Below are 57,454 nucleotides of genomic sequence, written 5' to 3'. Positions count from 1 at the left end.
AATTGTACGTGTGGGGTACAGAGATGAGGTAGTCTTTCAAAAATCATGTTATACATTGTTATTGCACACAGAGTGAGTCCATGCAACTTATAATGTGGCTTGTTAAGCACATTTTTCCTCCTGAACTTAGGTTTGCCATAAGAAAAATGTTGAATAGTAATTGACTCAAGACATTTCAGCTTTTCATTTTTTATGGGGTATTGTGTGTAGGCAAGTGAGAAAAAAATCTCAATTTAATTCATTTTAAATTCAGGCTGTAACACAACAAAATATGAAAAAGTCAAGGGGTGCGACTACCTTCTGAAGCCACTTTATGTGCCATAGAGTGCAGTATATGTAATCGACCACTAGATGGCAGTATATGCAAGACCTATGTTTTCCCCAGCTATTACTACTCAGTCGAAAATGGTGAATAGGCATATACAGACATCTTCATGTTATTAAGCTTTATATGGTAAGTAGTTTCCAGGACATATTATGCAGCCTTACATTCTGGTACAGTATGTGTAGCCCTTTAAATATCTGTGTAGTGTCTCAGTTTACCATGGCACCGTGTGCAGCTAGCTACACCCTGTCAGATCATGACTGAAGGCTCTCAGCACATGAACAGGGGACAGCTCATAGAAGTACAATTAAAAGAACAACAAACATCCCCAACCGCTCATAGAATTAGAATGAGTAGAACGAACATTCCCATTCAAAAAATGTTCTGTGCAATGGAGAAAAAAAACCCGCTTCAACCCATCTTCAACAAAAAAGGGAATCAGGTGTTCGACTAAGGAACTTGAAAATCCCCAAAATATTCCTTACCCCAGGACACTTCAATGGGTGACTGTCCAGGAAATTAAAGAAAAAGAAGCACTCTGTATCTGCATAGACCTGATGATTTATTGACGGGAGATACAAACAGGCGTGCATGTTCTGTACACAGAATCATAATACATTATGCTAAAATGCAGAACTTTCACAGTTTTATGACCTACAGATATATTGGATTTATGCTTATAGCAACAGACTTAGAATTTCTAAAATTTGGATTAAGATTTTAAATTGCATACTTATCACACCTTCTCTCAGAATCGAATGCCTTTCTCAGACAGCTCTCTACACATAACGCAACAATGACAAACTCTACATGCCAGCCATGCCACGGGGCGGCAGGTAGCCTGGTGGTTAGAGCGTTGGACTAGTAGATTGAATCCCCGAGCTGACAAGGTCAAAATATGTTGTTCATCCCCTGAACAAGGCAGTTAACCCACTGTTCTTAAGCTGTCATTGAAAATAAGAATTTGTTCTTAACTGACTTGCCTAGTTAAATAAATATAAAGTGTCTCTCTCCCAGGCAGGCAGACCTTATGTGTCCCAGGGCCAGCTACAGTGAGGCCAGCCGGACCATGCCTCCTACCCTTCCAGACGCTACACATCCATTGGTAAACCCAGACCTCCACCCCCTCCTTCCCCCCCAGCATACCCTAATACTCTCTCCCACTTCACCCCCCCCCCCCCCCCCCCCCCCCACACCCGGTCTGCCTGCCCCTGAACAACTGCTCTGACTCAAACGGATTAAAGATGACTCTCTTCTCTCTCTTTCTCTCTCTTTTTTCATTCTCTCTCTTGACTTTTCTTTTCTTTCCATGCCGGATGAAAGGGCTCCCAGACACCCACTCCATGCGCATACCATTCAGGCCTGGACACACAGGAAGTCTGTGTGCTCACTGCTGCACAGAGAGGAGGGGAGGGGTCAGGGGGGGGGGGGGGGGGGGGGGGTCAGGAGGGGGAGGGGGGAACAGAGTACAGAGGGAGAAAGTGGGAGAGTAAATAGAGAGAGAGGGGGACTAGAGAGAGAGGGGTAAATGCAAGTCATGTGAACCTCATGAGCGCAAACTTTTACAAAAGTCCACATTTTGTTTTCTCGCTCACCAACTGGGCTTGTTTTGGAGTGCAATCTTTTATTACCCTTCTTTTCTCACTGTCTTTCACTCTCTCCCTTTTATGCTGTTGTGTGTTATAGTTGGGACCAAACTCATTTGTGTTTGTTGAGTTGACCTATATTGCTGTATGTTCCTGCATACAATCAGATATGATGTAGGCCTGTCTTTAATTGACTTGGAATTTTGAACAAAACAGCTCACTCTTTCCTGGGTGGATTGAACCAGTGTTGCTGTTGTGTTGCTCATCAAACACTAATTAAAACGTTAAATGTTAAATCTGATTTGCACACTACTGACATATTTTGTAGTCCCATCTTTACGATGTAGTAACATGTTTGAGCTGCTTCCATGTTGTGCTGCTGACATGTGTTGCTGCCATGCTGTGTTGTTGTCTTAGGTCTTTCTTTATGTAGTTTTGTGGTGTCTCTTGTCGTGATGTGTGTTTTGTCTTACATTTTTATTTTTAATCCCAGCCCCGTCCCCGCAGGAGGACTTTTGCCTCTTGGTTGGCCGTCATTGTATATAAGAATTTGTTCTTAACTGACTTGCCTTGTTAAATAAAGATTCAATAAAAAAATACAAAATGAAAAGTAGTCTGGGTAGTACATGATAGCATCATAATGTCGTCTCTCTGAGGATCCTTGGGATTTTGTGGATGCAGCAGATAGTATAGCTATAGCACCTACAGTACCACTCAAATGTTTGGACACACCTACTCATTCAAGGGTTTTTCTATATTTTTACTATTTTCTACATTATACGATAATAGTGAAGACATCAAAACTATTAAATAACACATATGGAATCATTTAGTAACCAAAAAAGTGTTAAACAAATCAAAATATATTTATATTTGAGATTCTTCAAAGTAGCCACCCTTTGCCTTGATGATAGCATTGCACACTATTGGCATTCTCTCAACTATTTCTTTCCTCCTTGATGAGTTTGAGCCAATCAGTTGTGTTGTGACAGAAAATAGCCCTATTTGGAAAAAGACCAAGTCCATATTATTTCAAGAACAGTTCAAATAAGCGAAGAGAAATGACAGTCCGTCATTACTTTAAGACATGAAGGTCAGTCAATCCGGAAAATGTCAAGAACTTTTAAAGTTTCTTCAAGTGCAGTCGCAAAAACCATCACTCGCTATGACTAAACTGGCTCTCATGAGAACCGCCACAGGAAAGGAAGACCCAGAGTTACCTCTGCTGCAGAGGATAAGTTCACTAGAGTTAACTGCACCTCATATTCCAGCCCAAATAAATGCTTTACAGAGTTCAAGTAACAGACACATGTCAACATCAACTGTTCAGAGGAGACTGTGTGAATCAGGCCTTCATTGTCGAATTGCTGCAAAAAAACACTACTAAAGGACACCAATAAGAAATAGAGACTTGCTTGGGTCAAGAAACATGAGCAATGGACATTAGACTGGTAGAAATCTGTCCTTTGGTTCCAACCACCGTGTCTTTGTGAGACGCAGAGTAGGTGAACCGATGATCTCTGCATGTGTCGTTCCCACCGTGAAGCATGAAGGAGGAGGTGTGATGGTGTGGGGGTGCTTTGCTGGTAACACTGTCTGGGATTTATTTAGAATTGAAGGCACACTTAACAAGCATGGCTACCACAGGATTCTGCAGCGATACGCATCCCATCTGGTTTGCGCTTATCATTTGTTTTTCAACAGGACAAAGACCCAAAACACACCTCCAGGCTGTGTAAGGGCTATTTGACCAATGAGAGTGATGGATTGCTGCATCAGATGACCTGGCCTCTACAATCACCCAGCCTCAAACCAATTGAGATGGTTTGGGATGAGTTGGATCGCAAATGTGGGAACTCCTTCAAGATTGTTGGAAAAGCATTCCTCATGAAGCTGGTTGAGAGAATGTGCGCAAAGCTGTCATCAAGGCAAAGGGTGGCTATGTTGTTTAACACTTTCTTGGTTATTACATGATTCCATGTGTTATTTCATAGTTTTGAGGTCTTCACTATTATTCTACAATTTAGAAAATAGTAAAAATGAAGATAAATTAGATGTGTCCAAACTTTTGACTAGTACTTTATATAAAGTATATACATTGCTATATAAAAAGTCAGTGAAGCCATTTGAAATATATTGTTTTTCTTCAAGGTACCGTAGCATTGGTAAGGAAATTAGCTTTAGTATGCATATTCTATGGAAATTGCAGTTGCGTGTGTGTGTGTAACCACACATCTCCCACTCCCAAGGACCGGCGTCAAGTCGCATGCTTTGAATCACTGTACATTTGTGTCTGGTAGAGAGCCAACTGCCTCTCGCTGGATCAGACAGCGGCTGACGCATGGTTCCTCCTCCAATGTCTCTGTTTCTCTCTCACACACTTTCTCTCTTTCTCTCCCCTCTTTTTCCTTTCCCTCGTTATCTCCCTCTCTTAAAATGTTTCATTTTGTTCTTTTTCTCTTTCACACTTTCTTTCTCCCTTTCTCTGCCCTCATTTTCCTTCTCTGTTCCTTCTCTTTCTCTCTCCAAATTGTTCTCTTGTCTCTCCAATAAACACTCACACACTGTACATCTACATACCATGCACACACACCGAGAACAAGCTCATTTCCCACCGTGTTCATGGTGTTAATCCTGTGGTGAGCTGAGGCAGCCTCCCTCTCCTCTGATAGGTTTGGTTAGGGAAAAAGTGTCAGGTGACTAATCAGGCCACATTACAATACAGTTTGATCATGACCTCCTGACTGCCTAGCTCTGAGCGTGTGTGTGTGTGTGGCTAGCTGGCTCCTTCCATGGAATTTGCAGAGGTGCCAGGGAAACACCATGACGTCACTGGCCTGCTCCAGGACCCTACAAAGAGAGACACATTCCTCTCTGTCAGATCTGAGCCTTCACCATGTTAACACTGACTGTGTTGCACCGACCGACCGCAGCCAGACTGAACCAGTCAGAAGTCTCCCTCTTACATTCCTTCTCTCTCTCTCTCTCTCTCTCTCTCTCTCTCTCTCTCTCTCTCTCTCTCTCTCTCTCTCTTCTTTTACCAGGCCCCAACCCACCAACGCACGCTTGCCTGTTTTAGATCTATCGCTTCTGTGTGTGTGTGCATGCGCATTCCCCTAACCCGGTGAGCAGCAGAAAGATAAGCAGTAATCCCCTGCCTTTCCGGCCTTGACCTCCATCTCAACAGAACACACACCCCGGCGATCCCTGACCTTTGACTGTAAACAGACAGGTCAGCTTATCCGGTTGTTGCCCTTAAGCTATCTCACTCTGCAGGCACTCCTTGCAGCTCTTAAAGCACCCCTGTACTTAAAAAAAACACTGTTGAATTCCCAATGAGTGTTTGTGAGATAGTCAAGAGAAGAGCTCCTCTAAAACCGTTGTATTGAATTCCTAAATGTGTGTTACGTATTCAAGAAAAAGGCTCCCTCAAAGGAATAATTCAAGATTTTGGGAATGAAGCCCATTATCGACTTCCCCAGGGTCAGATGAATTGTGAATATCATTTTGATGTCTTTGCGCTAAGCTAGTTAGCATTGGCTGCAAAACTACTTCTAACTTCATGAAAACACAACATTTTTATCCAGTAGTACATTTGATTCTGGGGAAGTAGATAAATGGCTTCATTGCCAAAATCACAAATTATCCCTTTAAACATTGAATTCCCAATGTGTGTTTGTTAGATACTGAAATTCTTCTTCCGTATGCTTGTTGTAATGTTGCCAAGAATTGCTACTTAGCAGCACTACAAGAGTGTGGAGTGTGGTGGCTGGCTTCCGGGTTAAGCGGGCATTGCGTCAAGAAGCAGTGCTGCTTGGTTGGGTCGTGTTTCGGAGGACGCACGGCTCTCGACCTTCGCCTCTCCCGAGTCCGTACGGGAGTTGCAGCGATGAGACAAGACTGTAACTACCAATTGGATACCACAAAATTGGGGAGAAAAAGGGGTAAAATAATGTACCACAGGAGGTTGGTGGCACCTTAATTGTGGAGGACGGGCTCGTGGTAATGGCTGGAGTGGAATAGGTGAAATGGTATCAAATACATCAGGTTTCCATGTGTTTGATGCCATTCCATTTACTCTGTTCCAGCCATTATTATGAGCCGTCCTCCCCTCAGCAGCCTCCACTGGTGTGTACACTGACCTCTGTAGTCTGTACTGCAGGGACATGTACAGTTTCTATGGCTGTATTGTTCAGTGTATGTCAGGGTGTTGACAGCCGAAATGCTGTGAATGCATGGGTCATGTGGGTGGAGGCTGGCCTGCACAACTGCTGTGTACTAAGTCATGATCCCACTGTCTGGTTTGCCAGTTTGTCTCTGCCGTCAATTAGTGCCGTTGAACAACTCACTCTCACCCAGTGTCAACCCACCCTGACATAGTCTGACAAGATAAACTGGAGGTTACTCATCAACATTGTCATCCTTTCCTGGTGCCTATAAGGTCATTACAATGCTGCATAGGGAGACAACCATATATACAAATGTTCCTGTCTAAGTCAAGTCTGTCGGCTAATGCTTTGGGTGCTGTAGTAGTGGTTACACTTCTGAGAAAGTTACTGTTAGTTTGTGCAGATTGTTGCATCATAATTTGAACAAAAAAAATGTAATTGTGTATCGGTCACACGTGTTACCACTTAGTGTCTTGTAAAGATAAATCCAAAGGGGGTTTAGAAACAATGCTAGGGCTAATGTGTCGATCGAAGAACATGATGGAAGTGATCAGATGTTTAGCATTCATGAGGATAAGACAGTTGTGTCCAATACAGGGAACACTGTAAAAGAGCAAATTAAAGTCTTTCAACTCAGTCTGTTGGAAGAGCAGAGCAGATGTAGTCAGGGGCAATATCATATTTTCATAGAACTGCACAGCCAGTTGTTGATTAGCAATTGGATACTGTAGAGTACCACACCCTGGCAATTAACATGCGATTACTGCCACATTATCATGTTTAGTGCAACATGAGACATCTCTATATCAGTCTGTTCCATCTGCACAGTAAACTATTTAATGCAGTAATTCATGCATTTCATGTAGTAGTTAACGCTCAGTAAAACAGAGTATGTGGTGTAGTATTTCATGACATAGTTCATGCACAGTAAAACAGAGTATTTTCAAGCATGAGAGCACTGAACCACATGAGGTCTCGCCTGGAAGTGAATTTCTAAGTGAGTCCTCCAGCCAGGTGCAAACAGAACCCCTGTTCCCCCCGTTCTCAACAGGCAAACTGGGCATTAAACCAACATCTCCCGTCCAAGCTCAACAGCCCGAAGAAACAATATGCTGCAGGCGTCACAAGATAAGTTGTTGACGCTCAGGAAGGTTTTCCTTCCCTTTATTTTTGGTCCCCTTTCCCTCCACAGGTCAGAGCTGGTGTAACAGCCAACCCCTCTCCCCTCCTCCAAGTGGAGTCCTCCTCTATCTGACTTCCCATCCGCCCACACAGGAAACACAAGGTTACCACGTCAACTAATGAATCTAATGGAATCACTGTATGAAAATGGTATTTATTCACGAAATTGAGGTAGCAGACAGTAATGGATGATTTTGGGGTGATTTCTTAAAAAATAGGAGCAGACATGCAAACAGTGCAAGTTTTTGAGAGCTAAAATTCATTGAGTACAGTTCCAGCTCCTGTGCCCAAACTAGTCAGTGTGTAACAACAACTTCAAGCTCTATCAGGAGAGGCCAGAGAGGCTTGTAAACAAGCCTATCACAACACTTCCTGTTGTTGAGCACGTCGTCAAATGGCCTCACCAGCAGCAACAGAAGCAACACAGGAAGTGATCCGAGTGGAAGAAATGGTCGACAATTATTTCCTAGATAGTACAAAAGCTGAAACACATGTTTATTTTATGTGAAAACTTTTGAATGGGGATGATGCATCTGTTATTTAACTTGAACTCTTTTGCCATGCCAAAATTGTGTTTGGTTCCATCATGTTTATATCTTCTAATCAAACTATGGTAGAGACATGAGGGATTTGGCAGAGAGTTTAGACCTAAGAGAACTGAACTCAACACTTCCTTTTAGTATTATGCTGTGAATGGACCCACTGCACATTATTACTCTTTTCCTCTGAATTGCAGTGTGGATTTCATTACTAAAGCCAAATAAAGTGGTAGTGTGAGTAAACCGCATTTCTATGTAAAGAATGAGATGTTTAAACTTGCCAGAATTAGGGTTTCCAATGGCAAGCCACAAGAATGAGTCACGGTCCCGTGTCAAGCCCTCTACAGTTTGATGGTTACCCACAAGTCTCACTACAGTGGCACTTAAATGTTTTTCTACTTTGTTCCTTTTCACAACAGAGGTCAAAATCAAATAAAAGTTATTGGTCACGTACACAGATTTAACAGATGTTATAGCATACGCAGCTAAAGAATTTTGTTAATAGCTCCTAACAGTGCAGCAAAAATGTCAAACAAGTACACAAATAATAATCAAAAACAAGAAACAAGAAAACAAGACTGTCAGAATGAATACAGTTGACAACCCAAACAACAATGTGTCAGTAATCCAAAATGCAATCTGTATGTAAATACACCAAAAAGATACACTTGATATGTACAGCAGTAGATGTATTACAGTGAGCTATGTCGAGAATCCATTGTATACATTTACAGTGTACCAAAATGCAAAGTACAGTAGTAGAAAAAAAGTATGTGGACACCTGCTCGTCAAACATCTCATTTCAAAGACATGGGCATTAATATGGAGTTGGTCCCCCCTTTGCTGCTATAACAGCCTCCGCTCTTCTGTGAAGGCTTTCCACTAGATGTTGGAACATTGCTGTGAGGACGTGCTTCCGTTCAGCCACAAGAGCATTAGTGAGGTCGGGCACTGATGTTGGGGGTGTCATGACGTTGGGTTGGGGGTAGGTTTACGACAGTCATAAATACCTCTTTCCCCCTTTTTCTCTCTCCCCACTATAACTGATGTGACATAAGGAAACCCATGGGTTAACATAGAGATTCTGGGTAACATCAGAAGTTGGGGGAAATGAACTATATTCTGGTAATCCAACCAACTGTACATATGCGGTGGTACTTAAGGTATATTATGTCAGTTCGGTTGCCCTCTGACACATTCTCATCAATGATAGAATGACATAAACGCTACTGTGAAAAGTCTAAACGTCAGAGGTATCGGATTCACATGGAATTGTTGTTTAATTCAAATGTTTGAATATGACATTGTTTGTGAAGAGGTGAAATGTAATTTTACCTTCCAAATGAGAGATCTGTGTTTTCATAAATTTGGTTTCTGCTCAACCAGGGGCCCGCCCCTGTGAAGAGACCTGGGTAATAGACTTTTCAGACACACCCCTCTCCCTCCACTATAAAAGCCACGAACCAGAAAATAACTTTCTGTTCCGGGTACTCTAGGATGACGATCCAGGGTCAGAATGGTTCAGATAATCACTATAGATGAAGCCAACATCAGCATGGACTTTGATTGTGAATGGTATGAACTTTGAACTCGTATTCACTACAGAAGTGATATCTCCTAGCCTTGGAGTTAGCAACAGCTAAACGCAGGTTCGGAAGGACAGTCCAAGTACCCCGTCTAATACCCACAACGTGTTCCCGTGACTACCAGAGACTTCTTCAAAGGACAGAGGACTCGGGTTGGCGACACAGGCCATCTACCACCAACCTACTGAAGCGCAGCTCAGAGTAAATATTCATTGCATTTTCCTCTTCAAATGGCGGTAATTTAGAATGCATAAGATAAGATTTACGATAGCACAGCTCGCCTATGCTCAAGTCTCCCGCGCTTTCACTAGGACTCCCCCCCCTTTCCTTTGTGTAACAAGCTGTCATATCGATTCTGCCCGCTAGGGACGTTTTTCTGTATGACGTAATTTGTGATCAAGTTATGATTTAATTGTGTATATGTGTTTCTGTGTGATTAGTTAGGTATTTAGTAAATAAATAATTAAACCCAATTTTGTATTGCTGATTCAACTTGTTAGCCAGGATTCTTGCAGATAATCAAGGACTTACAACTTTCAGATGAGACTGAATAAAATGACGATTAATGTGACTGTTATTTAGTAAAATATTACAAAATCTTTAAGAGTTTATTCGAAAGATAACAGCTCTATAAATATTCTTTCGTGGTGTCCCTCTCTAGTTAATTAATATTTACATGGTTAGTTCAATCAGGTAATATTGATACCGGAGAAATTATTTTATAGAATAGCATGTCATAGCAATCAATCTGGCATAGTCAAAGACACAACATATTGGTGCCCCGTGTGAGGAGTCTAAGATAGAATGAGGCTTTCATTTTGATTCAGCCTGTATTAAATTGAAAAGCAGAGTACATAATATACCAAGTTTAGTATACACATTTTTGGAGTGATAGACAAGCATTTTCGGTTGTGTGTGCTGTAGATTCCCCCGCCCCACGTTGTTCTCTGACGTAGTCAGTGGATAACGTAAGCGAATACATTTCTTGTATGAGGCTGAGAAAGCTAATTATAGAAATCTGAGAAATAGTGCGTTTGGCCAAACGCAGGGCTATTTCTGCCTGGCGCGTTTCATACGCTGGTAGGGCAGGTCATTATTAATTTCTCGAGCGAGGACAAAGAGCCAGCCGATTGAAATTCAGGAGATATAGCGTGACCAGCGATAATTATCTCTCTCTCTCTCGCGATTCAACGCGAAGAGAACACGGTGCGTTTCATGTTTGCCGCGTGTTCCGGTTAAAACATCGTCAAAAAACGCCGAAAAGGGTTTGAACATAATACGTTATTAGTAAAACCTTTTCCCTGCCAAGGGAATCCTACGTGCTACATTTTCAGGCACAAAGGAGGGTTAGCTGGCACGAGGTGCTAAAGCTAACAAGGGAAAATAGTTCTTTTTCTGGTGCCACGCTGAAATTCCTCCGCCTCGCGGAACGGAAGTCCCGCACGCGGGTAGTTCCGTTTGATTTCAGCGGGTTAAATCATTGGCCGCTGAAGTGTGCCCAGAATATTCGTTCATGAAGAATTATTCAGGTCACACTCAAGTCATTACTTATGATTTCCAGACGAATATCAATGTCTTATCCAATTGAACTAATAAGTGTAAATCTGGCCATTTACATTCTGAAATGGATATTTTAAATAATATCCAAATTGTTGAGTTCTCTAAATAAGACATTGCAAACTTTTTCCAAACTAACCTAGATTAAGCACTTCTCAGGTTAATTAAAGTTTTATTCACAAATTGCCTATACAGGTTTGATTTATCATTAAATTGATCAATCAGTAAAATTTCGGTTTTTCAAAACCCATTTAGTAATCCAGTATTGACAGAAGCCCCGCCCCAGCGGGAATCCCATGTGGTTTCGGCCTTAGGGAGAAGTGCCACAGTGTTGAATGTTCCAAACATTTGGTCTACTGTTCACACTTATGATATCCAGTCAACAGAGATTGTATGGATTATCGTCTCATTCAATTTAATAAGTTAAATTGTTGAACATAATTTAATGTTCTTCCAATCAAATGAGACACTTTTAAACTTATCATATTAACCTAGATGAAGCCACATCTCATGTTAATTAAAGTTTAATACCCAGGTAGCCTACACAGGTAGGATTAATCATTGGCATTGATTAATTGATTCAATTTGCTTTTGCAAATTCATTCACGTCCAACTTCCACATTACTGGTACAGTACTGGTAAGTTGTCAACATCTATAAATAGATTAAACTAGTCTTTGCAGCTTCCAATTAATTCCAAATCCAAACTTTGAATAAATTTAGTGAAAAATGTTCCTCTAAATTTTTCTAATAATGTGCAAGCTATCAAAGGAGGTGGTCACCACTCCTCCATTAAGTAGTGAACCTCCACCCATAAAAGGATCGATCTCTGACCTCAGCAGCGATACCAACCCTAATTATGCCATTAGTGAAAAAACAGCCGAAATTGCGAACGCTCTCCAAAATCAACCATCAAACACAGGTTTTGTGACGGTTCTCCCCACTTTTGCACTAATGTATCGCCATAAGAATGTGGCATCGGTTCAATACCACCGTGCACAGCTGAAGCACGTGCCAGTCATGGCTAGCATTGGGGTACAGGCGGAGAGAACTGAGCAACTATTGACAAAAGCAGGAAATGAAAACATTCTGCTAGTCGAGGAACTGCGTTTGAAATCTGAACAATTGAAAGTAATTGCAAATACTTATGACGATGAACGAGCACAAACTCTTCAACAAAATCGTTGTCTCCAGGAACAACTCGATTTAGCCAAAACTAAATACGAGGTAGTCCACTCCAAACTAGATAAATCTGTCGAGTTATCTACAAATAGGAGCGCGCAATTTGATAACATGCAGGCAGTTTTGTTGAACGTTACTCAGAGTAACACGGTTCTACTCAAAATTCTGCAGACCAAAGACGATCAGTTGATGAACACAATGACGAAGTTGGATGACAAATCAGCAGAACTCATTGAAGTCGCTGACCAAATGAATGATGAGAGAACTCGGGTGATGAAGATGGAAATCTTGATTTCTAAGCAAGCGGAAGAAATCTCATCACTGAATCTCTCGCTCCGTACTCAAGACATATATCTGCAAACCATGACAGATAAGTTTGAGACCGAAAGGAGCAAGTGCGACACTCACGTGTCCAAAATCAGTACTCTAAGCGCTCAAGTGGACTCTGCAATGCAGCAGAATACCACCCTTAGGTACCATCTGGAGGAAGTCCAGAAGGGTCACGCTCTACAGCGTGACTATCCATCCAAGCAACCGGAGCCCGGTACTCAAAGGAGTGAAGACGATAGGTTTCAGACATTGCCTCCGTCAGGTGTCCCCCAGTCTTCTCCGCTTGGCCATTCGGCACTGAGTAATATGGCGCCTCTTGGCCAACAAAGCCAAAGCTTGGCTTCTCCTCTTGGCCTTTTGGCCCCACTTTCCCCACAGGATAAAGCCCTCCGCCCGCTTGACGCGGAATACCTTGACAAACTCGTCAAGTATTTCCCCACCTTTGACCCCGTTCCAGGTCAGCCAAACGATACTGAGACGTTCCTAGCTGACATAGAGGACGCGTTGGATGGCTACCCGAACGCTACGGGTTCTGACAAGGTTTACCTGTTGAAGCGAACGTCGAATAGACACGTGACAAGGTTCATTCGCCTACAACAGCAACACGTGCTAAATGACTACGCTAAACTTGCCACAGCTTTGAAATTAGAATTCAGTGGTTCTGCAACTCGCAAACACGATAGCTCACTGGCTAACACGGTCAAACAAGCTCGGAATGAGCACCCACAAGCTTACTATCATAGGCTTCGTTCAGCTTACTTTGGCCTATTCACTGAAACAGGCATGGAAGACCTGTTACCATTTAAACAAATGTTCCTGTCGAACATGTATCCCACCTTCATTACCTACTTGGGCACTGCAGCCCACATTGGCTTGCCTATCTTACAACTCAGAGAGCTTGCAAGCACAGCTTTTGAGGCATCAAAAGCTCGCAACGCCAAGAGCCCTGACCACTCGGTTTTGAAGTTTGACCAGGAGCACTCACTCTAGTCAGAGGGTGCATTATCAGGTATTGGAGCGTTAAGAGATGACGCACAACAACAGTTTCTACCACGAAACCATGATTCCAATAACCTCCGCGGTCGAAATAACCGTAAAGCACGTCGCCATCAAAACGACTACCGCTACAATCGACCTGTTCACTACGTTCCTACACCCAACCCACACAAAGTGTCAGAGCACAAGGGTAACAAAGGGTTGAAGGATGATCAAAACGTAGACCAATGTTCTCCAGAAGTTCCACTAGGTGAAGAACTAAAGCGAGAAACATTTGAGAAAAGGGTAAAAGATAAGTCACAAGGACTAGACAGGGAATTACCGGACTCCAGGTCCGCAGGAATTAACACCCATAGCAAGGACGTTAAAATTCAAATCCCTCCTGCTTTGACTCGAGACCCTATCCAGGGCCCGATTGACCAAGAAACAAGCCCACGGGCTTCATCTATAAACTCTGATACAAAGGTTGCGAAGAAAAAGGTCAAACGCTTCGTTAAAGCCAAGCCCACTCAAAATCGTAAAAGTCAATCTGCTTCCACCTTGAACAGAATTGACACATCACGTTGTTGCGAAAGACCACTCCACTTTGTGGGGAACATGTCCACTAACCACGAATCGAAACGACCATACCTGGAAACAGTCCTGGAGGACTGCTTACCTTGTCATGCGCTAATTGATTCGGGTGCGACAATATCACTCATCTCTCAAACATTGTTTGATGATCTAAAAAGGGCTTCGAAGCCAACTAAACGTTGGTTAAAAGTGGAACGATGCGACACTACACTTCGAGGGGTCACTCAGACTACCTCGCCTCTCACATTGAGAGTCATGCTGAAACTACACTTCAAGGACTTATCGCTCGTCCACCCTGTGTATCTTACTAGCCTCGAAACTGTACCCCTGCTACTTGGAGCAGACTTGATGGATCGGTTACTCCCATTGATGGATTGGAAAACCAACCAGGTATGGTCACAGGCCACAGTGCCTTCTCCACTGACCACACTGTCTTCCCCTACTGCTAGCTGCAACACAGTCAGTCACGAGGGATATCTGTCAAAAGCACCCCTTGGGAAAAAGACGTTTAAAACCCTCTTGGGGCAGAATCCGATCCAAGGAGATATTACGATATCTCAAAACATTCCATCAGCCAATCTGATTGACAATTCTTTTCATGTTTTCGAGCCAGCTGTCTCTGTGAATGAGCTACTTCCCTCCTCCTTGCAGTCATGCAATACGGTAGTTGAGATGAACTTCTCTTGCCCTTCGGACATTTCCGCAAGCACTGCGGCCGTCTCAGCAAGAAAAACATCGATGCGCAGAGTATACTCTGCTTCCGATGATACACCTTCCGCTTTGTTGGGGACTGTCAACCCTTACAATGACACTAATGGCGTCAGTCCAGCAACTGACCCATTGACTCCCACTGGTGAAACACTTTGCGATATCACAGACCGATATCCTTGTCTCAGTTCGCAGGTACTGAAGAGGTTGCCACGCGCGGACGCGGTGGTGACTGACAGACCTCGACAGCCACTGAGGGTGTTGAAGCACAAACACCAGGAGATTTGGTTGAAAGGTTGCAGCCATTCTCATAATAACGCGGCCACTGACAACTCGTACATAGGGTCCGAACCTTTCGTTTGCGCCTCGGATACCAACACCACATGCTGGTGGGGGGGTCCCGAGACGCAAAGGGGGGGAATAGTAGCCCAGACCCATGATGAGCCTTATCGAGGCCGGTGGGGGGGTCGAGACTACGGACAACACCGTACGAGGCCGCCAGAGCATAAATCAAATCTAGTTGTAAACTCCCCTTTGAGAACAGTGAGGAGCAGACATAATCCCTGTCTAGGGGCCTCTTAGAACACATCTAAGATAGGACTGAGGTGTACCACACTGGTCGTAAAGGAAGTCCAGTGGACTTGTCCACCTCCAAAACAAATGGCAACAATAATCATTCCTTGCCTTGTGTAGTAGTCACTACAAGACAACTAGTAAAATGCTCTAATCATGTATTCCTGTAGGATAACATTTCAGAATAAATCGGTAGGACAACTGGACCCCTTGAGTACCAGTACCAATACCACAGTCAGTCCAGCAACACTCAGTAGGAGGATTAGTAACCTCACAAGTTAAATTGCTATTGATAATAGCAACATAGGAGTCACTCAGAGTGCAGCACGGGGAGGGGAATCTCCATTGCACTCTTCCAATGGTTACACACGCCACTAATAAATAGAATCCTCCGTACAGGAGAAAAAGTTATTAGAAGTCAGGAACCACGATCACGCCACGTACGACTAGTCTAATACTTACAGTACTTCCGTCATGAGGTTAGCTCCTCCGTGGATGACATAGCTATGAAGTATATTTCTTCATACCTACTGCCACTACAATAGTGGAAGACAGTGACTGGTAGTAAAACCACTACAGACTCCCTCGACACCAATTCTGACTGACCTCCAGGCATTGACCTGAAAATTACCTGACTACGTCAGACTCATTCTGAACAAGTTGTAATCTGCCAGAATACTTGGTTTCCTTCCCTTGGCATGTGTGTGCTTGTTTAAGCATAAACGCACATGTACAACGGAACATCCAATTAGGATTTATGCTAGGATCACTTAAGGGTCCGAGCAAAATACCAGCCTTAGTAAAGTTGAACATTTATTTTGAGGCCTTTAACTCTACAGCTACAGCACTCACCAGTTTTCTTCTCAGAAGTCCATAGGTCATCCCTGTAGACTGCCCAAAACTAGTGCCTTACAGCTGTAGACGGATCATATAGTTATCAACTTAGGATAGTACCTTAACCAACACCCCGCAAATTAGAAGAGCCCTAGATATGACATTAGACAATGCCATGATAGGGTCATTTTGCCAAGACCATGGACGTAGATAGAATACAGTCCAATTAGATGGTTAAGGTGGCATAACTATATTTTGTTTTGTTTATGTTTTCATTTCATTTTTGTTTCATTTTCTTCGGCATGTAGAAAGTGATAGCCATAAACAACTTCCCCATACAACCATCAGTTAGTGCCACAACGCCGCTCATTTGGGAGGAAATGTAATGATATATTTCATGAGTGTGTGTGCGTTGTTAACATCTGCCTAAGTTACTGCCCAGATCTTCCAGTCTGGACGACCAGACTACGGGTCCGGAACGGCGATCCCAATCCGGACCTCCGCTGCCCAGCCATGGAGCAGACTTCTTCATTTGCAGACACCCTACCCGGGTCGACCACACCAGAGGGGGGACTGCAACAGCGATCACCAACTGGACATCTGCTGTCCAGCCATGAAGCAGACTTCTTCATTTGCAGACACCCTACCCGGGTCGACCACACCAGAGGGGGGACTGCAACAGCGATCACCAACTGGACCTCCGCTGCCCAGCCATGGAGTAGACTTCTTCATTCGCAGAAACCCTACCCGGGTCGACCAACAGATGGGGACCACAACGATGGTCCACAACCAGGACAACCCACGGTCATTTGTATGTTGGTTTGCAACATGCAGGTTAATCGCAAGATTGAACCCAACATGGGGGGACTGTCATGACGTTGGGTTGGGGGTAGGTTTACGACAGTCATAAATACCTCTTTCCCCCTTTTTCTCTCTCCCCACTATAACTGATGTGACATAAGGAAACCCATGGGTTAACATAGAGATTCTGGGTAACATCAGAAGTTGGGGGAAATGAACTATATTCTGGTAATCCAACCAACTGTACATATGCGGTGGTACTTAAGGTATATTATGTCAGTTCGGTTGCCCTCTGACACATTCTCATCAATGATAGAATGACATAAACGCTACTGTGAAAAGTCTAAACGTCAGAGGTATCGGATTCACATGGAATTGTTGTTTAATTCAAATGTTTGAATATGACATTGTTTGTGAAGAGGTGAAATGTAATTTTACCTTCCAAATGAGAGATCTGTGTTTTCATAAATTTGGTTTCTGCTCAACCAGGGGCCCGCCCCTGTGAAGAGACCTGGGTAATAGACTTTTCAGACACACCCCTCTCCCTCCACTATAAAAGCCACGAACCAGAAAATAACTTTCTGTTCCGGGTACTCTAGGATGACGATCCAGGGTCAGAATGGTTCAGATAATCACTATAGATGAAGCCAACATCAGCATGGACTTTGATTGTGAATGGTATGAACTTTGAACTCGTATTCACTACAGAAGTGATATCTCCTAGCCTTGGAGTTAGCAACAGCTAAACGCAGGTTCGGAAGGACAGTCCAAGTACCCCGTCTAATACCCACAACGTGTTCCCGTGACTACCAGAGACTTCTTCAAAGGACAGAGGACTCGGGTTGGCGACACAGGCCATCTACCACCAACCTACTGAAGCGCAGCTCAGAGTAAATATTCATTGCATTTTCCTCTTCAAATGGCGGTAATTTAGAATGCATAAGATAAGATTTACGATAGCACAGCTCGCCTATGCTCAAGTCTCCCGCGCTTTCACTAGGACTCCCCCCCCTTTCCTTTGTGTAACAAGCTGTCATATCGATTCTGCCCGCTAGGGACGTTTTTCTGTATGACGTAATTTGTGATCAAGTTATGATTTAATTGTGTATATGTGTTTCTGTGTGATTAGTTAGGTATTTAGTAAATAAATAATTAAACCCAATTTTGTATTGCTGATTCAACTTGTTAGCCAGGATTCTTGCAGATAATCAAGGACTTACAACTTTCAGATGAGACTGAATAAAATGACGATTAATGTGACTGTTATTTAGTAAAATATTACAAAATCTTTAAGAGTTTATTCGAAAGATAACAGCTCTATAAATATTCTTTCGTGGTGTCCCTCTCTAGTTAATTAATATTTACATGGTTAGTTCAATCAGGTAATATTGATACCGGAGAAATTATTTTATAGAATAGCATGTCATAGCAATCAATCTGGCATAGTCAAAGACACAACAGGGGATTAGGCCTGGCTCGCAGTCAGCTTTCCAATTCATCCCAAAGATGTTTGATGGGGTTGAGGTCAAGGCTCTGTGGAGGCCAGTCAAGTTCTTCCACACTGATCTCAACAAACCATTTCTGTTTGGACCTCGCTTTGTTCACGGAGGCGTTGTCATGCTAAACAGGAAAAGGCCTTCCCCCAACTGTTGCCACAAAGTTGGAAGTGCCGAATTGTCTAGAATGTCATTGTATGCTGGAGCGTTAAGATTTCCCGAACCATGAAAACTGCCACAGACCATTATTCCTCCTCCACCAAACTTTACAGTTGGCACTATACATTGGGGCAGGTAGCGTTCTCCTGGCATCTGCCAAACCCAGATTCGTTTGTCGGATTACCAGATGGTGAAGCTTGATTCACCACTCCAGAGAGCTTGTTTCCACTGCTCCAGAGTCCATTGGTGGCGAGCTTTACAACACTCCAGCTGACACTTGGCATGGGGATTTTAGGCTTGTGTGCGGCTACTCGGCCATGGAAACCCATTTCATGAAGCTCCCTACGAACAGTTATTGTGCTGACATTGCTTCCAGAGGCAGTTAGGAACTTGGTGGAGAGTATTGCAACCTGAAATAGCCAAATCCAGTCATTTGTAGGGATGTCCGTCCACATACATTTGTATATATAGTGTACATTAGAATGAGCTATGTGAAGATTACAGTATATAAATACACATTGTGAAAAACAGTAGAAAGAAAATAAAACGGTCTGGTGTTTTATGTCTCTATATACATGGGGCAGCAATGCTGGCTGTGTGTGTGTGTGTGTGTGTGTGTGTGTGTGTGTGTGTGTGTGTGTGTGTGTGTGTGTGTGTGTGTGTGTGTGTGTGTGTGTGTGTGTGTGTGTGTGTGTGTGTGTGTGTTTTGTGTGAGTCTATCTTTGCCTCCTACTCCAGAAGATGGCTTTTCAACAGTCTGGTGGCCTGGAGATAGAAGCTGTTTTTCAGTCTTTTGGTACCGGCATTGATGCACCTGTACTGTCTCTTTCTGCTAGATGGTAGCGGAGTGAACAGACCTTGACTCGGGTGGTCCTTGATGATCTTCTTGGCCTTCCTGTGACACTGAGAGCTGTAAATGTTCTGGAGGACAGGCAGCATGCCACTGTTGATGCGTTAGGCTGACTGCAACACCCTCTGTAGAGCCATTCGGTTGAGGGCGGTGCAGTTGCCAGGCAATGATGTAGCCCGACAGAATGCTCTCAATGGTGCATCTGTAGAAGTTTGTGAGGGTCTTAGGGGCCATGCCGAATTTCTTCATCCGCCTGAGGTTCTTCACCATGGTGTCGGTGTGGTGTAACCATTTCAGGGCCTAAGTGATGTGCACTCTGAGGAACTTGAAGCTTTTGACCCTCTCCACTGCAGCCCCGTCAATGTGGATGGGCTCCCTCTTCTGTCTCCTGTGGTCCACAGTCAGTTCCATTGTTTTTTTTTACATTGAGGGAGAGGTTATTTTCCTGGCACCACTCTGCCAGGGCTCTAAGCTCCTCCCTGTAGGCTGTCTCGTCGTTGTTGGTAATCAGGCCTACCACTGTCATGGTTAAAAGGGAGTACATGAGGGGGCTGAGCACACACCCCTGGGGGCCTACGTGTTGAGGATCAGCATGGCGGAGGTGTTGTTGCCTACCATGACCACCTGGGGTCAGCCTGTCAGGAAGTCAAGGACCCAGTTGCACAGGGAAGGGTTCAGACCCAGGGCCCTGAGCTTAGTGATAAGCTTGGAGGGTACTAAGGTATTGAAGGCAGAGCTTTAGTCGATGAACAGCATTCTCACATGAGTATTCCTCTTGTCCAGGTGGGATAGGGCAGTGTGCAGTGCAAAGGCGATTGCGTGGATCTGTTGGGGCGGTGATATGATACTTGACTCTCAAAGCACTTCATGATGACAGAGGTGAGTGCTACCGGGCGGTAGTCATTTAGTTCAGTTGCCTTAGCTTTCTTGGGTACGTGAACAATGCTGGACATCTTGAAGCAAGTGGGGACAACAGACTGAGATAGGGAGAGGTTGCAAATGTCAGTGATGGCCATATTTTACCAAAGAGAACCGTTTTAGTCAGAGACGTATAAGTGGTCTTAGTTTGTAGAGTGGATAACAGGACATTCCTTCGCTCTCTCCATGTCTTTTGTCAATGGAGCATTTCCCTAGCATAGTTGGCATACCAGTTGTCAACATGGACCCAGACACACTCATACAAATGCTGCACAACTCAGGCAAAACGACATGCTACATACAGTACGATGATCAAGCTGCAATATAGTCTTGTTCACCATCTGGTTAAGTTATCATAGAGAACCTAGCCTAGCAAGGGAGGATGTCAATGTGACCAATATTAACTCTGTAGACCTGTTGCATCTGGTCATTCACATAGGAGTGAAGTTCGGAGCCTACAGCGTTCTAATCATACCTCCAGATGTGGCATTACCTGTGGAACTACAGCTAATTTGCATCTTGGGTTGCTTGACTAAGCCTTACCTTATTTGATACCCAAAACAGATGTCCAATGGTAGCCAGAGTTTATCCAATGGTATTGAATTATACCATTACACCATTCTGGAGATGGACTGTAGATCTACATTTAATTGAGAGTCGTAGTAAGTCCTGCCAGTGTAAATTTAATTCCACACAGAAAGGGCGATTCAGTGCTATGCTGTTGTTTTTTCCAGCCGTGCAGTGCCAAAGCCTGACACTATAAATATGGTCTCAGAAAACCTGAAACACTTTACATTGACACTAAATATGAGAAATTCATAGACATAAATACGTTGGAATTGTTTTTAAATATGTGACGATTTGCAATATCAACCAATTTGAGAGTAATTTTCATGGAAATACCATTCAAACAGATTAATTTAAATTACTGTAAGTTAAGTTTCACTTCTTTTATTTTATGGTCAAAAATACTTTACAGACAGATAAAAGGGAAGTAGGCATAGGCTAGCCAGTGAACTGACCTAGTAATTCCTAATTCTTTACTCTGTACTTGAGTAAAGTCACAGGTTTGCTGATTGCACAATATCAATGTTGCCTCACTGTCTGGCACTGGCAGAATGGATCCTATGATTTAAAGGAACTATCCAGTGAAAATCTCACTTTCGAAAGTTCATATTCTGTTAACTCATACCCAATTAATGTTGTTGACTCATCCTATACTCGTAATTGTGGCCAAGCATGAATTAGAGAAAAAGCATTTTTTAAAGCCACCTCAAACAGAGCATTTCCAAAATGCTTGCTACTTCCTCATAGAGGACGATGTCATCCTCCTGACGAGGATGAGCTGGTCAATCAGTGGTCGACACACGTGAATATTTTTGATGACCAGTATACGCCCACACCATTGTTGCTGGGGTATGGTCACACCATTCCAAAACAGAAAAGCTGCTTTTTAACATACATGTACTTAATAAAAATAATATGGAAGGAAAACAATTTCACTCATATTGTACTTAATTATTGATCATATTTCATAGAAATCTGAAACACTGGACAGTTACTTTAAAGAAGCAATCACGTGTTGGAATTCCCCAGGGTGCAATTGTTTACTCCTAATGACTCAGGTGATGCGAGAGCCATACATATGGCTTATTCAGGTAGGCCTACATTACAGAAGGTTCAGATATAGTACACTTGATATTATCGGCAAACATTGTAATCCGCAATATATTTAACACAAAATGTTGGAATGAATGAAGTAGATGGCAGGTAGGTAGCCTAGTGGTTAAGAGTGTTGGGCCAGTAACTAAAAGTTAGCCGGTTTGAATCGCTGAGCCGACTTGGGGGAAAATCTGTTGATGTGCCCTTGAGCAAGGCACTTAACCATTATTGCACCTGTAAATTGTTCTGGATCGGAGCGTCTGCAAATGACTCAAATGTAAAGATGAAAAAATACTCTATCCAATGTGCATAAAATATTATATTTATTGATGTCAGCCTACTTCTAAGTTAACTCATGGGAGTGACATTCTTTTTTTTTCTCTCCAAATGAAGTTATGTGATTGGTGTATGGGCATGACGTCAATGAGTATAGAGGACTTACTTTGAAAGAAGTATGCCATTGGTAGTGGGACTGTCCCAAGTGAGAGTGCTCAAGGCTGACAACTCTTCAGTATCTTTTTTATATATAACTAAATGCATGGAAACAACCGGATGTTTTAATAGCGGATTTTTTTATTTACAATGTTTTTCTTTTGCAAGTAGTCGTGTTTTGAGGAAGTTTTAGATTTCATAACGAGGTTGAATTTTGGATGATAGTCGCTTGAGTTCGGAGTTCCAAGATGAACTTCAATCTGACGTTCATCAAAAGTTCGGTAAGAAAATAAAATATTGTACAGTGCCACATAGTAAACTATGTTGTTTTATTATGTTTTGATAACACTGAAATGTATGAGACGTGTATCACTCTATTCGAGAAGTGTGTCGCCGATAATTGCAGCCTATAGCCTGTCAAGACCACTGGTTGAACTGAACTGAAGTGATTAGTTGAAGTATGAACGATACAAAGTCATTTTTACTCCGGCTGAAATAGTAGCCAATGGCGCGATGCTATGGAGATTAAATACTTTGTATAACCTGTTACAAACGAAGACTTAAATTTACCCGAAGTTTATAACTTGCTCTCGGCAAGGGGCCACGCTCGAGCAGCCGCTGCGCGGCTGATCAAGAGAAGCAATAGGCTACTGCAATCTCAGCCATCCATTAGATAACATTTCTCAAGACGTATTGGTTTAACTATAACTTTCGGTAGTGTCTCAAGTTGTAGCCCACGTGCAGTAGAACACCATGGCGTGATAACTGCTGCGCATTTTAAGTGGTGTGTGTTTGTTTACTGGGAAACAGTATTGGAAGTGTATACTGTACGCTCCTCTACTGTACATATGGTGTATAATTTCGACCCCTTCCCCCATGACAACAGTCACCATCTGGTGCTGAACATGATCCCACGCTATTAATTCAGCCCCCAGGCATCAGCACTGTCTTGGACATTGGGTCAAACAAACCAGACCCTGCTGGCATCTTCTAAATTGGTGTCTTATAACAGTTTTAAACATTGGCTAAATGGCTGTCATGATTTAATTATATGATTGTATATATTTTTTTATATTCTTGTATAGGCTAGTTATTACCTTGATGTCAATGGGTGTACGCCTACTTACGACTAACAGAGCTAACTACAGTATAGCCGAAGCCTACCTTTCAATGTAAGCCACCATGTTGATCAAAACATGGTTTAGCACCTCTCTATTAGAAGTTTCAAAGTATACAGAACCCTTGGTATGCAGAGAAATGTGGTCTGCAAAATATCACAGCTTCAATATTCATGAATACATTGCGGGAAATGCATTTTAACTCTCCTAGATTCCTAGGTCACACATGCACACACACAGACAGACAGAAGCGCACACACACACACACACACACACACACACACACACACACACACACACACACACACACACACACACACACACACACACACACACACACACATGCCTATATATTTAATTGAGAGTCGTAGTAAGTCCTGCCAGTGTAAAGTTTATTCCACACAGAAAGAGCCATTCAGTGCTGTGCTGCTGTTTTTTCCAGCCGTGCAGTGCCAAAGCCTGACACTATAAATATGGCCTCAGTAAAACCTGAAACACTTTACCTTGGATAAAAGACCATTTGGGTTTGACACTAAATATGAGAAATTCATAGACATAAATACATTGGGATTGTTTTTAAATGTGTGACGATTTGCAATATCAACCAATTTGTGTGTAATTTTGATGGAAATACCATTCAAACAGATGCATTTATTGCCACACAACCATAGGTTGGTGGTATTTGCTATTTTATTGTCAGTTGGTTAATGGTTATTGTCAGTTGGGTAGGGGTAGGCAACATAAAAGGACATCACTTTTCCATTTCTACAAGTCAGCACTAGGGGTTGTTTTGGACAGAATAGCCTAATCACCAGATCCAAGTTTGAAGTCATGCATTGCTCCGCTACTTGACTTTGCTTTCTGGTGTGGCGATGTCATTGTTTATCTTTTCTGTAAACTACAGAAACTTCTGGAGTCTTCTCACCAGTCAGTGCTTGTTGCTAAGGGACTATGCGGGGGACTTTCAAACCCCCTAACCCCTCTCCATTGCAAATGACTGCAGTGTATGTGCATGTCCCTTTAGTAAATACTGATTTACGGATTATCAGTGGAACAATCTAGTCGTGCCCAGTGTGGGTTCACACAGGAAATCTCTGAGGTCAACAACAAAAAAAGACAACCATCAAGGAGTTATAGGCCTACCTACTACTTCTATATTAGTAGAAGAACAAGTTCAAAAGTGTTGCTTAGGATATTGGTCAACAGAGTGATTGTTTCTGCTACTTCATGGTAGATATTGGTCACGTGGAAAACATAGGCCTATTGTCTAGAACCGCATTTTAGAATATGTCTCTTCAACACTAGAACCGCATTTTAGAATATGTCTCTTTAACACTAGAACCGCTGGGCCTAGAGGGACCCCCCTTCAAGCTAATGAGCAGTCATTCTGACTGCGAAAATTCTAAGAGTGTAATAAATGTCATATAAAATAATCATTTGGTTATGTTTCTGAAGGTAACACAAAAGCATTTAAGGATTGTATTTTTGAATACCATCTCTGGTATAATGAAATAGAATGGTACCAGGCTGGCACCTCTTACATTCCACTGCAAGCACCTGCATGGATAAAGTAGAGAAGTCACATGCAGACTACAGCCTACATTACGATGCAACCCCAGTGCAAGCATTGTAATAAGAAGGCAGGTGTCAACATTCACTCACACGTCTCTCTGTTCTGTTGTCAATTAGAGTTCATATCAAACCTCAGAAAGTAAGAGGAAGGATGTGGGGAACAGCTGTGACGTTGTCAATGTATTTTAACACTATCATTTTTATCGCCAAGGACCAGAACAAAGGAAGTGATGTTTTAATATTTACGCCATTGAAGAGACATTCTTCGTACTTTGAAATTCATTCTATGTTACTCAAAATTCATAATTCAAAGGTGTTGATAAGGAGTAGTGAAGGTGACATGTTCCTTTATTGACTCAACCACGGGTTCCAGGCCGTCAAAGATCTCAGCTACTTAATAGCCTCTGACAAAGACTTGTTTATCTGTTGTAAATGTTAGATTGACGTCATGTGTTCACCAAGATTTATCAGGAAATACACCTGTTGCCCACACCTTATGTATGACTCAGTTTCCTGTTTACTGGAGCCCCTGTAGACACATAGAGCAAGAGAGAGAGAGACATAGATACAGACAGACAGACAGCTGGCATTTATGACACCCGCTCAAGCTGAGGAACATGCCAAGACGTGTTTGATGTAGTTGAAGTTGCTCTTACATTCTCAAATTCATGCCTTCACTACAGTAGACCGATCAGTTTGATGCAGTTGTCATCCACCAATGACCTGTTACTCAGGGAACATACACTCAGTGGCCAATTTATTAGGTACCCTCATCTAGTACCGGGTCGGACCACCCTTTGCCTCCAGAACAGCCTGCATTCTTCGGGGTATGGAAACGTTGCTCAATCAAGGTAACTAACATGTGCCAGGAAAACGTTCCCCCATACCATTACACCACCGCCAACAGCCTGTACCGTTGACACCAGGCAGGATGGGGCCATGGACTCATGCTGCTTACGCCAAATCCTGACTCTGCCATCAGCATGACCCAACAGGAACCGGGATTCGTCTTGCCATTCTCTACCTCTCTCATCAACGAGCTGTTTTTGCCCACAGGACTGCCGCTAACTGGATGTTTTTTGTTTGTCGCACCATTCTCAGTAAATCTTAGACACTGTCGTGCGTGAAAAACCCAGGATGCCAGCCATTTCTGAGATACTGGAACCCGGCGAGCCTGGCACCGACAATCATACCACGCTCATAGTCGCTTAGGTCACTCGTTTTGCCCATTCTAACATTACATCTAACAGTAACTGAATGGCTCGATGCCTGTCTGCCTGCTTTATATAGCATGCCAAGGCCACGTGACTCACTATCTGTAGTAGCGAACAATTTTTGAGAACGGGATGGAGTACCTAATAAACTGGCCACTGAGTGTAGTTAGTGAACCTTGTACTTTATTTCATGGTACATCAGTTACCAGGTATTTATTAATAAATTACATAGTCAAATGGAAACTACATGGTTTGTTTCTTTGGGGATTCATTAACCATCACAGTGCTTTACAGTGTAAAGAACACATTTCTCTGACTGTACTAGTAAAGTATAGATCTACTGAACTAGTAAAGTAGCCTACTAGTTCAACTAGAGCTGAATTCAAGAAAACTCAGACCGTTTGTGATGTCAGAATTATCACCAGTCTGAATTGAACACAGACATCTGTAACCGTGGCTGGGAGGGCATATGCTATCAATGACAGTGGCCACACTTCTGTTTAAAATTTGAGTTCAAACTGTCTCAAAGGTGTCTCGCAATCCTGCCAGTTCTCTATGTATTTTTCCCTCCTAGAACTTAGACCAAAAAAATGCTCAAATGTTCAGAGGATGTTGAACGAGACCCAACCTTTGTTCATAGGTTGGGATAGTGTTTACAAAGACATAAATCATACGTTGAGATAGTCACTTAGGCCCTGTAGATCTGTTGGCCCAGACACATAGTCTGAATTTTTCCTCTGATGTGTTTATGGAGAAGACTATAAAGTATCCAGGAGCTTCAAATAGCTTTTTACTTGGAGACACCCCTGTTAAGGAGCTAATGTGATTGTCTTTGGAACAAGTTAATGGATTCAGGATTCTCTAAAGAGATTTGTGAGTGAGTCACTCTTCTCTTTCTCTCCATCTTCCCATCTTTCTCTCTCTCTCTCTCACGCCACACTTTCAACAGCCTACCTACATCTGTGTCATTCCTTTCTAACTCGGGCAAATTTGATATACACGAGTTAAAAAGAACATAATCTGCTCTAAAATGAACGCAAAAACTTCAACTCAATCTAATAGGTTAAGTTGGCTAAGTATGGTGTTACCGCAAAGTTAGTTTCACAGAAAGTCCAACTCTTTGTCCATAAAGAGTAGTTAACTCTATGGAACACCTGTTTGAGTCTCCTTACCACAACTCTTAGACATTACAATGCACGTCTTTCTCACACTTCATCGAGTCAGATTTATTGTGGTCACTCAGAGTCTCATTGCCAGTCATGTCACCAACCACAAGTGTTTGGCTTTGAGCAGGAATTTCGTCATAACTAACGTCACAAAGGTTGTTTACACCTCGTACTGAGGTGAAAGCCAACTAACCAACTAACCTAACCTGTCACTCACTGTAACCCAGCGTCACACACAGGCACACACAAACACAATGTGCTATGGTACAGTAATCAATGAACCCTACCCCCATGAGAAAACTCTGTGTGTGTGTGTGTGTGTGTGTGTGTATGTGTGTGTGTGTGTGTGTGTGTGTGTGTGTGTGTGTGTGTGTGTGTGTGTGTGTGTGTGTGTGTGTGTGTGTGTGTGTGTGTGTGTGTGTGTGTGTGTGTGTGTGTGTTTGTTCCCTGAGTATAAATAACTGCCGGAGCGGATACGGCCCAGTGGCTCTCGGGCCCGGCCTTGACTAGAAGGACTAGGACTGTCGAGAGAGAGAGAGAGAGGAGCTGAACCCGGCATGAAGCCTCTGCATTGTCTGGGCCTTCCTGTACTCCCTGGGAGGAGGGGGCCACACCGTTTCACACGCTCCCTACTGATACGCTGTGCGCGTGACTGGGGAAACTGTATGTGTGTCATTGTATTTTGGTGGCTTCGTGTCATGTTTGTGTGTGTGTGTGTGTGTGTGTGTGTGTGTGTGTGTGTGTGTGTGTGTGTGTGTGTGTGTGTGTGTGTGTGTGTGTGTGTGTGTGTGTGTGTGTGTGTGTGTGTGTGTGTGTGTGTGTGTGTAACTGTGTGTGTGTTGTTGTGGTTATTGTTGTGTCTTTTTGGTGGCTTTATGTAGTGCTCTGTGCTTTTTGTCTGTGCTGTTTCTCATATAACAAAGTCAAACTTTCACCCCCCCCATATGTTTTTATGTTACACTCTTAGAGAAAAAAGGTGCTATCTAGAACCAAAAAGGGTTCTTTGGCAGTCCCCATAGGAGAACCCTTTGAAGAACCCTTTTTGTTTCCAGGTAGAACCCTTTTGGTTACAAATAAAACCCTTTTGGGTTCCACGTAGAACCCTTTCCACAGACGGTTCTACATGGAACCCAAAAAAGTTCAACCTGGAACCAATACAGGTTATTTTATGGGGACAGCCAAAGAACCCTTTTGGATCCCTGTTTTCTAAGTGTCTGATGAAGAATAGCTGTGGTGGGTGAGTAACTTGTTCTTAATGATACAAGCTGTGATGTACCATACCCCAGACCCCTACCACAGAAGAGGTATGCGTACTGCATACAATATATCACCTGGTTTAGTCCTGAAAGACATAACCAGAGCATGTCTTCTCCTCCCACCTTTAAAAGAAAAGCAGGATTTATCTCATAAGTAGAAGACCAGTTTACTTTCAGCATCTTGTCAGGGTTATCTATGTGGGTTTGAATGGTAAAGTAGTTTAGCGTGAGCTTACTCAGAGTAAAATTAGTCAATTGAACACACTCACATTCAGGAATTTCCAGATTTAAAGGAGGAGAGAAACTAAAGTAAAGGAGTGGTGAGTCATCAAAACATGAATGGATGAATTTCTAAATTATACACCGCCATGAGGAATGTTGCTAGTGTACGTGTGTTGTCAGTCAAACGTGTAATTGATATACGGTATTGTACATTTGGCTACAAGGCAGTGTTTTGTAATGGTATTCAAGGTTACCTAATGTTTACATGGATTTATAGGTAGAAAAAATAAGAGAGCAAGGGTCTGAACAGACTAAGAACAAGATGTGGTTTGTGTCCTGAAGAACAGTCAAACTGAAAACCCGCAACAAATACCTTGTTTCTTGTTGTTACCTTTTAGTTTTGGTCTTTCAGTAGTTCAAGACGCAAACCACAAAGGGTCTTGTTCTTAGCCAGGTACTTTGTTTAGGGGTGACTGGGATGAGTAATAGTTGAATGTTGTGTCGTGTGAAGACTTATAATATAGGTCCCCAGGAAGTTGTAAAACTGGCCTAATACAGTGATTATAAGCAATTGACCCACAAGACACCATCCCTCGTCTATCTATTGGCACGTTTACAATGGATAAGGGACTGTTTCTGTCCAACTATATCGCAACCCTAAATAAATGGGGGTAAAATAGACACTGAATGAAATTAGGGAATTTAGACAGTTCTTATTTGTTTGCTATTAGGACATAGCTAGATCTACATCAAATATGACATGGGACGCAAACCCCTCTTGACATCACCCCGTAGCACTCACTTCTGTCAACATGAAGTGCTTTGAGAGACTAGTCAAGGACACCTCTACCTTACCTGTCACCCTAGACCCACTTCAATTTGCTTACCGCCCCAATAGATCCACAGACGATGCAACACACTGCTCACTGCCCTAGCATGTAAGAATGCTGTTCATTGACTATAGCTCAGCATTCAACACCATAGTACCCTCCAAGCTCATCATTAAGCTCGAGGCCCTGGGTCTGAGCCCCGCCCTGTGCAACTGTGTCCTGGACTTCTTGACGGGCCGCCCCCAGGTGGTGAGGTAGGAAACAACACCTCCAGTTTGCTGATCCTCAACACCGGGGCCCCACAAGGGTGCGTCCTTAGTCCCCTCCTGTACTCGCTGTTCACCCATGACTGCATGGCCAAGCACGCCTCCAACTCAATCATCAAGTTTGCAGACGACACAACAGTAGTAGGCTTGATTACCAACAATGACGAGACAGCCTACAGGGAGGAGTTGAGGGCACTGGGAGTGTGGTGCCAGGAAAATAACCTCCCACTCAACGTCAACAAAACAAAAGAGATGATCGTGGACTTCAGGAAACAGCAGAGGGAGCACCCCTCTATCCACATCAACGGGACAGCAGTGGAGAAGGTGGAAAGTTTCAAGTTCCTCGCTGATGAACTGAAATGGTCCACCCACACAGACAGTGTGGTGAAGAAGGCGTAACAGCGCCTCTTCAACCTCAGCAGGCTGAATACATTTGGCTTGACATCTAAAACCCTCATAAACATTTACAGATGCACAATTGAGAGCATCCTATTAGGCTGTATCACCGCCTGGTATGGCAACTGCACCGCCTGCTACCACAGGGCTCTCCAGAGGGCAATGCGGTCTGCCCAACACATCACCGGGGGCAAACTACCTGCCCTCCAGGACACCTACAGCACCCGATGTCACAGGAAGGCCAAAAAGATCATCAAGGACAACAACCATCCGAGCCACTGCCTGTTCACCCCGATTCCATCCAGAAGGTGAGGTCAGTAAAGGTGCATCAAAGCTGGGACCGAGAGACTGAAAAACAGCTTCTTTCTCAAGGCCATCAGACTGTTAAATAGCCATGACTAGTACATTAGAGGCTGCTGCATATATAGATAGACTTGAAATCACTGGCCACTTGAATAAATGGAACACTAGTCACTTTAAAATTGTTTACATATCTTTCATTACTCATCTCATATGTACAGTATATACTGTATTCTATACTATTCTACGGTATCTTAGTCTACGCCGCTCTGACATCGCTCATCCATATATTTATACATTCTTAATTCCATTCCTTTACTTAGATTTGTGTGTATTGGGTATATGTTGTGAAATTGTTAGAAATTACTTGGAGCTAGAAACACAAGCATTTTGCTACACCCACAATAACATCTGCTAAACACGTGTATGTGACCCATACAATTTTATTTTATTTTATTTGACATCGACTTTTGCGATTTCGAAACATCTGTCAAACAATCATTTCCATGCGAAGTGTCCCTTTAAGTGTCTCTCCACGTTCTGTCTCTTCATCTCAGCCTACCTTCCTCTTAGCAATACTTTCCTTGACTAATCGGAACCTCCGTAACAGGGCCTGTTTCCTCCATCCGCCTGTCCAGTTAATCTGAGCGGATGGGTGTTCAGTATTCCCACTGTCACGTATTTCCCTCCCAGATAATAGATGAGAGAATAGGCGAGGCTAATGGGAAAGGCATGATTGGGATACGGAGGAGGGTCAGGGTCCCAAATCTCCCACTCTCCGGATCCAGGGGCGTAATGAGGTACAGCGTGCTGCTCCTTATATCAGATACGGCGATGATTGAAATCATCTGTCCTGTATCAAATAAAGTACATTCTCCCTTGGCCCTTCTACCGTGTGTGCATGTGTGTGTACACTGTGCTCACTTGTGTGTGTGTGTGCGTACGTGTGTGTCTTTCCCTCGCTCTCCCTGAGATAATGAGGCTCACTGTACGACCCACAGGAGGGGAATTAAACTCCTGTAAATGCCACATTGATAACTTGCTCCACTGAAAGGGGGTCCTGTCATTCAGCAATAAATACAATCTCAGTGTACACGGTGGCATGTGTTGAATGTGCCAGGGCAATTTGGAAGTACCCGAATGCAGTGACAGGAACTGGTTGAGAGTGCGGCTCAGTGATGCTCAGATAGGCTGCAGTCCATTCATTCTCTCTCTCTCTCTCTCTCTCTCTCTCTCTCTCTCTCTCTCTCTCTCTCTCTCTCTCTCTCTCTCTCTCTCTCTCTCTCTCTCTCTCTCTGTCTCTCTCTCTCTCTCTCTCTCTCTCTCTCTCTCTCTCTCTGTCTGTCTGCCATGTGCAGGGCAGGATGTCTGCTGTACTGTACAACACTAGAGTGTTTAGTATTGGTGGGCTGCCAGAGACAAGGGATTGTGGCTTTAGGACTTGGAGGGCTCTCTCTCAACGCTGAGGTTGAGGTGGCCACTCTGGTCCTCTTCCTTACGAAACATATACCACATTGCGGCTGGTCAGTGTGTGCGTGTGTGTGTGTGCTGTCTAGTGTTTAGATAAGGGTATGATGAGGGATATTGTCTTCTGCAGCACTTAGCATTGTTAGCCATTATACCAGGGTACTGTAACTACAAGGAAATAACCAGTGTAATATGAAAAACACAAAAAGGTGTGTGAAAAGTGGTAAGGCCTGTAGGAAAGAATAGCTTTGTAGCTGTGATGTTGGTTGATCCGGTTTTGATGTCTGCATTTAGGACTTGATACTGCACAATATGTCAGTCTGTCTACCCAGTTTCATACCAAGAGCTTACTGTACATGTACAGAAGTGATTTTGTGCAGAATACAGATGTTTTTCTAGTGGTGTAAAGTACTTAAGTAAAAAATACTTTAAAGTACTACTTCGTTTTTTAGGGTATCTGTACTTTACTATTTATATTTTTTGACTACTTTCACTTTTACTTAAAGATTCATAAAGAGAATACTCCATACATTTTCCTTGACACCCAAAAGTACTCGTTACATTTGGAATGCTAAGCAGGATATGAAAGTGGTCCAAGTAGCCTAGTGGTTAGAGTGTTGGACTATTAACTGAGAAATTGCAAGATCGAATCCCTGAGCTGACAAGGTACAAATCTGTCGGTCTGCCCCTGAACAAGGCAGTTTTAACTAGGCTGTCATTGAAAATAAGAATTTGTTCTTAACTGACTTGCCTTGTTAAATAAAGGTAACGTTAAAAAGAATTCACGCACTTATCAACAGAACATCCCTGGTCATCCCTACTGCCTCTGATCTGGCAGACTCACTAAACACACATGCTTCGTTTGTAAATTATGTTGTAATGTTGGAGCGTACCTCTGGCTATCCGTAAATTAAGAAAATGGTGCCGTCTGGTTAGCTTAATATAATGCACCTGAATTTAAAATTATTTTTACTTTTACTTTTGATACTTAAGTATATTTTAAACCAAATACTTATAGACTTTTACTCAGTTAGTATTTTACTGGGTGACTTTTACTTTTACCTGAGTCATTTTCTATTAAGGTATCTTTACTTTTACTCAAGTATGACAATTGGGTCCTTTTTCACGACTGCTTTTTCCCAATTCAACACTTGAGCAGCAAACCTCAGTCACACAAGAAACTCTCACACTCTAATGGACATGGCTCAATGGGAAAATTCCATTGTTAGATATTCCTCCCCATAAAGTGAACTTTTCCCTCTGTGGGGCGCCTATAAACTGCTGAGAGAAGAACAGGTTTGTCTGTGAGGATGGGATGGCTGCTGAATGGCGGAATCTAGTGATCCACAGGCCCAAGAATGCACTCAGACAGGAAATTATGTCACCGTTCAGCAGTCCTGTGTGTGTGTGTTTGTGTTCTTTCCAGTATAGACAGGCCACCTGGCTTTTGATTGGGCACATAACCATGGTTACCCTTCTAAGCAAGCCTGATTACTGTCTGTGGGATTCGCCATGGTTTCACTACTTCTTTTTATATGATGTGGTTCCAATGCATGGCTCAAGCTCTCCTCTCTCCTTCCCTGGTTGTGTTTTTCTCCTTTTTTCCTTCTTTCCTTCTCACAAATTTCAGAAAATTAACACATACTTGCACACTGTCATTTTCCTCGCTTGCCTTCTTTTTCACACGGCCTCAGTCACACTCAACTCTTTTACTCCCTCTATACAATCTTACAAGCTGTTATAATCCTCTCTCCCTCTCGCTTGTTCTCTGTTTGTGCCTGCAATTTCTCTCTCTCTCGCTCTCTCTCCCTTGTCTCTTTGTCTCTTCTCTCTCACAATAGCCCTATTCCCACTGCGAGATATGAAGGAGAGTCTGTGGAGCAGAGTGGTGAAAGAGATTCCCCCCAGCACTCTGGGACCTGTGGTGCCACCTCTGAAATCATCATACATTGTTACAACATATCCTATTTGTATGATCTACATTTTACATGTTTTTGCTGGGGATGGGCTTCCATAGTTTTACGTGGCTCAGTGTAGCCGGCAGCTACTGTGGCAATTTCAGAATGTAACAGACTGTTACTGCAATTGCAGGTAAAAACTCAATAAAACAAGTCTCAAATGTTAGGAAAATGTCAACATTTCAGCTGTTTCAAAAACATTGCTCTGCTCTGACCATTTATACTGTAGAGGTGTTGGCTCAACGAGACAATTCTGTTCGTACTGCTCGATGCCTAGCAAGTATGCAAGTTTACATTTGAGTAATATGTGCAGTTGACAGTATTTTTATGAAAAGTGTAGTAGGTGTGAAGAGGCTCTGTGTTTGGATAAAGCTAAATGGTGTGATTGTGAGTGCTCTGCCGGTCGTCGGCCCCTCCGCTCTACCTCCCTGTGTCTGTGGAAAGTCTGACATGAGCAGATAGAACGGGGAGAGTAGGTGGGAGGGGGGAGAAGGAGAGAGCCATCAAGAGGCTTGATGGCTGCACAGCAGGAAACTCCCTGTGAACATCAAGACATGACCACCTTCCAGAGAACCAAGTCAGGAGCGACAGGAGCTTAGAGTCAGGAGTCAACTCTGTTATCAACAGCAGCCTGTCAGTCAGGAGTCAACCTCAGTCTGACAAGATGGCAACTCCAGTCTGTTAGTCAGAAGTCAACTCCAGTCTGTTAGTCAGAAGTCAACTCCAGTCTGTTAGTCAGAAGTCAACTCCAGTCTGTTAGTCAGAAGTCAACTCCAGTCTGTTAGTCAGGGGTCAAAACCCACTAGTGTTCCAGGAATGCCCCTGGTTCAGAAGATTGACCCCAAGAGACACATGTAAGAAGTGGTGTGTTATGATGAGCTTCTGTTGGTTGTCATAGACAAAGTGGAGTTTTATAATACCATTGCAACCGTTGCTACACACAGGAAAAAAAGTGCTACCTAAAAGGGTTCTTCAGCTGTCCCCATAGGAGAACTCTTTGAAGAACCCTTATTGATGCCAGGCAGAACCCTTTTGGTTCTAAGTAGAACTGTTTTGGGTTCCATGTTGAACACAGGGTTCTACATGGAACCAAAAAGGGTTGTCCTATGGGGACAGCCGAAGAACCCGCTTGGAACCCTTTTTTCTAAGAGTGTATGTTTCTCCAGCGTCTTCGTTTACCAGCTATTGCCCGTGCACACACAGACTTATTCTGAAAACGGTAACTCTACCTTTTGAGGAAAGTCTACCTACTATTGGTACTATACTTTTTTTTGTTATAGTACCCAAAATTGTATGTTTACATGCACACTGATAATTCAATATTAAACTGATTATGGCAGTAGGCCGAGAATGGAAATAGTCTTGTAAACACCTTACATAGCTTATCTTCATCGGCATAAGGTCAAAATCAAAGTAAGCGCATGCCAATTAAAATTCCTGGTTTTCGAAACAATCGTTCAAATTATTAGGACATGTAAACAGTTTAAATGGCGTTCCAGCGGTGTATTTGATCTGCACCTGTGCCACACCGGCAGCTCAAGTCTCCCTGTTATGCGCGAGTGAAGTGAGTTTCGAAAAACTGAAAGTATGCATCTTAGAAATAGTTTTCACACAGAAACGTTATACGTCCGTTCTCAGAATCAAATAGGCTTCACAAAAATAACATGGTCACTGTGGTAGAATGTTTATTTTGATTAGGCGATTTTCTGCATTAACAAAAGTTTTTGATTTCAGACATGTCCATGTAAACAGGATTATTAGGGAAATCGTTCTTAAAAAGCACGTAAACATTTTAAACAAACTATTAGATTAATCTGACTATCCACAATAATGAAATTATTCTATGCATGTATATGTGCTCAGTGACTTCCATATATCTGTGATTTAATTTGACCATGGGAAAAATAAAAGAGCTATTGCCTAAAAATGATGGGTTCAATTAAACTGAGCCCTGTGTGCGAGGTATGGGGGTCGGAGGGTGATTGGATAAGGCGGGGTACAAGAGAGCCAAAACCTCCCAAAACTAGGCCGCTCATTTACACGGGAAGGTTCGCGTTACGTCCGAGGCGGTTTGTGGTGGTGTCGCATGTCAGCCCAGTCAAAGAGCCCGGCTTTAAGAATGTGGGTCATTTGAAGTAGAGGAACTAAAGCTTGTTGTTCGGCCGTGAATAGGGCCTTCTCACAATGACACGATGAAAAGGTGTGTGAACAAACACCCGTGCCTGGGGGACACACTAAAGTCCTCTGCCGTATTCTTTTCTGTCCCTCCATCCATGCAAGCCCTGTTATTATCTAGCACATGAATGGATTACTGGGATGATGGGAATCAATCTGTTATAGGCAGCAACGTGCTAGCTTTAGCTATAAGATATCTTATCTCTTTACTAGGGAGGATCATGGTCATCCAAGACAATAGGTTTAACCAATATGACATTTTGAATAGGTTGAAATGGTTTGGATGAGCTTTGAACTCTCATAAGCGTCTGTTTGTCTATGTGTAAAAAAAAAAATATTGGTGCAAGGAGAGGGATGGAAGCAACATTGTGACAAATGCAATCTGTTTTTAACTCCCTTCATGTCTTTAACCCTTGAATCTTCTCTGAACACCAGAACAGTGATGCCACCTGGCCATTCAACATTGTCAGAATCCTACTTCAACTGTACTGAATGACTCATTCACTCCACACTCCACACCTTAATTTAAAACCAGTACATGGTGTAAACCTGTATATGAGGGCTGACCCCAATTCGTCGACTGTTTGGTCGTTAGGCAGTTGGTCGACCGAAATTATTTTAGTTGAGCAGTAACAAATATACAGTTGAAGTTGGAAGTTTACACACACTTAGGTTGGAGTCATTAAAACTCGTTTTTCAACCACTCCACACATTTCTTGTTAACAAACTATAGTTTTGGCAAGTCGGTTAGGACATCTACTTTGTGCATGACACAAGTAATTTTTCCAACAATTGTTTACAGACAGATTATTTCACTTATAATTCACTGTATCACAATTCCAGTGGGTCAGAAGTTTACATACACTAAGTTGACTGTGCCTTTAAAGAGCTTGGAAAATTCCAGAAAATTTTGTCATGGCTTTAGAAGCTTCTGATAGGCTAATTGACATAATTTGAGTCAATTGGAGGTGTACCTGTGGATGTATTTCAAGGCCTACCTTCAAACTCAGTACCTCTTTGCTTGACATCATGGGAAAAACAAAAGAAATCAGCCAATCAACCTCAGAAAAATAATTGTAGACCTCCACAAGTCTAGTTCATCCTTGGGAGCAATTTCCAAACTCCTGAAGGTACCACGTTCATCTGTACAAACAATAGTACACAAGCATAAAAACCATGGAACCACACAGCCATTGTACCGCTCTGGAAGGAGACGCGTTCTGTCTCCTAGAGATTAACGTACTTTGGTGCGAAAAGTGCAAATCAATCCCAGAACAACAGCAAAGGACCTTCTGAAGATGTTGGAGGAAACAGGTACAAAAGTATCCATATCCACAGTAAAACAAGTCCTATATCGACATAACCTGAAAGACCACTCAGCAAGAAAGAAGCCACTGCTCCAAAACCGGCATAAAAAAGCCAGACTACGGTTTGCAACTGCACATGGGGACAAAGATCGTACTTTTTGGAGAAATGTTCTCTGGTCTGATGAAACAAAAATAGAACTGTTTGGCCATAATGACCATCGTTATGTTTGGAGGAAAAAGAGGGAGGCTTGCAAGCCAAAGAACACCATCCCAACCGTGGAGCACGGGGGCGGCAGCATCATGTTGTGCGGATGCTTTGCTGCAGGAGGGACTGGTGCGCTTCACAAAATAGATGGCATCATGAGGTAGGAAAATTATGTGGATATATTGAAGCAACATCTCAAGACATCAGTCAGGAAGTTAAAGCTTGGTCGCAAATGGGTCTTCCAAATGGACAATGACCCCAAGCATACTTCCAAAGTATGGCTTAAGGACAACAAAGTCAAGGTTTTGGAGTGGCCATCACAAAGCCCTGACCTCAATCCTATAGAAAATGAGTTTTGGCAATTTAGTCATTGTCTTTTATTTGGAGGACTCCTGTCAATGTTGAGTAAGGATGCGCTCGCATAGAAGTAGACCTATAGGCTACCTGGCCTGCGAGCAAATGTAGGTATATTTTTGTGCCCATTTGGGGATCTGATAGTATTTCTGATTGGTTTAATGCACCACCACTAATGACTTGTGGAGCTTCTCAAAGTAAGGTTTTCTTCACCTCAAACAGCAAGCAAATAATATCTGTTTTTACATTCATTGGGAATTACAATATTTCCTCAATGTTTTTGAAAAATCTTTCCAGTTCTCTCCCTTTCGATAACTACTTGGCGTGAAAGTGAAAAATGTCATGCCCTGATCCAGTGGAAACGTCATAAAATAGGCCTACCTTATTACTTCTTATTAGTGCTTGACTTGGACATAAATAGGTTCCGGTACTCATTTTGGGTGCTGGTTCTGTTTATATTTAGGTGCAGGAGCTCAAGCAGTAGAACATTTGAGGTGCCGGTACTCAGCTCCAGTGAGCTCCTGCCTAAGTCAAGCACCACTTCTTATTCCTTGCACAAATAGCCTACAGCTGTGTCTGTCCCGAGGTCACTGGGTGGAAAACTCTGAGAGCCCAGAATATTTTTGAATAGTTGGCAATGGCAATAGAAGTAACTTTTTCGGTTTGTATCATTTTCATTTAGATTTGGATAGAATTTTGATTAACCACATGACAATAGTTTTGAGATATTCTAAATTAAATTGAACTGTTTCACGAAAATGTGCATTTGAAAACCATAACTGACACGCAGATTGGTAGAAATGGTAAGATAAATTGGCATTCCACATGAGAAAGGTTGCCGACTCCTCGTGTAGCCTATTACCGGCAACTGCAGGAGAGTAATGTCAGAATCTGCGAAAGCCAGCAGGAGAGGGAGGAGAATAGTTGGGTCAGGTATCTAGATCTCTGGCGGTGTCTTGAGGCATTTGTCTTATTTCATCAAACTGTAGCTTAAAGCATTAGATAAGCTCAATGCATATAGTTGATTTGATTAAAACACATAGGGTGTATCTATATATGGAAAAATACACGTTTAAAAATGTAGACCAATCAATTGGTTGAAAGAACAGACGACTTAGGTCGCCCAAGATTTTCTGTTGTCGGGGACAGCCCTACTGTGTACATACACATGTTATGTTGTTCTGTCCCTGTTTTCTAACTCCGGCCGGCTCTCCTAATTGGCTTTCCTGTGCAGATGTTCAGATCAGATAGTTCAAACAAGGTTTCTTACGAGAACATATACAGTCCTCTGGGTGGGTGGGTGTGAACCTGGCAATGTGAACCTCTCCCTCCCTCCCTCCTGTTCTCTCTTTCTCTCTTTCTCTCTTTCTCTCTTTCTCTCTCTCTCTCTTTCTCTCTCTCTCTCTCTCTCTCTCTCTCTCTCTCTCTCTCTCTCTCTCTCTCTCTCTCTCTCTCTCTCTCTCTCTCTCTCTCTCTCTCTCTCTCTCTCTTGCTGCACTGACAATCATCTCTTTCCAGGCCATCATTGTAAATAAGAATGTGTTCTTAATCGATTTGCCTGGTTAACTAAAGGTTAAATAAATAAATGAAATTCTCCTCCATCTCCCCCTCCATCCATCTCTTATCCATCTCTTTCTCCCTCCATCCCCTTCTCTCTCCCTCCATCCCTCTCTCGTCTAGGTGGTGGTGTTCCTGCTGTGCTCTTGGCTGGTGTGCTGTGGGGCAGAGCTGAATGGCGTGGTGGCGACCCAGTGGTCCGGCGATGACAGGAACCGAACGCTGCAACACAAAAACTGTGTGGAGAATCAGCAGTACCTCCACCAGGGCCTCTGCTGTCTCAACTGCCAGGCTGGTAAGGAGAACCCAGTCCCAAAACCTGATCTAGAACCCAAGCGAGAATGTTGGTCTTATACACTGCCAGGCTATCAGTCAAGGCCAGACGAAACTGAGTTTCTAAAACCTGAGCCCGGAACCAGAACTAGAACCACCCCTTATGAACAGAACCAAGAACCCAATATAGAACCAGTCCTTATGATAAATTGTAAGCAGGCATTCCAGAGAGAAGGTAACTCGGACTGGGTGTACAGCTTCTTTAACATGGTTCCTATTAGAGTCTGTGCCTTAGGACAGGTTCTTATAGAGTCAGAGTAATGCCAAATATGTGAGGATAGCAAAGCAGAACCCATGCCCAAGCTAGCAGCTGGGAACCCAACCCATGCTTTTTAACAAAACCCAATAGTAAACATTCAGGGAGTAGGGTTTGTTTTAAAAGTGGAAGTAGTCCCATTAAAACTGAACCACTGCCTTACTGATGCCAGCGCTGTGGAATGAGCCAAGGACATTATAGCAGTACTAGCGTCCTTGCTATTGCTAGGAAGCTATTGCTAACAAGCTATTACTATTGCTAGCATTAGCAAGCTAGCGAATACTTTTCGGATTAGATTACCTGTTTTGACCTTTTGGGTCAGTCAGGCAGACAGACAGATAGAGAAAGAAAGAGACAGGCCTAGGCGTAGAGATACACCCATAGTTGAAATACGTACGCTAGTAAATTAGCTGCAATAAGATAGCATTTTGATAAGTCGCTAACTGCACTGCCTCTATCTGTAGCTAGTTAGTCAGAAATGCCAATGACCTTTTCAAGCTTTTCCTCTGTACATTTCTCACGCTCCCTCGTTCCCTCGTTCACTCTCTTTCCCTCTCTTTCTGGTGTGATAGTATCTTTTCTCTGAACACATGATAATAAGCTGCCTAAAGCATTGCATGGATGAACAGAGCACGAAAAATTATAATGTTACTTTACAATCAAGAAAGTAGACACAAAACCACTACCGTAGTATTAAGTTAACATATGCCATGCCAGTTAGCAAACACACACACACACACACACACACACACACTACCATCACAACACACACATACGTAAGCACACCACGCTCTGTGTTACTCGAAGAAATGCTACAGGCTAAAGTTGTCCTAAATTTGGTTAAAGGTTAAATAAAACAATTAAAAAGGCTATAACAGAGTATTTGTATTTGTGTACAATTTTTATTAATTGATTGGTTTATTGGTCGACAGGTACATTCATGCTGAGGGCGTGCGACCGGGACATGGAGCAAGGGACGTGCATGCCCTGCGAACATGGCTTGTCCTACACAGAACACTCCAACGGGATGAACCGCTGCCTGCCCTGCACCCACTGTCGCATGGGTAATGGAGTCCTCTGACTTGTATTTGTAGTCATGTAACTGTTGTTTGTTGTTTTACCTTTTACCTGCCCTCTTTAGCTGTCCTTAAAGGATTGTGTTACAACAAGTTTGTGTCGTTATAAGAAGAGACTCTCCATTTCACATGAAGTTAGCTATTTCTGGTCAATCAAGCAGAGTGACCCTCTCTTTTGTCTGTTGCCAATTCATAAACTATTAACCAAGGTAGACAACCATTCTGGAAGGCTTTTCATGGAGCATTGGGAAATCACAGTTTAACTTGATAGACTTTTGTTCCAGAGAGGGCAGAATAATACATTGTGGCTTTCTCCCTGTCTTAAAAGCTCCATGGTAATATGATCCAGTGGTATTACATGGCATATGTGGGTGGGTCTTTGTTGTTTTGTTTCACACACACTGAATGCAGATTGTTTGTTACCTGTCTCAGGAGAGTCGTGTGTGTGGTTGCATTACCTTGCACAGCAGTTGGATGTGGTTGTGTTGTATTGTCTCCCACATCGTGTGTCTTTGTGCCAAACGAAAGGCCTGACCCAAAGAAAAGAGACTATGGAGACTACTGTTACAGGAGATTGACATGTTTTGTTCTTCCCCACTGGGCAAAACTGGTTGAAGCAACGTTGTTTCCATGTTATTTCAACCCCCAAAATCAATGTGATGGTGTGGAAAACTAATTGGATTTGCAAAAAGTAATCAACGTAAGGGCATTTAGTCATTTTTTCACTCAACTTTTAACCTAAATCCAATGACGTGGAAATTGTTTGTTGATTTCATGTTGAATTCACGTTAGTTGACAACTCAACCAATTGTAAATCAAAACTAGACGTGAACTAACATCGGTGCCCAGTGGCTAGTCACTGAGGTGTTGAGAAAGAACATTATTATATGAGTGCGTCAGTGCATACACACCTCAGAGTCCACACTGTGTAAACATACAAATCTTTGTCTTAAAACTCTCTCTCGAAAGCACAATTTTATTAAGTTGTGGTGTAAAAAATGATGTTTCAGAAGGCTTTCATCAAATAGTCTCTCACGCCTTATACAGAGAGAGCATCTAAGAAACTAAGAAAATGTATCCTCCAGCTACTATATCATCTTGTTAGTCTTTTTCTTTAGCCAGCTATATTACAAAGTTACTTTCTGTAGGATTACTTAAGAATTCATTTTCTTATCATTCACAAGTTGTGAAATTGTTTTTTTATGGTTCTTGTTGGGTCAATGTTTTAAAAGATTTTATGAGCGCACTATGATCTTTTGAGTAACGCAGTCAATTTAGTGGCTATTTTTGACCTTGGCATCGGTTTAGTTTATTGGTCCGACTCATATAAACATATGACTACACCTTACCTTACAGTTCCCTAAATACCTGGTGTTTATTTTTTTAAATGCCTAATAAGGATATTGCAAGGTAATTGCATAAGAATAACCTAGTGATGTATAGTGCCTTCGAAAAGTACTCAGACCCCTTGACTTTTTCCACATTTTGCTAGGTTACAGCCTTAAATAGTTTTTTCCCATCATCAATCTACACACAATACCCCATAATGACAAAGCAAAAACAGGTTTGTAGTAATTTTTGGTCATACATTTTTTGTTGTTGAAATATCACAAATATCAATAAGTATTCAGACCCTTTACTCAGTACTTTGTTTTTAAATATATATTTTTTAAATCGTTAGTTTTACCCTTTTTTCGTGGTATCTAATTGGTAGTTACAGTCTTGTCTCATCGCTGCAACTCCCGTACGGACTCGGGAGAGGCCGAGAGCCGTGCGTCCTCCGAAACACAACCCAACCAAGCCGCACTGCTTCTTGACACAATGCCCACTTAACCCGTAAGCTGCACCAATGTGTCGGAGGAAACACCATGCACCTGGCGACTGTGTCAGCGTGCACTGCGCCCAGCCCGCCACAGGAGTCACTAGTGCGCAATGGGACAAGGACATCCTTGTCAGCCAATCCCTCCCCTAACCCAGACAATGCTGGGCCAATTGTGCGCCCACCCCATGGGTCTCACGGTTGCAGCCGGCTGCAACAGAGCCTGGACTCGAACACAGAATCTCTAGTGGCACAGCTAGCACTACGATGCAGTGCCTTAGACCACTTCGCCACTCGGGAGGCCATTACTTTGTTGAAGCACCTTTGGCAGTGATTATGGTCTCGAGTCTTCTTGGGTATGACGCTACAAGCTTGGCACACCTGTATTTGGGGAGTTTCTCCCATTCTTCTCTGCAGATCCTCAAGCTCTGTCAGGTTGGATGGGGAGCGTTGCTGCATAGCTATTTTCAAATATTTTCAGAGATGTTCGATCGGGTTCAAGTCCGGGCTCTGGCTTGGCCACTCATGGACATTCAGAGACTGTCCCAAAGCCACTCCTGCGTTGTCATGGCTGTGTGCTTAGGGTCGCTGTCCTGTTGGAAGGTTGAACCGTCACCCCAGTCTGAGGTTCAGAGCGCTCTTCATCAAGGATCGCTAGAAACAGGATGCACCTGAGCTCAATTTCGAGTCTCATAGCAAAGGGTCTGAATACTTACGTAAATAAGGTATTTATTGATTTTTTTATACATTTACAAAAAAAAAAAAAAACTTGTTTTTGCTTTGTCATTATGGGGTATTGTGTTTAGATTGCTGAGGACATTTTTTTATTTAATCCATTTTAGAATAAGGCTGTAACATAACAAGGGGTCTGAATACTTTCCGAAGGCACTGTATACCAGCTGAAAATAAACTGCTACCTGTGTTATTGAATGTAGAATATATTAGTACTCTCTCCCTCTCTCCCTTCACAGACCAGAGCCAGACAGTGCCCTGTACCAGTACAGCAGACACCCAGTGCCAGTGTCAAGCGGGCACCTTCTGTGTGCCAGAGCAGGCCTGTGAGGTCTGCAAGAGATGTGCCAAGTGAGTGCCAGCTTAAACATTTACACCCAGGCCTCTAAATAAAAACAAATCAAAGTTAGGCACACAACATAACATTTAGGACCACAAGAAATTGTAGAAAATTGATTGAGATACAGGTTATATTGGGCCTATAAGAATTCCAGCTACTTTTGAAGCATGTTTTAGAAGTGAATATGTATTGAATAAGTCTATAAAGATGTGTTTATTATAAAGCTGTTGATACAAATACCTGTCATTGAAATTACAGTCATTTTTGGAATACTGTGAAAAAAGCACTATTTCCTATTGAGATTGTACAGTTTCTTTAAGATCGTCAAGCTAGTGAGTGAAGACATGCAAGAGATCTGTCAGAAGCTTTCCACTTTCCTTTCTTTCTGTGCCCCATAATGTTTGGATATACTGGTAAATTACCAGATTGTTAGCTACCTAGCTAATGAGGTATCATGACTGAACAAGGTGTGAACAAATGGTTAATGTTCCGCGAGTAGTTTTAGAACGGCCCATAACATGGTTTATGAATGTAATAACGGCCGCCAAAGCGTGATGGAAGGAAAAAAACGTAGCGCTGGTAATTTGAGTAGAACTTTTGAACGATTTGGGCTAGGAAACAAGACATTTCTCGGGCTAGGTGGCCAAACCGTATTTTACTATACACTGAGTGTACAAAACATTAGGAACACTTTCCTACTATTGCGTTGCACCCCCGTTTGCCCTCAGAACAGCCTCATTTGTCGTGGCATGGACTCTAATAGCTGTCGAAAGCGTTCCAAAGGGATGGTAACTGTTGAGTGTGAAAAACCCAGCAGCGTTGCCGTTCTTGAGACACTCAAACTGGTGCACCTGGCACTTACTACCATAACCCGTTCAAAGACTTTTGTCTTGCCCATTCAACTTCTGAATGGCACACATACACAATCCATGTCTCAATTGTCTCAAGGCTTAAAAATCCTTCTTTAACCTGTCTTCTCCCCTTCATCTACACTAATTGAAGTGGATTTAACAGGTGACATCAGTAAGGGATCATAGCTTTCACCCGGATTCACCTGGTCAGTCTATGTCACGGAAAGAGCAGTGTTTTGTACACTCAGTGTATACTGGTATTGCCCTTACGAAAAAAGATTGCTGTTAGAGTGCTGTATAACTGCAGTATGCTGAAAATACTGCGTCCAAAATAACACGTTTCTTGCAGTGTAACTTCAGAAACAGTGCAATATCACTTCAGTTTAGAGGTCGACCGATTATGATTTTTCAACGCCGATACCGATTATTGGAGGGCCAAAAAAAACAATACCGATAAATCTGACGATTTTTATATATATATTTGTAATAATGACAATTACAACAATACTGAATGAACAATGAACAGTTTTATTTTAACTTACTATAATACATAAATAAAATCTATTTGGTCTCAAATAAATAATAAAACATGTTCAATTTGGTTTAAATAATGCAAAAACACAGTGTTGGAGAAGAAATTAAAAGTGCAATATGTGCCATGTAAAAAAAGTTAACGTTTAAGTTCCTTTTATGAAACATATGAAACATATGAAACCTTTTAACATGAGTCTTCAATATTCCCAGTTAAGAAATTTTAGGTTGTAGTTATTATAGGAATTATAGGACTATTTCTTTCTATACCATTTGTATTTCATATACCTTTGACTATTGGATGTTCTTATAGGCACTATAGTACTGCCAGCCTAATCTCGGGAGTTTATAGGCTTGTAGTCATAAACAGCGCTGTGCTCAAGCATTGCTAAGAGCTGCTGACAAACGCAGGAAAGTGCTGTTTGAATGAATGCTTACGAGCCTGCTGCTGCCTACCACCGCTCAGTCAGACTGCTCTATCAAATATCAAATCATAGACTTAATTATAATATAATAAACACACGGAAATATGAGCCGTAGGTCATTAATAAGGTCAAATCCGGAAACTATCTTTTTGAAAACAAAACGTTTATTCTTTCAGTGAAATACGGAACCGCTCCGTATTTTATCGAACGTGTGGCAACCCTAAGTCTAAATATTGCTGTTACATTACAACCTTCAATGTTATGTCATAATTATGTAAAATTCTGGCAAATTAATTACGGTCTTTGTTAGGAAGAAATGGTCTTCACACAGTTCGCAACGAGCCAGGCGGCCCAAACTGCTGCATATACCCTGACTCTGCTTGCACTGAAAGCAAGAGAAGGGACACAATTTCCCTAGTTAATATTGCCTGCTAACATTAATTTATTTTAACTAATTATGCAGGTTTAAAAATATATACTTGTGTATTGATTTTAAGAAAGGCATTGATGTTTATGGTTAGGTACAACGATTGTGCTTTTTTCGCGAATGCGCTTTTGTTAAATCATCACCCGTTTGGCGAAGTTGAAGTAGGCTGTGATTCGATGATAAATTAACAGGCACCGCATTGATTATATGCAACACAGGACAAGCTAGTTAAACTCGTAATATCATCAACCATGTGTAGTTAACTAGTGATTATGTTAAGATTGATTGTTTTTTATAAGATAAGTTTAATGCTAGCTAGCAACTTACCTTTGGCTCCTTGCAGCCACAAGGTCCTTTTGATGCTGCACTTGGTAACAGGTGGTCAGCCTTCTCGTGGATTGCAATTTAATCGGCCATAATCGGCGTTCAAAAAGGCTGATTACCGATTGTTATGAAAACTGGAAATCGGCCCAGATTAATCGGCCACGCCATGCCGATTAATCGGTCGACCTCCACTTCAGTTATTCTGCAATTACTGCGTTCAAAATACCACAGTCGACTGCAATTACTGCACATTTACTGCAGTTTCAAAACTGCTATCTTTTTTTGTAAGGGTGATGTATGGACCAGTTTAGATTTTTTGTCTTTACTTTACATAACGGTATTTAAATGTCTGGTTTGTTTAATGTTATATAAATGTAATAACTGAGTGATGAAACTCTAAATAGTAATAGACTGCTAACAGTTGAGAACTGCTAATTATTTTACAAGAGCTTCGGGTTTAGCACATGTACTTTTCTTTCTATGAATATTGCCTTTGAGGCAGCGCTGGCACCCTAGAAATCAGTCCCTTGTGGCTAAAGTAAGAACTGCCATTGAATCCATTGAAAATACATGGTTATAGATGAGAATAATAAATAATACAAATTAAAAGTGACTTTTCACCAAATAGAGGCATACAAAGACAAAACAGATGTGGTACAGTGTGGGAATTATAACAAATGGATTGAAGGAAATCCAGAAATGCAGAAAGTTATTTTGGGTTGAAGTTTAATTGAACAGTATAAAACACAGAGAGAAAACCCTATTAACCTCTTTCAGCTAGGGGGCACTATTTTCATGTTTGGAAAAATAACGTTCCCAAGGTAAACGGACTATTTCTCAGGCCCAGATGCTAGAATATGCATATAATTGACAGGTTAGGATAGAAAACACTCTAAAGTTTCCAAAACTGTCAAAATATTGTCTGTGAGTATAACAGAACTGATTTTGCAGGCAAAAACCTGAGGAAATCCAACCCGGAAGTGCCTTTTATTTGGAAAAATCCCTGTTCCATTGGCTGCCCATCCTCCATTTAAAGGGGTATCAACCAGATTCCTTTTCTAATGGCTTCCTCAGGCTGTGACCAGGCTTTAGACATAGTTTCAAGCTTTTATTTTGAAAAATGAGCGAGATTTATCAAAACGCGTCAGGTGTCCTTTGATTAGTTCATGCGCCCGAGAGTTGTAGCTCGACATTTTCTTTCTCTGTAGTATTGAATAGTTTACCGTCCGGTTGACATATTATCGATTATGTATGTTAAAAACAACCTGAAGATTGATTATAAAAAACCTTTGACATGTTTCTACGAACATTACGGATACTTTTTGGAATTTTCGTCTGCCCTCGTCTGCCCTTCAGGACCGGCACGAGCCTGTGGTTTTCTGAACACCAAATGGAGGTTTTTGGTTATAAAAATAATCTTTATCGAACAAAAATAACATTTATTGTGTAACTGGGAGTCTCGTGAGTGCAAACATCCGAAGATCATCAAAGGTAAGCGATTCATTTTATTGCTTTTCTGACTTTCGTGACCAATCTACATTGCTGCTAGCTGTTCGTAATGTTTTGTCTAGTGATCGATAAACTCACAAACGCTTGGATTGCTTTCGCTGTAAGGCATATTTTCAAAATCGGATACGATAGGTGGATTAACAACAAGCTAAGCTGTGTTTTGGCATATTTCACTTGTGATTTCATGAAAATAAATATTTTTAGTAATTTTTTTTTAATTTGGCGCTCTGCAATTCAGCGGTTGTTTAGGAAAATGATCCCGTTAAAGGGATCCGTGCGTCAAGAAGTGAATACCACTTACAATGTATTTGTTGTCCACCCTAGGATCATGCACTACTCATTAAGCATATTTAGAACTTGTATTATTCAAAAACATAAAATACTGTCAAATACCATCATCCCGTAAAAAATAATAAAAATATTGTGATATGATATTCTGGCCATATCGCCCAGACATATTTTCTCTGTGGTATAGTAATGGTGCAATCATGACGGTCACGAATCTGCGCTCGCATTCTTCTCTAGGGCACTAGGAAATAGAGGTACAGCGACGCGTAATCATTACAACAATTAAAAATTCCAGGTCGCAAAAAAATATTTAGGAGCATATACGACCAAAATTGTCACAATTTAGTGCCCTGTTTACACCTCCAGACCCCAGTCTAGCGATCACACCACTAGGTATACTTAAAAGTAGCCTGGTCCCAGATCTGTTTGTGCTGTATAGCCAACTTCTATGGTCATTGGCATGACCATAGGAGTTGGCAAGACCACACAAACAGATCTGAGATTAGCACTATGTCATATTTGAACCAATTCTCTACTGAAGTAACACTAGCCCCATCAAAGAATAAAATACTAATTCCTCTATCTCTTTTCTTGTCTTCCCAGGTGTAAAGCGGGGGAGGAGGAGGTGAAGAAATGCACCCCCATCTCCAACACTGTGTGTAGGAAACGGGACGTCTCTACTACCCTCCACCCGACTGCCATCCCCACCCCCGCCCCCATCTCTGCAGAGACCATAGGTAGGTCTACATAAGCAGTGGTGGAAAAAGGACTCAAAGTCATACTTGAGTTTGAAGTAAAGATACCTTAATAGAAAATGAAATACTAAAGTATTTGGTTTTAAATATACTTACGTTTCAAATTCCTTATATTATGCAAACCAGACAGCACAATTTGTATTTTATTTCTTATTTACGGATAGCCAGGGGTACACTCCAACACTAAGAAATTAATTTACAAATGAAGCATTTGTGTTTCGTGAGTCTGCCAGATCAGAGGCAGTAGGGATGACCAGGTATGTTCTCTTGATAAGTGGATGAATTGGACCGTTTTCCTGTCAAAATGTAACAAGTACTTTTGGGCGGCAGGGAAAATGTATGCAGTAAAAAGTACATTATTTTCTTTAGGAATGTAGTAAAAGTAAAAGTAGTCAAAAATATAAATAGTCAAGTAAAGTACAGATACCCCAAAAAACTACTTAAGTAGTACTTTAAAGTATTTTTACGTAACTACTTTACTCCACTGTACATAAGTCTTTATCTCTCTGTTTTATAGGCTCTGAATCATTTTTATTGAGGACCAATCAAATAAAGAGAATGAACAGCATACAGTTGATGTCATATGCTCGCAAATTCCTACTTTAGTAAAGTGTCTGTGACATGATTCTAAATCAGTGGTATTCAAACTCGGGGTTGCGACCACTAGTGGAGTCTCGGGGGATTTGCAGTGGGGTCGCCCCAAATATATTTGTATTATTTTATGTACACCAAATTAAGAGTACAGATTATTGTATGGGACAATATGCAAACGTTTTTGAGAAAGAATTAGAAAAATACAATTATATTGAGTCAATGTATTTATTGGTTTCTTTTCATTTTGATAAGAGATAAAAATGCAATGAATTGAAGGTCATTTGTTGATTTAAAAATCTAAATATACAGATTTTAAAGTTGTGTCATTAGATTTGGGGTGGGGTCGCAAGAAATTATTGTGGGAAAAATGGGGTCCCCAGAATTCTGGCGGAAAAAATGGTGTCCCCGCTGAAAATGTTTGAATACCAATGTTCTAAATGGTTGTTTCCTCATTTCCCCTTCCCAAAAGTTACGCCATTGGTCATTCTGCTCTTGCTCTTCCTCCTCTTCATCGTGATTGGTGTGTGGCTTTGGATCAAGAGGCCATGTACATTTCGGCCAGGTGAGTAACCAAAATAAATGTCCCTTGCCACTCCTGTGTATTGAAATACATATTGACTCAAAACATTGTAGATTGGTTCTCTAATAGTTCTCTTTGTGTTTTAGTTTGTCTCTCAGGTTCAGACAGTCGCTGTGACTCCAATGACATTGTGAAGATTGCCATTGTAAGTTTTCCAATCTCTATCCCTTTAGTTATGCTATTGGGGTTATGTTATATATCGTCAGTGTAGATCAATATATGTCTGTTGGATTGATATGAATCTCTGGTGGTGAAATGTTTTAATTCGTCCTCTCAGAATGTCTCAGAGTGTACTTTGATCTGCTAAGTGAACTTCCATGCTTCACACTCGCTCTCCATGCCGTCTCCTTATCTCCCTCACCACCTCTCTCTCTCTGTCTCGTCCTCTCTTTCTCTCTCTCTCTCTCTCTCTCTCTCTCTCTCTCTCTCTCTCTCTTACTCCCTCTCTTTATTTATCTCTCCCTCAGGGTGAGAGTGGACCCACAGCAGAGGAGAGACAGAACAGCCAGAATGCTGGCCTGGAGGGGGAGGAGGGTGAGGAGGTCCGTCCCGAGTCACGTCCCCTGCTGCAGGAGACCCAGGGTGGCCTGATCAAGGCCTCCCCTCCCCTGGGATTGGGGGAGGACGAGGACCGGGGCCTGGGCGACAGCCTGCCCAACACCACCAGCTCCTCCCAGACCAGCCTGTCGGCCCTGCCCACCGCCGGGGCAGCCTCGTCGGGCAGCTCCCCCCGACACAGCCCCTCCGCCCAGAGACTGCAGCCCACAGCCAGGGTGAGTGAGGCAGGGGTGATGGTTGGGGGCTGTGGGGTAGGAGAGCTTGAGGGATATGGGGGCAGAGGAGGTTAGACGAGGACCAGAGCCAGAGAGGGGAAGGTAGGGGATACAGCGATAGCAGGATGGGGGGACAGAGGGACAGGGACCCTGGGGCTAGGTTTGGCCTAGGACACAAAATCACACAAACCCTACGTGCACCAGATCATGTGAGTACAACTTCAGTTCTAGAGGGCAGAGACTGGAGTTGTGCATTCCTGCAACAGACACATGTCCTAAGAAGTGCAATAACATTATCAAAGTTTTCAGTATTTTAACCAAGGCAGACTTTCATAATACTAATACTATTTTACATATTTCTAAACGGATAACAGATTTGTCCCTGGTGGCCCCTGGTGGTCTGTAGAAGGGCTGTGGTTAACTCTTGTTTTTCCTTCTGTCATGTTTCAGGATGATCCTCTGCAGAAGAGACTGGTGTCCCTGAAAGGTAAGAGACCTCACACAGAGCTGGAGGGTGGGCCGGGTCCTAGTAGGGAGGGGTTCCACACACACATCATTAACAACACATTCATCCTGTCCTGACTGGGGTCTGTTTAGAAGAGAGAATTTTTACTGAACGGTCAGATAGAAATCTATTGGGTAGAACAAATACTGTGTGATTGTCAGGTAAATAGGGTGTACTAGTTACATTTCTATATGCACGGTTCGGAGCATTTCACCTCACTGAATACACCCCATAGAGACGGAATACCGTTGAGTTAAAGTCAGGCCTCAGAAAATCAAAACAATCATGAATTTGATCCATTATTTAATTATGGATTTTATATGGGGTCCTTTCATCCTATGATTTTAATTTGATGAATAGAAACTCCTATAAGGTATATAATTAGTACAGTGTGTGCTACTGAACTATACTAGTATGTAGTCAATGTAGCTTGGCTTTGTTTGTTTCTCTCCCTGAAGTAAATTCTGTGTGTCTAGCGCTTATTTACTAACGGCTCCACGTTTAAACCTCGTTACCTCTGTATTCAGTGGTTGATTGCTTTATGAGTTAACTCTCCGGCACTATAAGGTTAGCAACAATTTACAATTTGGACCCTAACAAGGAGCTCTATTGTAAGGCTGAGAAAATGGACAAAATGTGACAGGGGAAGCACACTGCCTGAACAGACCCCTACAGATTATGTTTTTTAAATCATTTTATTTCGTTTTTTATTTAACCTTTATTTAACTAGGCAAGTTAGTTAAGAACAAATTCTTATTTACAATGACAGCCTACACCAGCCAAACCCGGACAACGCTGGGCCAATTGTGCACCGCCCTATGGGACTCCCAATCACAGCTGGTTATGATACAGCCTGGATTTGAACAAGTGTGTCTGTAGTGATGCCTCTAGTGCTGAGATGCAGTGTCTTAGACCGCTGTGCCACTCAAGACCCCAATACACAAATATACAGATAAAAAGGCAATAGACAACTTAACATTCCACAAACATAGACCCAAAACAAGTCATGACATTGGTTGGGACCAAACTTCAACATAAAGAAAAGAGAGGAATAAAGACAAAACCACCAATTTAGACGTACATACATTTCAACAAACATTAATGACCGCCACAGATTCTGAAATAGATAATAGTTGATGCGGAGCACCATTAAATCAGTGCAGGACTGTACATGTTTATCTACAGAATGCTCTTGTATTATTGTTAATTGCAGCTTACCTTTTTTTAAATGAATTATTTAAAGTGCAATAATCATTAAAAGGAAATATCATGATAAAGAGTTATGTTTTCTAAGATAATGGGTGGGAGTTGTTTTCCTGATCATGTGACTGGTTCAGGAAAAAAGTTTGAACCTTAGTCAGTGTCTATAACTAGAGCCCATATTTTCTTGGTGGTCAGGAAAGGGGGAAAAACTCCCCTATTTTTGATATCAGCAACAATGAACCAAGGTACCATTTCTCCTTTCTCTCCCCAGGGGATGAGACGTCCCTGAAGAAGAGCTTTGACCTCTTCGATGAGTGCCTGGACGTGCGGATCCACAACAAGTTTTTTCGCTACATCGGCGTCCATGACAACCACATCAAGATGGCGGAGAGTGCCCCCCCTGGCGACAAGGTGTATGACCTACTGAAGAACTGGATGCAGAAGGAGGGCCTGAAGGCGGACATCAACGCCCTGCTCCAGGCCCTTCTCAGTCTGGACCAGAGGCGCTCCGCTGAGAGCATTGCCTTCGCTGCCATCCAGAAGGGCTACTACAAACACGCAGACATGCCCTGACACCCCCAGCCCACTGGGGGGCGCTGCGTCAGAGACGTGTGGATTGAGATTAAATAAAAAACATTGATGAAAGACAACGTCAACTCTTATCGGCCTAATTGGCCTGATGTATTCTGCCTATATGCCTGTGCTTCTAAAACAACATCAATGGAGGAGTTGGAGATAAACAATGTTGTCTTTTGAATATCTGCCAATATGGTCTGGTGTATTTGGCCTAAAGGCCAGTGCTTTCTAAAACAAAACCTAAAAAACAAAATGGAGGATTTGGAGATGGACCTTGTTTTCTTTTGAAGATAGCATTATCGGCCTGGTGTGTCCGGTCTTCATGGTGTTCTAAAACAAAACAAAAACATAAAATGGTGGAAGAGTTGGATGTTGTTGATGGATGTTGATGTTGTTTTCCAGTGGGTGGGTCTGGAGCTCAGCTTTGACCTCCATGATTTTACGCCCCACCCCTTCTCTCTGAGCGACTGACATGGCTTATAGGCCAATACCGAACCCTGGGACAGGGACATACACTGGTTTGTAGGAGTGGCATTAGCTTGCGCGTTCCTATGCCCAGGCGTTGGTGACGCCTGCCAGATATTACAATGCCTGGATAGGTATTTTAAGTATCAGCTAATCACAACATATGTTATACCAATCTGTCAGTCGATGACACAGTTGATGGCGTGGCACGCAACCATTGGTTGATGCATGTAACGTCTGAGCAAGGGAACGCAACCACTATGTCACTGATACTGCGTCTACTTGATGCACTGGCCTCTGGCACGTGTAGGGTTTAGAGCTACAGGTAACAAATGCCCATATTAGGCAGAAGGTTATATGTTTAAAGTACAGGTAGAGATAGGCCATTTAAGCATAATGCTGTTAAAAATTACAGTAAAATACAGACCATAATGTACTATGTTAGTTTAAAATGCAGGTTGGTATGAGTCATGACCATATTAGAAGTATTTTAGCCAAAGTTAGATATGGTCCATTTTAATATTTGCATAATTGTGTGTAAATATGTGTTATACGGTAGTCCGTTACTGTTTTGTTTTTTGAAGTTTCAGAATTCGTTTGTGATTTAAAACGTGCCATAGGCTCATTTAAAGTGTATAAGTGCAGGCAAGGGCGAGGATGTTAAAAAAAATGCATAAGTGACTAAACTGAATGTTTTATAGACTGCGTTGTTAGTTATTTCGTTTTTCAGTGTTGATGCGTTCTCACGCAACACTTGTTGGAAGGAGTTTCCGTAACTATTTCTTTTGTTAGTCAAATGTTTCTCAAACATTTCCCACAAACACTCAGAGCCCTCAAGGTTTCATAGCTGTTTTATTTATTGACATATTTATTTTAAACGGATGATAATTACGTTTCGTTATTTATTCATTTACCAACACAGCAACCCTGGAAAACTAAATAGGGCAGTAATGTGTTGCTACGTTATCATGACTACATTTATCTAGAGGACAACATGACTGAGATCAAATAGACAGACAGGAGTGGCTGAACTGCATTTGGGGTTAATCCTGTCCTGCTCGATGGCGCCACACTGATCAAAGACTATGTTCAGTCAGTGCACATACTGTCAAAGAAGTTCATAGTTACAGTATATATGCCATTTCTGCACATAGAGTTTCTTGTTCAGTCAAGGTGGTCATCATACGGTCACTTTTGTGTTGGGGCTCTTGTAATTATGCTTAACTCAACATTTGTGGACTATTGAAAAACATTTTTCTTTCTGCCTGATTCACACTGTACTTTTCACATTGTCCAGTATAGCTCTGCTCGGTTTGGCTCAGTAGTGGGAAAAGGGTAATAATGTATTGATAAAAAGTTGGACTCCTTTATACATGTCAACAAAGACATGAATATACAGGTACGCAAATCACGTTGTTTCTCATTGTTTGGCTCTGTCAAGAAGATGAAGGAAAGCTTTTCTGGATATTTAAGTCCAAGTTCTTTTTTATTTTTCGAAAAGTCCAAGTTTATTTCCTGTAGCGTCCTTTGTACATACATTACCAAGAGTGGTTTTATGTGCTTCACATTATATATATATATATATAGAGAGAGAGTTTTATTAACAAAAAAGAAAAGCCTTAAAGCTGAAGGAACCGAATGAAGTGTGAAGTAAAATACGTAGAATAGACTAAGCGAGGCCTTAAGTGGTTTTAATTGTTAGACCTAAGTACTAGTATATGATTACTAAGTATGAGCACATTCAACTTGGTTTAGCCCCTTTTTCCCTCTATTCTAGTGGCTACACTTATGTAAAAGAGCGAAGAATTCTTCTTTATAGCTGACAGATTTGAAGCTACAGTGCTGGCACTGCCATCTATTGACGGACAATGAAAAAACAGCCTGCATCAATTTCTATGGACCTTTTTTTTCTAATTCTTCATAATGCTTTTCTACAAACCTTTTTTAACACACCTCTTCCATTATAATATTACCTTTGAGACTGATTTTGGCTCTTTTTTTATGAACTTTTAGGAGTAAGGATTATACATTGGCGTTCATATCATGTTTGCGCTGTGGCGGTCTCACACCTCGCTTCTGTTTATTTAGTTGCGTAGCTCAAAAACGTTTTCCTTATTTAAGTCATTTTCTCCCTTAGACAATTGTTTGCTAGTGTCTGGATTTCAGATAAGAATGTGTCAAAGCCATTGTGTTTGTTTAATGTCCATTTGAAATAAACATTTTGTACAAATATCCCATCTTTGCCTTTTGTATTGAATCTTGTATTAAAGGGATAGTTTACCCAAATTATAAAATGACACATTGGTTTCCTTACACTATAAGCATAAGGTATAACAGCAATTCATGCTTTGGTTTAGTTTCCCTGGCAATATTTCCGCATGCTAACATTTTAGCATTTGTGGCACAAATCCCATTCAAGTCATTGGACTGATATTAGCAGTTTTTTTGTTGCATCATGTCCAAATAATCTAAAAGTATCTAAGGTGTATTGTGAAGCTCCACAAAGTCACTTATACAGGAGATAATTTGAACATGATGTGCGGAAAATGTTAATATCACTTCAATGGGATTGGTGCCACAAATGCTAAAACATTAGCATGTGGAGACAGTGCCAGGGAAGCTAAACCAAGGCATGGATTGCTGTCATACCTTGTCCATAGATGGCTTACAGGGTAAGGAAACCAATATGTCATTTTGTAATTTGCATATTTTGTATTTCAAAACTGAATAACTTGAATAATTAATTCCAAATTATTTTAATACTACACTCAGTGGTTTTGTATATTATACAACAATGTGTGAAAGAATGGCGTATTATTAAGTATTTAAGAATATTGTTATATACAGAGAATTGATGAACTATTTGTTTCTTAATTTCAATAAACTAGCTTGCTATTGTGTACTAGCTGGCTGCACAAGCAACACTGGTGAACATAATGTCCTGGACCAGAGCTAGTGTGCCGAAGAGTGCACTGAGATGGTGGGCAGATAAGATTGTCCCTTGACTAATATTTGTGTGTGTGTGTGTGCAACCCCTCCCCCCCAAAAAAGCAAATACCTTACTGTTGTACTTGAAGACATGGTCAGTCAATCCGGAAAATTTCAAGAACTTTGAAAGTTTCTTTAAGTGCAGTCGCAAAAACCAGCCCAAATAAATGCTTCACAGAGTTCAAGTAACATACACCTCTCAACTGTTTTTAAAAATGTAACAAGGCAAGTCAGTTAAGAACAAATTCTTATTTACAATGTCCTACCCAGGACAAAGCTGGGCC

The 57,454-nt window shown here is 42.0% G+C and overlaps 1 protein-coding gene across 1 annotated transcript; it reads left to right on the top strand.

Annotated features, from left to right (window-relative positions):
- The first annotated feature begins 22,494 nt into the window (after window positions 1-22,494).
- On the top strand, window positions 22,495-56,419 carry LOC120020971 (tumor necrosis factor receptor superfamily member 10A-like). The gene is made up of 10 exons (XM_038964643.1): window positions 22,495-22,738; window positions 39,944-40,115; window positions 41,342-41,473; window positions 44,276-44,387; window positions 49,335-49,468; window positions 50,550-50,642; window positions 50,747-50,805; window positions 51,128-51,433; window positions 51,884-51,920; window positions 53,413-56,419. The coding sequence occupies exons 1-10, from the start codon at window positions 22,706-22,708 to the stop codon at window positions 53,712-53,714; spliced, it is 1,380 nt and encodes a 459-aa protein (XP_038820571.1). The 5' UTR covers window positions 22,495-22,705; the 3' UTR covers window positions 53,715-56,419.
- The last annotated feature ends 1,035 nt before the right edge of the window (window positions 56,420-57,454 follow it).

Source organism: Salvelinus namaycush, chromosome 26 (genome assembly GCF_016432855.1).
Source record: "Salvelinus namaycush isolate Seneca chromosome 26, SaNama_1.0, whole genome shotgun sequence".
Taxonomy (NCBI): Eukaryota; Metazoa; Chordata; class Actinopteri; order Salmoniformes; family Salmonidae; genus Salvelinus; species Salvelinus namaycush.
The sequence above is the reverse complement of the archived record's forward strand: the minus strand, read 5'-3'. Positions and strand labels throughout refer to the sequence as shown.

What these genes read in the sequence shown, in the direction of transcription:
- LOC120020971 (XM_038964643.1), top strand. Translation starts at nt 22,706, where the DNA reads ATGAACTTCAATCTGACGTTCATCAAAAGTTCG. An exon ending in TGACGTTCATCAAAAGTTCG is followed by an intron (nt 22,739 to 39,943) that starts GTAAGAAAATAA and finishes TCTCTCGTCTAG; the next exon opens with GTGGTGGTGTTCCTGCTGTG. An exon ending in ACATTGTGAAGATTGCCATT is followed by an intron (nt 50,806 to 51,127) that starts GTAAGTTTTCCA and finishes TCTCTCCCTCAG; the next exon opens with GGTGAGAGTGGACCCACAGC.